The sequence below is a fragment of the Nanorana parkeri genome, unplaced genomic scaffold (assembly GCF_000935625.1).
Source record: "Nanorana parkeri isolate BGI_ZX_2015 unplaced genomic scaffold, ASM93562v1 scaffold2611, whole genome shotgun sequence".
NCBI classification, from domain to species: Eukaryota; Metazoa; Chordata; class Amphibia; order Anura; family Dicroglossidae; genus Nanorana; species Nanorana parkeri.
This window is the reverse complement of record NW_017308879.1, coordinates 36,612-108,700: the sequence shown is the minus strand read 5'-3', so window position 1 is coordinate 108,700 and position 72,089 is coordinate 36,612. Positions and strand designations below refer to the sequence as shown.

The 72,089-nt window shown below is 43.2% G+C and overlaps 1 protein-coding gene across 1 annotated transcript; it reads right to left on the bottom strand.

The window, feature by feature from the left end:
• Nucleotides 1–22,410: 22,410 nt before the first annotated feature.
• ITK (IL2 inducible T-cell kinase) lies at nucleotides 22,411–60,231 on the bottom strand. The gene is made up of 17 exons (XM_018573916.1): nucleotides 60,094–60,231; nucleotides 54,635–54,739; nucleotides 53,180–53,261; nucleotides 50,204–50,332; nucleotides 40,019–40,067; nucleotides 38,845–38,985; nucleotides 37,875–37,940; nucleotides 35,298–35,352; nucleotides 32,842–32,921; nucleotides 32,168–32,301; nucleotides 31,942–32,016; nucleotides 31,391–31,562; nucleotides 30,477–30,693; nucleotides 29,545–29,609; nucleotides 27,948–28,066; nucleotides 26,778–26,935; nucleotides 22,411–22,500 (listed from the first exon to the last, which is right to left on the bottom strand). The coding sequence occupies exons 1-17, from the start codon at nucleotides 60,229–60,231 to the stop codon at nucleotides 22,429–22,431; spliced, it is 1,857 nt and encodes a 618-aa protein (XP_018429418.1). The 3' UTR covers nucleotides 22,411–22,428.
• Nucleotides 60,232–72,089: the final 11,858 nt, after the last annotated feature.

Here is a 72,089-nt window from a genome sequence, read left to right as displayed (position 1 = left end):
TTGCTGTATAGTGTATTGCTGTATAGTGTATTGCTGTATAGTGTATTGCTGTATAGTGTATTGCTGTATAATGTATTGCTGTATAGTGTATTGCTGTATAGTGTATTGCTGTATATTTTTTTTTGTACAGTTTATTGCTGTACAGTGTATTGCTGTACAATGTATTGCTGTACAATGTATTGCTGTACAATGTATTGCTGTATAATTTATTGCTGTATAGTGTATTGCTGTATAGTGTATTGCTGTATAGTGTATTGCTGTATAGTGTATTGCTGTATAATGTATTGCTGTATAGTGTATTGCTGTATAGTGTATTGCTGTATAGTGTATTGCTGTATAGTGTATTGCTGTATAGTGTATTGCTGTATAGTGTATTGCTGTAGTCCTCTATAGACGGTCTCCCGGTCTCCTTACTCCCTCCCCTGGCTGTGTCTTCTTGCTCTTTCTCCTGGCTGCCCCTTCTCGCTCTCTCCTCTTTACCCTCGTGTTCCCCCCCCCCCCCCTCCCCAAAGTGTTCAGGTTTCACTTGAAGAAAAGGTGGCAACCCTAGCACCCGCAGGAGAATGCATGGGGACTTATCAGTCAGGTCTACGATGGGCTACTTACAATAATGCGTGGGCAAGGACGTGCGTTTTGACTAATGCATTTGGGGTGCAATTAAGTAGTAGCACCGCAAGTGCGTCACATGTGTTTTTCCCGCGTTGCTTTCACATGCTCAGCAAGTGTGAAACGGGCCTAAGGAGCTGGTGTACTCAAATCTGGACAGTATATCAACAGTCGTTGCTTTTGTCATGAATAGGCCCTATAATTTGAGTTGATGCGTCAAAAAACATAGCACGTCAATGCATCGACCAGGTTAACGTAACACATACAAGGCCACACTCGGTTTACAACTTCATTGTTCAAGTTCCTGCAGGAAGATTGCCACTACGGCTCAGTCCCCCCACTGACGCATTTTGTCCCCTAGTTGAGCTTAAAGGACATCGAAAAATAAATATGCATGACTGTATTGAATTTCCAGAAGTTCTATCCCACTCCTAATAACCATATCCATCTAGAAATTTGTAAAATTACTTATTAAAGATGCTCATAGGATGTACTCAATGCACTGACACGCTTAGACCTGTGAATATGCACTTCCTGTGTCACCGTTCTCACGGTGCATGCCTGCTGCACTAGAACTCAATGTCTGAACAATGTGACATTATCGCTTGCAGAGTGGTACTTAGACAGGAAGAAGGAGGGACTGTATTTTGAGGCAAAAGGGCGCTTGTGCTTTACAAAGTACTGAAAGTCAAAGTGGAATCGTGTTTACGGGAGAAAAAAAGCAGACCTCATTTGTGTGCAGCAATGCCTTTACTGTCCAATTACTGGATTGGATCCAGTCCTGGCCTGGGTTGTACTGTTTTATCACAGTGTAGCTTGCAGGATCTGGCCGTGCTGTCTAGCATAGGTGTGTAAATCACTTGACTGGCTGATCATGGGGAGCGTGGGACTCCATCCCTTTCCTTCCAGGTCACAGCACTGGTGCTTGGACATTCAGCACTGCCACATGAGGGTGGGAAGTCCTAAGCCCTGTATAAGCTTCAAGTCATAATTAGAAGGCTACAGTAGCCTTGCTTTCTACACTCCCATCCACTGAACCAAGCAGTGGGGGAGCAAATGGAAGGTGAGTATGTGCAGCCCGGGAGGGTGGCAGTTAGTTGAAGAAGTTACTTCGCCATGTACTGGGAGGTTACAAATTAAATTTAAATACATAGCTTTCAGCAAGTTCTAGCTCCTGTCTGGTGACAACAATAGAGTGGCCTGAAACCTATCGGTGTCAGAGACACTGACTTGTGAGTGAGTAGGGGCAACCAGTGACTGCTTTTGACTCGCATAGATCCTGAATAGTGATCAGGAAGGGACTGAAGGGCATCAGTCTGCTGGCAACTAGAGGGATCAGAACCTGCTATAAAGTAAACATTTCATTAATATCAGGAAGGAATTTAGGAAGCAGCCAAGAGGAATGGACGGGGGCTTAGTACATTTACATATAGAGAATATAGAGAGTAAATTATTTTTAGGCAAGTACTAATGGCTGTCTCCAAGGAGTAAAGGCCGATGGTAGGCACTTGTCTTGTGTAGACTTGTATCTGGTCAGGAAGGCATCAGACACATTTTGTAGAGTCCAGAAATTAATACAATTGAAAGTAAAGTTAAATAGAAATCCATCATGTTTTAGGGGTTCAAAAGGTCCCCCTTCATCAGGGCTTGAACAAATTGGCAGGAGAAGAGCTAATGCTTGACTAGGTAACTATGGAGTGATCTCAAAGGGAGGTTTGGGCATATACAGTCAGAAGGATCTGCTCCATCTGCCAGTTCAGGTTGCCTCTCTAGCATCAGCTTCTCCCTGATTACCTGTTTAAACCCCGAAACACATTGGGGGAAATGAAAAAAAAAAAAACTAGAGCAGACAGCGCTCCCTCCAACCTCCTCCACCGCTGCAGAGATAAATCAGGGTCCACATGTCCTATACAGAGTGTATAGAACGTGATGATTTACGGGACCTTAGATCACTGCAGCAGAAGGGGAGAGAGGCTTAATGCAGGGGTGTCCCGAGGCCGGGTGGCGTTCGAGGCATGATGTGTCATCACGCATGCGCGGCCATCTGATTGATGCCCACCGGCGGCCATCTTGGTGATGGGCGCCTGCAGAGAGAGGAGGGGACGTTCACCTGGCGGGATGAGGTATGCCGCCGCGTCCCCTCCTCTCTCCTGACACTGTCGGGCTCTCGGTCCATGATCGAGTGCCCCAACTTTTTAGAGGGGGTGACACCAAAATGACTGTCAGCCGCACTCCCTGCACCCCCTTGTGACGCCATGTAGGTGCATGTATCATTTCTTGCAGTGCACCCCTTGTCTGTCAGCAAGGTGCCTTGGGGTGCTATTGAGAATGAATGGCACTTCATCACACCAACACATGTAATGGGTGTTGCCGTGCATTGCGTACACTTTACCGCAAAACAATAGCGTGAATGAGCCCTAAACACTGAGAGAACACTATCCTGGTAAAGGCTTTCTATAGAATCAGTGGCTGAATTACATACCACACTGGCATACAGTTACTTCGAAGACACACAATACTTGGGAGCCACAGACTAGAAGACACGCACTGGGATGGTACACAGTTACTATTGAAAATGAGGGGATGATGAAACCGGATGCTGAGAAAGCAAAGACCTCATATTCAGTACTAATGTACAGATCCATTATATTGCAATACCATAGTTATAATCATTTCCAAATACTTTGCAGGGTTTCTTTGCTCCTAAGACATGTTATCCCAATATATCAATATTATTTCAGATCAAAACCTTTACCAATCTATCACAAATGCTGAACAGGTTCACCTGTCCTGGAAGAAGCATCTAGGCTGAAATAGCTATCCTGAAAATTAAAATGGTAGATGCTGGTCCTCATGCTTTAATGAAGATAAGGGCTTGCATGTAAAACACAGATAGTAAAAGTTTAGTCCACCCAACAGGTATAATGTAGTTATAGTTGGAGACTGGAAAGCGAAATCAGCTATTTCCTTCTTCTTATATGTCTTAGGTGCTTCAACAGCTAAATCTCTCTGTCACAATTCTTAAATCCGCGGCTGGCTACCTGGGAGTTTTGGGTGTTCCGACCCACATTTGTGTCTTCAATTATCCATACTAAAAATCCAACGGGGTCATTAGGTAGCGTTGCCATCTGTCCAGGATTCACCCGGACAATCTGTGTTTTGACTGCTGTGTTCGGGTTTCATGGCAGCAGAAACCCGGGCACAAGATGTCAAGCAGACAGGGGCAACCAAAATAAGATAGGGGCTACTGGCCCTCCAGTGAAAATAGTCTCAACTGTGATATTTACATATAAATGGGTGACACTATTTACATATGAATAAGCCACGACTCATTCTCCCAAAAAAATGTCCGCGCGTCGCTAGAGTGTTCGGGTTTCACTTGAAGAAAAGGTGGCAACCCTATCAGTAGGACACCCTTGTAATGGGCACAAGAGGTGTGTAGACCCAGGAACCCAGCACAGAGATTTCATCAATAGAGTCCCTCAGAATATATTCTCCTCCGTGGATGGGGGGGGGGGGCACCTCCCGGAAATGAGAGGGACACCTCCCTGAAAGTGCTTCTTTCAGGTTGGGATCCCTGATATATAGACTGTCAGCATTTAACAAAAATTACAAAATACATGTTTTTGAAGGACTAGCCCTTTAAAATGATTTTCCACTTACAGGCAGAAAGTGATTAACCTGTTAATATGGTCCCATCTTCCTCCACCCTGACCTACTATAGGCCTGGAAAGCCAACCAGAGACACAGTGGTTGCCAGACTACCGTACAGTAGGTCTATAGAACAAAGTTCATGCAAAGTCAATCCAAATAAGCAACCAGAGCGCTAGATATCCCTGGTGTCTACTTTATCTGAAACCATCAATAGAATAGCCATTGGCCAGAAGAATCCATACTGGGTGATCAATTCTTTCCTATAGGTTGGGTGACTCTTAGGATACCTGTGCAGGTCTGTGATCACCCACAGATTTATGATTTGCAGCTGGATGTTTTATGTCTATGGGTAACAGGTTTTACACTGAAAATACTAAACTGGTATGTAGCACCACTGAGCCACAAGTATGGGAAGCATTGACCATTAAAGTAAATCAAAACCCTGACTGGATGACGTGTACTTTGTCGTGTAAATACTGTTTTCAACCCTTTTTTATCATCTAATCTCCTCCAGTCTTTTTCAGCCACTTCCTGTCTGCATACACCCACTCAATCTGCAATGGCTTCTTGATAGTGATGACAGTGAACCATGCCAGTGTAATCTTTTTCACCACGGCTTTGTAGTCTCCACTCAAGGACCTTCATGGCAGGATTACCAGGTATAGTAATAATGAAAACTGCAGATTTTAAAATAATTGAAAGCAACTTTTGGAGTTCCATTGACATTTTAAAGCCTAACTCCAGGCAAACAAAAAGTACCCTTGCAGTGGGGCTAAACCTGCACTGCAAGACTTAAGTGCTCTTTTTGTCTAGGGGACTGGAGTAGAGCACATTTCCTTACCTGATCCCCACTCCCCCGACTCCTTCTCTGCTCCGGTTGTTGGACTGTTCCTTGGGGTCCTCACGGCTAATGCAGGTCTATGGAAACTACATTATCTATGATGATGTCAGTGGGAAGAAGAGGTTGCAGGGAGCGGTCTTGAAGCCACGAGATAGTTGACAGGAGCGGGGATCAGGTAAGTGAAACTGCTGTTCTCCAGCCCCTAGAAAAAGCCCCAGCCCCTAGGTCTATGGAACCTGCATTAGACATGATGACATCAGTGGGGAGAAGAGGCTACAGGGAGCGGTCTAGCAGCCTTATGGTAGTCGGCAGGAGCCTACAGTGGGGCTACCCCCGCACTGCAAGACTTAAGTGCTCTATTTGTCTAGAGCTGGAGCAAACCACATTTACTTACCTGATCCCCACTCCCCCAGAGGTCAGAACTCTCCTCTGCTCTTTCTCCACTCCGGTTGCTGCACTGTTGCTCGGGGTCCTCACGTCTAATACAGGTCTATGGAACCTGCATTAGATGTGATGATGTCAGTGAGAGAAGAGGCTGCGGGGAGCGGACTAGCAGCCCTCTGGTAGTCGGTAGGAGCAACAGTTGGGAACACCCCGTACGGCAAGTCTTAAGTGCTCTGTTTGGCTAGGGGCTGGAGTAAAGCACATTTACTTACCTGATCCCTGCTCCCCGGCAGTCAGTGCTCTCCTCTTCTCCGGCCGGTGGACCGTTCCTTGAGGTTCTCACTTCTAATGCAGGTCTATGGAACCTGTGCTAGAAGTGATGATGTCAGTGGGGAGAAGAGGTTGCTGGGACCGGTCTAGCAGCCCAGAGGTAGTTGGCAGGAGCGGGGATCAGGTAAGTGAAACTGCTGTGCTCCAGCCCCTACACAAAAATGAGCACTTAACCCTTGCATTGTGAGGGTAGCCCCACTGCAAGGGTTATTTTATTTTTTTTTCTTTAATTCTTATAAAAGATTTTAGTGATTGGGTTTAGATCTGAGAATATATCCAGCTGGTATATGGTGTTTCTGAGCCTTGGGCTGCAAATCTATTTCTCTAGTACAAACCTAGGCAGAGCCGGAGCACATATCAGCATGATACACAGAAGATACTAGGTACAAAATGGCATTGCAATCAAGGCATGTCTGGCCTCCTACATAGGCGGCGTAGGCTCAGCACCAGACTACCCTCTACCTGAAACTGAGGAATGAATCTGGAGAAGCAGATTGTGCAAATTCAGATGATGCCATCTTGAACATCGGCAGCTAGCAGGTGCTTCTGGGCCGAGCAGCACACATGACATCATGGAGCATTGCAATAGGATGAATGGAAACCCATAATACATAATGAATGATGGAGGATACGGCCAGTGTATGATGGGCACTGCAGGTGGAAGCTGGCTGACATTTTCTGCTGAATGAGTTTGCCCTTCATATCCTTCCCTGCCGGTAGCACACAGCAGAAAATACAAATAAAGCCAACGATGGTGGGAGGGAGAGGCTCAGGCTAGCAAAATGCATCAGCAGCCCCTGTGACAGGCTGATGTCACTTACCGGCTCAGCAGCAGCAGCTCATGGTCCTAGGGAGGATGCTGGGGATGCAGGAGGATGCTGGTGGCTCAGGTGCAGGCGGATGCTGCTGGCCTTCTCTGCATATATTCTATTTTTCTCTATAAACATCCGATTGCAGTCACAGGCTGATGTCTCCCACCATCCTCCAGCTCTGATCAGCTTGTGAGTCTCTCTCCCCTCCCCTCTCTCCCACCCCCTCACAAAGAGCCCAACATGGCTGCAGCAGCAGCAGATGGGAAGTACTGCTGTATGCGCCCCCCCTCCCTTCCCACTCGCCAGGCACCCCCCTAACAGAGGTCATATTATTGCAGAGCGTTTTATTCTAGGCTCAGAACACAAGCTCAGTGTGACTATTCAATGTCCTGTTGACACCAGCCCTACTGTTCATTCATTTAGCCTTTGATTCACCCACGGCATATAACCATAGTTCAGTTCTTGATAACATGAAAACCACCGGGGGGTTTCTCATATTTGTTGGGGGTATCGGAGGACAGATCCGTGTATTTTTCTTGCTCGGTTTCTGCTGTTACCTTTATGATCTTTTTTAAAAGTGTGACGTGGGTGACGCTTTAGCACTATAAGGGCTCATTCAGAGGGGTTTATGTCTGTACGGCATGCACACCCGTAAAAAAAACCCGATCCCAGAGGGGACAGGTGCTGCATGTAATTGGATGCAGCAGCCTGTTCTTCCCTGTGGGAGGATGCGGCTGAATGCAATTATATGCGGTCACATGCACACCCAAACCTGCACATCCGTGCGGGTCCGGGTGTCGGCACTTGGGCGAAGACAGTCTACGCCCAACTGTGAACACCAGGACCCGCACGGATGTGCAGCATCCTTCTGGAATCGGCTCTTTTTACGGGTGTGCATGCTGTAAGTACGTGTACTTCCATCTGAAAAGCTATGTTTTGCACATACGAGGTAAAGCAACAGGTTCACTACATTGCCAGCCTCTTTAGCTGAACATACTTTGCCTTCGGCCACCGGGAGTGAGGAGGAACTGTGCTAGACTCCAAGTCCCAGCTTACACAAGGCTGAGGTCCCTTTCCCCACCAGAGCAGTCACTCATCAGCAGTGGCGTAACCAGAGTTCTGGGCGCCGGGGCAGAAATTTTTTTTCGCCCCCCCCCCCATTATATAAACAACCACTGGAACTGTACCCTGCACCTCCCCCCCACACACACATGTTTTTATTTTAATTTTTCAAATTTTAATATTTTATTTTTTTAGAAACTTTTTCATTTTTTAAAATTAATTTGTATTTATTAATTAATTTTTTATTAAATATTTTTATTTTTTACTTTACTTTTAGGGGCTTCGGGGAAATATTGGGGGTCTAAACAGACCCCTGATATTTCCCTTTAAAAATAGAAAAAGAGATTGAGGACACAGAGTCCTCAATCTCTTTTTCTGTGTCCCCTGTTATCAATGAACAGGAATCCTTTATGAGTGTTCCTGTTCATTGATAACATGGTATGTTTACTATAACTACAATTATGAATGAACAGGAGGAGATGTAGATCACTCCCATTCATTCATAATTGAGGATATAGTATACATACCAGGTCCTCAATTATGTACAAACACTCAGCGATCACTGATCACTGAGTGCTTGTACCCGTTCTCCTCTCTGACACACACTGTCATAGGAGGCTGCAAGAGGAGAGCCCAGCCTCCTGTGACAGCGCTGGCTGTCTCCGCCCCCACACCGCTCTGCTGCACTGTGATAGGCGGCCGAGCGGTGTGGGAGGAAAGACACCGGCCGCTCACAGCGCTCGTCCCGCAGCGCTCGGCCGGCTGTCATTTTCTCTCTGATTCCTTTCATCCCTGCTGGGCACTGCTCTGTGTCCCAGCGGGGATGAAAGGAATCACGGCCGCGCCGACAAAACGGCAGGAAAATGTCACTTTCGGCATTTAGCCGAAAGTGCCATTTTCGGCCGGCGCCCCCCCTTCACTTTTCGCCCGGGGCCCGCGCCCCTGCTGCCCCCCGGTTGTTACGCCACTGCTCATCAAGCACCATCACTGTCATGTGGGTGGAAGGGGGGTGACACACGTTTCCCCATACCTGTATGTACTCGGTATTTCTGTAGAGTGTTAGGGTACCAAAGTGAAGGTGAGCATTTGCTGCTGGTGGTAGGGTTGCCACCTGTCCAGGATTCACCCGGACAGTTCGGGTTTGGAATGCTGTGTCCGGGTTTCATGGCAGCAGAAACTCGGACACGAGATGTCAGGCAGACAGGGGCAACCAAAATTAAGATAGGGGCTACTGGCCCCCCACTGAAAATAGTCTCAAAAGTGATATTTACATATTAAATGGGTGGGGCTACAACTTATTCTCCCCAAAAAATGTCCGTGCATCACTAGAGTGTTCGGGTTTCGCTTGAAGAAAAGGTGGCAACCCTAACTGGCGCCCCACTGAAAATAGTCTCGACTGTGATATTTACATGTGAATGGGTGTCGTTATTTACATATGAATAAGCCACGACTCATTCTCCCCCAAAAAATTCAGTGGGTCACTAGAGTGTTCTGGTTTTCGATGGAAGAAAAGGTGGCAATCCTAGCTGGTGGGGCTCCCAGAATTGTGACCCTGTGGCCAGGCTATGGACATTTAAGTGTTTACATATTCTTAAGAATCAATATCTAAATGAATTTAGGTTGAGTTGACACCATAGCATTGCGCTAAAGGCACGTTACCTGGGCATTAAGAGCATGCTATCGCACAACTCAATGCCATGAACCAATACTTGTTCTGATGCAGAACACAAATGCAGATCAGGAGTTGTGTCTTGGCTCTGACTTCACTGGCTGATGCTTCTTCTGGGTCAGTCTCTAAGAAAGTATTAGAGCCAAAGACAGCCAGGCAAAAAAGGAAATGGAAGCCTACATGTTTATCTGAACTGAAATCTTAAACAATGTTATCCACACTGCCTGGATCATCTTAATGAACAACAGAACACCCTGCTATGTTATGAGCAGAAGGGGTGTTCTATGGTCCTAGCACACTTGCTGACCTAGGGTGACAATGCTGCTTCTTCATAGGTGCAGTACAGGGAGTGAGCGTTGTCACTCTAAAACAGGAAGTGTGTTACTGGCAGGATCACCAGTTGACAAAAAAAAGCCTGAACCACTCACCACTAAAAAAGTAAATTAAACTACAACAGGTTTTTTTCTTGCACATAATTGAATGATAGATATGGTCACAGTGGGCAGCACAATGGTCAGTAGGTAGCTCTTCTGCCTTGTAGCACTGGTCTTCTGCCCTCGCTATACGTTGCCTTGTGGCCTGTTTAATGCCCAATATGCAGCTATACCTCCTTTTCGGCAATAAGCCAGACTGGGAGAAATCTTGATACTTTAGTAACAAAACAGGGTGGGAGAAACTGGTAAAAGAGCACAGAAACATAAAATCAGTAGATAAAACATGTCATTATAGTGTCAGCTCACACATACAGAAAGAGACCAGTCAATTCATAACAGTGATGCTGCCTAAAAGGGATTTGGGCTCTTTGCTCCAGACACGTGTTGCGGATGGCAGTGGATTCTTCTTTCCTTTTTCTTAAAAGTGTGTCAGTCATTTACGAACAGAAACTAAAAACAAGCTCAGTCATGAAGGGGTTAAAGGAAAACAGTCTTAAAGCTGCTACTAACAGAGATGTCTCCCTTCAGCTCCACCTAGTGGCCAATTTTGATATTGCAGGAAAGTAAACCTAATCATTTTTCTTGCTGAGGCAGAACAACTGGGGTCCTCACTTCAAATCCTGGCCAGGATACGGTTTGCATGTTCTCCCTATGCTTGTGTGGGTGTCCTCCCACACTCCAAAGTCATGCTAGCAGGTTAATTCGCTCCGGTCTAAAGCTGGCCATTCATTGGCAGATTTATGTATGAACGTGCATACGAAAAATCTCATCAGATCATTCAATAATGCCATTAGAAACTTGACGAATGTTGTTCAACATTTTATCTGGCTTTAATATTCGAATTTGTAAACTAATGGATTTTCTCAAACAAAATGTATTCTACTTCTTTAATTTTGTTCATCGCTACGGCTGAAAATGATCATAAATTAGACCCCATTAACTATTAGAAAATCAAACAAAAATTCGAACAAAATTCTGTTGGTGTAAAGGCAGCTTCACTTGGCCCCAGTATGTGTATGTGAGATAGAGACATTAGATTGTAAGCTTCTTGAGGGCAGGGACTGATGTGAATGAATAGTATGTAAAGCAGGGATGTACCGATATAGCGGCCACAGAAACATATCTGGCTGAAATAGCGTGCATTCTTTCTTCCTCTCCTCCCCGCTGGCCGCTGCTCTGTTTCCCAGCGGGGAGGAGAGAAACTGTAACAGGCATCGAGCACTCCGGGGGGAGTGCGCTGTGAGCGGCGGGCATCTCTCCTCCCCGTACTGCTCAGCCTCCTGTCACAGATCAGGAGAGCGGTGTGGGGGCAAAGACAGCCATTGCTGTCACAGGAGGCTGAGCTCTCCTCCCGCACCACCCCGCCCAGCCTCCTGTGACAGCCAATCCAAGATGGAGAGCGGTGGTGTGGGCGGAGACGGCTTACATAGCTGTCACTGGGCCCTGAGCTCACTTCCCGCACCACCCCGCCCAGCCTCCTGTTACAGCCAATCCAGGATGGAGAGCAGGTACAAGTAGTCAGTGATCAGTGATCACTAATTTAGGACAGAGTATGTTAATATATCCTCAATTATGAATGAATGGGAAGTGATCTACATCACCTCCTGTTCATTTATGATTGATGACATAGTAAAAATACTATAGCCACATGTTATGAATGAACAGTAACACTCAGCATAGAGGATTCCTGTTCATTTATGACTCCGTGTCCTCAATCTCTTTTTCTATTTTAAAAGTGAAATATCAGGTGTCTGTTTAGATCCCCAATATTTCCCTGAAGCCCCTAAAAGTAAAGTAAAAAATAAAAATGTTTAATAAAAATGAATAAATAAATAAAAATAAAATATAAAAAAAATTAAAAGTTTATAAAAAAATAAATAAAAATAAAATATTTGAAAACATTTGAAAAAGTTAGAATAAAAAACATTTTCGGTTTCAGTTTCGGCCTGACATTTTTTTTCATTTCGGTTTCGTTTTGTTTCTTACATTTTCATTTCGGTGCACCTCTAATGTAAAGTGCAGTGTAAATTGACGGCACTACATAAAATACCTGTAAGAACAAAAAATCATATAGACACAACTTCACCTCATTAACCCTTCACTTTGCTGTGAACAGTTTCCACTCCTTTAGTAAATCAACCCACTTACCCTGAAGAGTACAGAGAAGGCAGGTAAACTAGGAAACCTTAACCCCTGATTGTGTTCACATCCAACAGCTGCTGCTTTGTGGTAACATTATATTAAAGGGAAGAAGAAAAAAGCTCTTTTTGATATCTGACTCCTCACTTAAGAGAAAGAAATGCGTATTGCAACAATGCCTAAAGTCATTATGAATAAAAGAATGAACAAAAGTTCAACCGACCTTGGAAGCTCTGGGTAGTAGTGTTTACGAGGTCAGTTCACATAAAACTGATATTTTAGCTTTGACAGTCAGCTGGTCATACACTGTTATATTTTTTTTTCTTCAACCAGCAGGTTGATGTCTGTAGACGCCCAATCACTTGTATTTTGTGTAGGTGTGCAGCTCCCCGCCCCGGGCTTCTTAGCCCCCTATGTGATAGCAATAAAGTTAAGTGTAAAAACAAAAAAAAAGTTTAGAAATGTTTTTTTAAAGTCGCCTGCCCCCACATACACACGCAAACATGCTTTGGGTGCGCTTACGTGCGAAAACGTCAATTGTGCCGCATATGTTACATATCATCGCGAACGTCGGCATGAGAGTAATAATTCTGGGGCCACCAATCACTGTTAGCACTAAACTGATGAGCGGTAAAAGCTTTTAAATTGTCGCCTATGGCCAATTTGGGGTATGGTAGTTTTCTGAGATTTTGCACACGTACGCAATTTTAAGGTTTGACATGTTTGGTGTCTATTTACCCGGCGTGACCCCGTCTTTTATATTTTACCAAAAATTGGGGTGATAATAAATGTTTCATAACATTTCATAGGGAAACAGGATTTTTTTTCAAATTTTCGGTACTTTTTTTGTTCTATAGTATCCTGCCTTATACTCTGATCGACTGTTAACTCTTCCACCTTCTATATCCTCTTGTTTATCCTAATAGATTGTAAGTGCTTCCACCTTTTGTATCTCCCCTCCCCAAACATAATAAATGATAAATAATAATAATTTGTAAGTAGATTTTTTTCCTAATAACGTAATAGATTGTAAGTTCTTTGACTTTCTGTGTTCTTCCCTTAAACCATAATAAACTGCATGCTCTAAGGACTCATAGACTGAAAGCATCAAACGTTTTCTGCACTTGCAAAGCAATTGTAAATATGGAATGCATTAAAAACTTTTACAACTCATAATTTTAGAGATAAAATAATGGCCCTAAATGATTTTTTCTCTTTTGGACTGTGTGAGGATACCTGCTAGGAGTCATGTAGTAGATGCTGAAAGCTCAACTTCAGGCTTGGAACCAATGAACATTTGCTCTCTCTACCATCCACAGCACAGTCAGATCTGCCAATCCAGAAAGCAGTGGGCTGGACTATGTGTGGCCAGGTATTTATTGACAAGCTACAGACTTTTGAATCAGTAATGATATCTCTCATTGTAGTGCAAGCAGGCACAGGCCCCTGGCGCTGTCAATTCAGGAGCAGTTCTGCATTGTTGTCACACCATCACAGGAGGCTGCAATAGGTGGACGTCATTGACAGGCTGAACAGGACTTTGTGGGATTTTGCAGGGGGATTAGGAGAATACTGTATTTTAGGATGTACTTTTAGTGAAATGCTGCAGCACTTATATGTATTATTAATAAGAGACCGTAGTTCTACTTTGATGAATAATTTTGATATCCAACACACCGGGTAATATAATAGTACTAACTGGTATAGCTATAGTATATCATAGTCACTTGATATAAATCAAAAATCTTGTGAATGTAACAGGGATTATTAGGTAGGCTGGAGTGAAAGAGCTTGACAAGAGGTGCAGATTGTCGGCAGCAATCTGAATTCACAGCAGGCGCCCCACGACTCTGGCCCCGGGGGTACCTGCACTCCAGCTCCAATGTTCAGGTGCAGCTGGTAGAACCAAAGGTGTGTGGCATATGTAGCAATATATCAGACTTGCTGAGTGAGGTACAATGTATCAAAAATCTAACATCTGGATCGGCTGAGCCGAAGCTCCGGCAGCAACCTTGCTGCCCTTCGCCCCTATTCTCATAGGTGCCGAACATCAGTGAGTGAATAGCCGAATGCCGCCGAGCAGCACTCGGCTCGGCTATTCTGCTCGGTACCTCCGAGATACTGAGCAGAATTGAAAAAGAGTGAAATTAATGGGGGGGAAAAAGAGTTGAAAAGAATTTAAAAAATGTAAATAAAAAGGAAAATTGAAAAAAAAATTAAAATAGTTTAAAGAAAAGAAAAAAAAAAGAGAAAATTAGAAATAATTGTAAAAAACGCCAGCAAAGATGTCTGCAAAAGAAAAACAATTGGGCAGAGCTAGCAATGACCGCTAGCTCCGACCAGTTGTTATTGTTTAATAATAGATCAGCGTCCCCAGGTCATTTGGGGACTCTGATCTGTCATTACAACTGGGCGGAGCCAACTGTGAGACCAGAGCTGTCAGAGAGGTCATTTGCGTAGAGAACTGCCGGCCAAAGGATCAGTCAAAGCTATGGCTGGATCCTTCTGCTCTTTAGGGAATAACCCCCTATATATATTTTTATACACATATTACACCAGTGTGTAGTGGGAAGTTGTATTATCTTGTCACTGGACATCTGTTACATCAACTTTGATATGTAGCTGGAGCACAGGCACCCAAAACTGGCCAGAAGAGTGGAAGGGGCCGCTCCATTTGCTTCTCACTACCTCCAGGCTGCGCCTCCCATCAAAAGGCTTTTTCACTCCAGCCTTTCTCATACTCCCTATGACCTGTATAGTCTACCTATTTAGGCCTTGTTCACACCGAAAGCGTGTGCGTTCCAGAGCGGTAGCTGCTGGAATGCACCGCGATCGCTGAGAAAGTTCACCTCGCGTTTTGGGGCGGAGGGGACGTGGCGGTGCATTGTATTCAATGGCACCGCTTCCACGCCCCCACCCCCCCACCTGCAGTGCGATCGAACGCGTGGCAAAACTTTACCAGCGTTCCGTTCCACTGCAGACGCAAAAAAAAGAGCAAGCCCTATTTTATACAGCAATGCAGAACGCAAGTCCCAGGACTGTCCATGTACACCCCCCAAATATTACTAAGTGAACTAAGGACTATCCCTGGAACCCCCCCACCCCCCATATCCCCAGGGGTGTACAGGGGCAATGAGGGCCTGCTGAGACTTGTAGTTCCCTAAGCGATAGAATATAAGTTGGAATCACCTCACCTAACACTGTCACCTCCTGGCAGCTCAGGTCTTCGCTCACAGCATTCCGGCCAGTTTATGGAGAACCGGCCAAATTAATACAGTAAACAGCTCTACTTACTGTATATCTCTTGAGGACTCTATTAGTGTGATATCTGTGCTTGAGTTAAAGCAGAACTCCAGTTAAAAATGTTATTAACCCCTGCAGTGGGGCTACCCCCCGCTGCCAGGGTTAAGTGCTAATTTTTGCCTAGGGTAAAAAAAAAAAAGTTATACTCACCCGATCCTAAGAGCCCCCTGGCTCTTAGAGCTGTCCCTGGAGCTTCTCTCCTCCTCCGCTGCAGCAGTCTAAGGATCATCGAGTCATCATGTCCATTACAACATATAGGACATGAGGACGCCAAGGGACATACCATTTCTGTAGAGGAGTAGACAGACTGGAGGGAGCGCTGTCACAGCCGCCCGACTCGGAGGATCGAGCGAGTATAACCCTAGTCAAAAATGAGCAGTTAACCCTTGCACTGTGGGGGTAACGCCACTGCAAGGGTTAATAACAATTTTAATTGGAGTTGTTCTTTAAGCTGGCCATACACTGGAAATTTCGGCAGGTTGTTGATGAATTTTGCTCACTGGGTGGCCCTGTCAGCAGCCATCTGTCTGGCATTCTTTAGATCAGAAAATAGAAGGAGCAGGTTGGAAATGTTTTGGCTAAACAGTGACGGCAGCCAATCAGCTGCATTCTAACAACAGCACACCCGCCACTGTCGGAATACAATAGCTCAGCGGGAGATTTGTCCATCCACACTGCTTTTGGCAGAAGGATGGAGGAATCCGTTATATTTTTTCTGCTCAGCCCGCCGGTTGAACAAATATATAACAGTGTATGGCCAGCTTTACTCGGTTGTTTTCATATGTTTTATTTGTTTCCAAATGAGTTGCTTGTCAAAAAGACTGCAAGCTGGATCTTGACAACCATTTTCATAGTGCAGTTTACGGATTTGCCAGTATCATCTGCCTTTCAACTAAGACCGACAATTATAGAATAGCGAGCTGCCGAAGAATTCTGTCAGTTACTCAGTGGAAATGGTTTATATAGGACAATTTACTGTGCTAAGGGCCAAATCATCTGCATATAAACTGCAACACCCTTTAGAAAGAGATTTTGGGACACATGGGGGTCTATTTATAAACAATTCCCAGGGCTATTCACCGCGCAGATATCTGTGAATGGTCATTTTGTGCCGATAACGACAGAAACTAACGTTTTTAATGCATTTTATTTTCTGGTCAAATGCATTGTGATGTAATACTGCTTCATGGCCACTAGATGGAGCTCAGGAGCATGGGAAATAAGCATCTGGTGGCTATCATGGTGGAACTACATCACAATAAATTTGATTGGAAAAGAAATAATAAGAACATACATTTTTTCCATTATTCGCAGAAAACAAGGATTCACAGCTATTGTTTATAAATAGACCTTATGCTGTTTAATGTGTAAGACCCCATTCACACCAGGGCAACAGCTTTTCAGCGCTTTATTCATGCGGTTTTTGCAGCGCGTTTATGCACGTTTTATATGCGCATTTCAGCGGGTTTTACAGATGTTTTCTGTTCATATGTAAGCTCGTTTTCAGCTCCTTTTCAGTTGTCCAATAAAAAGCAGTCTCATCTGCAGAAACGCGCTTAAAAAAAGCACAAAAACGCGATTATCAACATGTTTCCATTGTAGTGTCTTAGGAGAAAAACGAGCTGATAAGCTCCACAAAAGAAGCTCATGGACTACTTTTTACAACTGGCTTATTTTTACGTGCGATTCAGCACATTTGCGTGAACGGCCCTATAGGAATACATAACATTTTATTTTGCGTGCGTTTCAGCTCTGGAAAAAAATGCTAGACCAAACGCCCCGGTGTGAACGGGGCCTAACTCCTGTGAGAATTTTATGTAGTGATAAATTCCCCAGGGTTAGGGTTTAATGGTTGTCACCAATTTAAACATGGGGGGGAGTTTATCAAAACTGGAGCAGACAAAATCTGGAGCTTCTCTGTTCAGTTTGTTCAGTTAAGATTTGAAAAAGAGAAGCTGATTGGTCACCATGTACAACTGCTCCAGATTCCGTCTGCTCCAGTTTTGATAAATTCCCCTCAGTATGTTCCTCATTTGTGCTCTTTCTATCTCTAATAGAGTGCTAGACTGCTGCTTATATCCAATTGATTATATTTCCCATTTTCTAAAGGAGTCTTTCTTCCAGACATGCTGGAAGCGTTAATCTTCACCTGTCTAAATCGGCCCTAGTATGCAAAATAGGGACCTTAGATTGTAAGCTCTGGACCTAGAAATCAGTCTGTGGCTTGCTATCACAGTACACTCAGGTCTGGAAAGTGGCACAATACAGAGCCCAGTGCCCAAAGTTGACATACCAGGCTCAGGTGTTGAGGAAACCGTGATCTGGAAATCTATGTATAGGGACTAGCTTAAGCAGCTTGTAGGGAAGTCTTGACGGGAAGAAAAATAGCTAGCAAAAAGGTTAGATTCTATTACAGCAGAGCAGAGAAAAGACATCCATCCTCCTACATTTTAGCAACTGAGGTATGCTGGGAACAGGAGGGGTTATACCAGGCTGGTACTGTTTTTTGCCAGTGTCCAAATCTTCCTGTGGGTGGCAGTATAACCAACAGTCTATGAATTCCCGTGTCCCTCAATAAATGATAAACAAACTAATTTACTGTTACAAAACAATAAAACAAAGTGAGAACAATGGCGTGATCGTGAAAGCAATTTTAATCGAAAATAATACATACAATTTAAAATAAATAATGATAAATGCAATACATTTTGTGAGTTTATCTAACCAGTCCAGTTAAAGTGACACTATACTCAGGAGTTAAATCTTAAAAATACATTCAAGTACCTTAACTAATAACAGGAATGTATCTTATTTGTGTATCACTCGGCTGTAGATCCTCCAATCATCTCTGAATTGGTGCTGACACTGTCCTTCCTTCTGGAGGTTGGCTACTTTTGTTCCCCATGGTCCCTGAGTGTGTTGTAAAGTAGTCTCCGCTCCAAGCTCACTCCCATGATGGACTACAATCTCAATACAAATTAGAAAACTAAACATGAGATTGTATTCCATCACGGGAGGGAGCTTGGAGCGGTGGCTACTTTACAACACACACAGGGACCAATGGGAAGAAAAGTAGCCACCCTCCAGAAGGAAGGACAGTGTCAGCACCAATTCAGAGATGATTTGAGGATCTACAGCCGAGTGATACACAAATAAGATACATTTTAATTAATAGTTCAGGTACTTGAATGTATTTTTAAGATTTCACTCCTGAGTTTAGTGTCACTTTCAAGTTACGATTCTGTTTGAGATTGTAATGTGAATTTTGACAGGCAATGGAGTTAAAATATTGTTTTAAAAGTTGTCAAAGACATGAAGTGAAACAAGTTAACAATTCCCCCTCCTTCCCTTGCAATAGAAGATAAACTAAGGGTTAGTTCACACCATAAGCACTGCGTTCGGGTCCAATTCTGGCCGGAACGCACTGCCTCGCATTGCGGCCAGCTCACTTTTTTGCTGGGCTGGAGGAGGCGTGACGGGCCATTGAAGTGAATGGCACCGTAGCCACGCCCTCCGGCCGCAATGCGATCGCCCGCGCGGGATTGCAAGGCACAGTGTGCCTGCAGTGCGGTCCGGTGCGATCAAAATGCTGCAAGCACTTTTTTGATCGGACCGCATTGCAGGCACAATGTGCCTTGCAATCCCGTGCGGGCGATCGCATTGCGGCCGGAGCAAAAAAGTGAGCCGGCCGCAATGCGAGGCCAGAATCGGGCCAGAACGCACTGCTTATGGCGTGAACTAACCCTTATACACAGAGCAGCGTCTGACACCCTGAAAAACATTGTTTCTCTTCATATCACAATCAATCGATTTATATTTAAAATTGTGTATAAATAATTGAATCAGCGCACTGATTCTCTATCAGCAGTTTGGCAGTTACATAAACTTGCATGCACCGTAACCAATTAACATTTGTAATGTGGAGCGCCGGGGGGAGGCAGTCCGAAAGCAAGGTCTCCAGTGGTCACCACAAAGCCCCTTTCTTTCTCTTTCCCCCTTTTTTTAACATTTGTAATGATTTATCCTGACCCTAGAACTCATGTAGCGAAATCTCGCTCAGTACATTCAAGCTGCTGAAAACAGCAAGTTAGGCCCCTTTCACTCTGGCATTCCAATCAGGTCCAGTTTCTCAGGTGGATCTGATCTAGAGCTCGATGTTAGTTTATGGACAGCTGGATCAAGACAGACAGGCATCCATTTATATCCAGTTACCAGTTACTCCAGCTAGGTCCGGAAAAACACACAGATCAGAGTTCCATTTTGACGAACCTGACTATGCAGGTAATCTGATGTAAAAGTGTAAAAGACACATATACGTGTACATCCATTTCACTATACACCAACATGGGTCCAGTAATTTCATTTTTTTTCCTCCAAGGAGAACTGGACAGACATGGATATCACAACGGTACAAGGGCCCCCTGTGGATTGGAACTGAAGTCGCCTGAGTGAAAGGAGCCTTAAAGGAGAACTATGGGGGCAACCTTTTTTCCCATAATTCTTTTCAGGGTCACGGGAGGACATATACTAATATCCTCTGGTGTCCCAAAACTCAGTATTTGCCCGCTATATGCTGAGAGCGCAGAGCCGCGCTGCAGCCGGCATAGATCCCGACAATACTGTCGAGATCCCCCCCGCTGGCTGATTGACAGCTGGCTCTGCCTCTCTAGAGCCAGAGACAACTGTGCCCGTCCTTTCCTCCAGTCAGCGCTGGAGGAACAGAGAGGGGAGGGGGTTATCCCTGCGGGGAGCGTGACTGACAGTCACCGCTCTCTGCAGGGAGAGGATCGGGAAGTCAGCGATCAGTGGTATGTGTTTGCTGACTTCCCGATTAATAGAGCTGACCTGTGACAGCTTCAGTGTCACAGGTTGGCTTAAATCATGGGGATGAGTGTTTTTCACGCACCCCATGATTCTCCTTTAAGGTTTAACACCAGGCTTGAGCCACAAATAAATATTGGTAGCCCCTCTGCATGCACATAATATATTGCTTGCTTTTCCTAGGAGGTTTAACTAGAGACAAATTCTCATCTATACATCAGTCCCGCAATAACCATTGCTCGAGTCTTCTCTGCCAACTGGAATGTGGGTGGACCACAGATATTATTCCGTGCAATGCAAGACCATTGGTTCTGCACTGAATATCATGATGTTAGTGAGGGGATGGGGGCAGAACCAACAAACAGTAGCGGCAATGGGGCAGTGGTCATCTGTGGTGGAGGTAAGTACGGTAAGCACTGCACTCTACTAAGGATCCCCTAGACAAAACAAGTAATATATACAGTATATGCAGGAGGGGGTCTACCAACATTTTTTCTGCTGGAATTTGGGACGTGTGCACCAATGAAAATTGAAGGCTCATATGGCTCAATCCAAAGGGCTAAGACAGTTGTTATCTTTAAGCAATGAGATCCAAGAAAAGCTGAAAGCAACAATCACACAGCCAAGAATATTGATAATTATGGCATATAACATATGTATTATGGCTTATTAGTGAATTTACCCTATAGCGTAGTCATTTATTAAAGCTGAGCTCCAGGCAGACAGCTGAATAACCATTTAAAATACAATATGGCAGCTGTTTTATCTGTCAAATGATTTCTAATCTTGTACAAATACAAACATTCCTGAGATTTACAAGTCTTGCCGGATAAGTGACCAGTTTTTTCTCTAATGAAGTTACAGCAATACAGCTTGGTCACCTCCCAGCCTGTGAATAATCACTCTTAAGAACAATCAGAACAGTCATGGCTGAGTAGAACTCGCTGAAAGCTGGCCATACATCAAAAGAATTCTGTTTGAAAAAAGTCAGGGTTAAATTAATGATCGACTATAGCGATTAGAAAAATCAAACAAAATTTTAACAGTGCATTTGATTTTAGTTTGAGAAACTCCATTCATTCCAAAATCAAAACTTAAAATCAAATGAAAAATCAACAAAATTTCAAAGTACATTCTACAAGTCTTGTATAGCATTTTCGAATGTTCTGATTTTTCGTATGAAGGTTTGTTAAAAAATCTGCCAGTGTAAGGCCAGCTTTATTTCAAAGAAACAGCATCAGCTGCAGTGGTGTCCCTAGCTGTTTTGCTACCTGAGGCAGAGGGTGCTGCATGCAATCAGAGCAGTGGGAGGTGGATAGAGGAGACAGCGCCGCCAGACATGACAGTAATGCCACTCTCTGCAGGCTCCAGCGCTTAGCAATCTGGGACCCTTTGGCCGGCGTCTTGAGATGCCGGCCAGAGCATCCCAGGTTGCTGGGCGGTGAGATGCGTATGGCCTTTACACATCTGAAAACATTGTGCTATGCCGCTCTGCCTGCTGCCACCCACGTGACCCAAAGAGATGCTGCTTTCAGATATTCTAAAAATACTTTTCTCTTTATCTTCCCCTTCCCCCAGCTATCTTACCTGCACAACAAAACCTACACACAAAAAAATATATAAGTTTTCCTTATTTAGAAAAATGTTTAAAATGCTGATAAATACTGTACTACATATACAATGAACCATTGGCTTATGTCTCTTTTTGCCAATAATGTAGTTTTGCAGTACCACTTCTGACCAGCAGATGGCAACACAAACACTTTCCTCATTTACAGTGAACTTGTCATTGAGGCAAAATGTAAAACTAATGCAAGTCCCTAGGAGCAGGCAGCTAATACCACACATCCCCTGGCATCCCAAAATGCTATTTACAGGTAATCCTGGTTTTAACCATCACTTTGCTTTAAGGTGTCATAATAACAGAAGTCCAGCTTATAATGTGCTATTTACAATCCCTACAAGTGGCCTAAATTAATTACATGTTGTACATGTTAGACAAGATATATGACGAGTTACACAAGAGGAATTGTTATCTACAGCCTTGGCTCTGACTTTGTTCACAGCAAGACAGCCATATAGTTTAGTACTTTGCAGCTGTCAGAATTCACAGGAAGCAGAAGGAGGCAAGTTTCTTAAAAGCCACAATCCACAATGTAAGTGATAGCAGGAAAACATGACCTCGCAGGAGATGTTGTATGTTCTACCAAGAAGCTCAGGAGGGGAAGGACAAATCTATAAGGAAAACAGAAAGCCCACTTAAGACAGACTGTTGTACCCCTCCTTCTCTCTGTGGTATCCAAGACCTATTGGAAACAAGCTTAGAAATGTAAAGTCCCATTGAGCTCAAATCCTCCAACATCCTCAGTCTGGTCACAATTCAGATTCCACAAGGTCTGTGATCTCTCTCATAAGTCGGCTGAAGCATGGACGCATGTCTGCTTTCTGTTGTGAGATAAAGAAAACGGAAATTAACAGTACTTCTGGGTAAAACCCACATAGGTGTGAATCGATAGAAATATTGGTAATACCTGCTTTGTGATATATGAATTAAATAGATAAAGTTATGATGGAAAATTGGAATAATTACTCATTGAGAAACCATTTATATTGTTATCGTTAACGTACTGACTAGATGATAATATCTGTCTCATCTTTTCCCCTCCAGAAGCATTTTCCTAACTATGAAAGCCAGTGATGGTAATAGATTAATGATCTGTGGGAGTCATTCAGGGCTTGTGAGGGTCTCAGAGATGCCCCCTCACTTCCGAACTTCCTACTTTTCTTTCATATCTCCACTCACCTCCTCTTCTTCCATTGCTTTGTCCCTCCGTTGATGTCTCTTTATGTATTACAGAGTAAGGGTGCATCATGTTCCCGTTGGCTGTTTTCAAATGCTTGATGGCCAAACTACTGTACCATCAGTTGGATACAATGAGCTACCTTGAATCATTTATGTTACACTCTGTAATGTGTTGTTTTTCTTTGAAATGCTTGTTTACTCTTGTTTTATTTTTTAAAAAATGCAAAAAACTACTGTGAGGATTTACCAACCTTTATATAGCATATTTATGTGTCTCGATAGTTATTACAAAACATATGAGGAAGTTGGGAGTGGAGGGGTGATAGGCTGCAAAAGTTTATCTTGCTAGTCGGCCCCACTGGCTCTCACAATACCTGAACAATCTGATTGGATGCAGGCATTGTTCAGGTGTTATGAGAGCCAGCGGGGCCGACTAGCAAGATACTGAAGCTTGGCACAGTGGGAGATTCCTCCATCCACACAGTTTAGTGTAGATGGAGGAATCTCATCTGACCATAGAAAATCTGCAGATAATCTATAGGTGTATGGCCAGCTTAACCACCTTCCGTCCATGGCCGTTCCGATCGCTTGAAGTAGCTGCAGGTGTGCGGACCCCCCCTCCTGCCGCCGTCGCCGCCGGTCCCGAGATCCGCTGTGCCGGGTGCGGCTGGGACCGGCACGACGCTGTCAGTGGAGATCAAAGGGAGAGCAGTACACAACCTCCCTTTGACCTCCTCTCTGGTCCCTGAATGCAGGAAGTGATGTATATTACATCACTTCCTGCATTTAGTGTCACTCTCCAGTTACAGATGGCGGTGAGAAGCGGATGAAGCAGATCTCTGCTTCATCAGCTTCTCTGGGGTTCCCTAGGTGACATTAGGGGTCTTAGAGACCCCTGATGTCTCCATAAAGAGGACCTGTCATGTGAACTGGCTTTCACGTAGTGGATTTCTTAGTCCCCTATGTGAGAGCAATAAAGTTAAAGGAGAACTATGGGGTCAAGGCTTTTCCCCATAGTTCTCCTAAGGGTAACAGGAGAACACAAACTAGCGTCCTCCTGCCATACAAAGCTCAGTATAACGCGAGCTACAGCTCGCGGAATACTGAGACGCCACAGCTGGAACGAATCCCGACAATTCTGTCTAGATCCACCCAACTGCGTGAGTGACAGCTGGCTCTGCCTATCAAGAGGCAGAGCCAGCTGTACCTGCCCCCTCCCCCTTACGTTCCACCAGTCAGCGCTGGAGGATCGGACAGGGGAGGGGGGAATCCCTGCAGGGAGCCGTGAGTGACAGTCACAGCTCTCTGCACGGATAGATCGGGAAGTGAGCGAGCGCCGGTATGTGTTCGCTCACTTCCCGATCTACTGAGCCGACCTGCGACAGTTTTATTGTCACAGGTCGGCTCCGATTATGAGGCTGAGTGAAAATCACTCGCCTCATAATTCTCCTTTAAGTGTAAAAAAATAAAGTTTAAAAAGAATTAAAGCTTTAAAAAAATAAAGAAGCTAAACAAAAATAGTCACAAATCAAAAAAAAATTTACGTCCCCCGCCCCCCCACATACACATGCAAACATGCGTCAGGTGCGCCAATGTGCGAAAACGACGATTCCGCCTATTGTGCCACACGTTACATATCGCCGCGCACGTTGGAATGAGAGCAATAAGTTTAGGGCCATTAATTACTGATAGCACTAAACTGATGAGCAGTAAAAGCTTTTAAAGTGTCGCCTATGGCCAATTTTGGGTGTGGTCGTTTTCTGCGATTTCGCGGACATGCGCAATTTTAAAGCTTGACATGTTTGGTGTCTATTTACCCGACATGACCACATCTTTTATATTTTACCAAAAAATTGGGGTGATAATAAATGTTTCATAACATTTCATAGGGAAACTGTTTTTTTAATATAAAAACCCCAGTGGTGATTAAATAAAACCAAAAGAAATCTCTATCTGTTACCAAAAAAATGGTATAAAATTCATTCCAGCACAGCGGAATAAATGTCAGTCAAAGTACTGCAGCGCTGAATACTGAAAAATGGCCTGGCCAGGAAGGGAGTGTAAACACCTGGTCAGCAAGTGGTTAAAGGAGGTAGTTTCAATAAAGGTGTCTGATAAAATGAAAATCAGCTAGAATTGGAATCCTTTCTAGCTGTAAAAGGGAAATTGTTATTACTGTATTTTTTGTTTTTTTAACTGGTTCCTATAGCTCAGCACATGTTTCAGTCTGACTGTACAATTACCTTTAGATCTACCTACTATGTAGTGCAAGTGCCTGCTTTATTGGATACAAATTGTTTGGATAGATTAGGTAGGTCCTCATATTAGATCATTCTGGTAAATCTAATTGTACAAAGATTTTTGCGGTCAGATTGTAACATGTATGCTGACCTTAAGTATAGCTTATAAATAAATGTGTGCCCGTGAGCAGCCATATCTGTTCATTTGATATGCAAGATCTCCTTCCTGCTTAGTAGTGCTTCTGCTTCTCTCAATGACACAAGGTCATTGACACTGAATTATATTTGTGATGTACATTAGCTCTGTACGTACTGTCATATTCTGTGAATATTTTAATACATTTTTTTGTTAGTGAATTACATTAGATTTGTATCTGGACTATAAATAACAACGTTATGCATTTTTATTGATATGGTGATACTTCTTAAAGGAGAACTATGGGGTAAGCGTTTTTCCCCATAGTTCTCCTAAGGGTCACGGGAGGACACAAACTAGCGCCCTCCCGTGACCCGAAGCTCAGTATATCGCGAGCTACAGCTAGCGGTATACTGGGACCGCCGCAGCCGGGACGGATGCCGACATTACTGTCGAGATCCACCCAGCTGCGGGATTGACAGCTGGCTCTGCCTATCTAGATGTAGAGCCAGCTGTACCCGCCCCCTCCCCTGTCTGTTACACCAGTCAGCGCTGGAGGATCGGAGCGGGGGAATCCCTGCAGTGAGCCGTGAGTGACAGTCACGGCTCTCTGCAGTGACAGGATCAAGAAGTGAGCGAGCGCCAGTATGTGTTCGCTCACTTCCCGATCTATTGAGCCGACGTGTGATAGTTTCATTGTCACAGGTCGGCGCGAACTATGAGGTTGAGTGAAAATCAATTTCCTCATAGTTCTCCTTTAATGCCACAATTAAAGTCCCCATTTACTTAGGGTACAAATAAAGTACATGTATAGTGAAACATTTTTTTTATTTCTTGATGGAATAGGGTAATGGCAAAACCCCTGTCAGGTTATTTTTCGCTGTCTCTGTCCCGTTGGGAAGATTACACTTTGAATTCTGTCATAAGGATGCAACAGAGAGTAAGGGGAATTCCCCTCTTAGCTGTCATCGGAACAAATGTCCCCATGAGGAAATGTATCCTCACCTCTTGTCCTGATGACAACTTTATAATTTTGTTTTATAACTCTGTGATAATACTCACTGGGACAAATACAGAGGGTGACCCTTCCTACTGGGTACACAGACAACAATAAAACCTACTCCATCCAAAACAAAAATAGCTATACATATAATTTAATTATTACCAATAATTGTTTACTTACAAATTAATATTGTAAGGCAAAGATGAAAATAGTCAACATCATAAATATTATTCACTACCTGTTGTGCTCCTTTATGGCTGTAAAGGCTGTTGAAACAACCAGAGTCTCTTAAACAAAATGTTTAAGGCTTGCTACTTTTCACAGGTGTATGTAGAACAGTCTACAGATAATGTACCTACAACTGACAGCAGACTGTTCATACAAATACTGTGGGGGGAACATATCAAAACTGGAGCAACTCTGCTCCAGATTTTGTCTGCTACAGTTTTGATAAATCCCCACCATGTATGTCTAGTGTCTCGAGTTCCTGTATGGTAACAAAGCACAATCTGAACTGTCTCTGTCTCATAACCCTCTTACCTCCTGCCAGCAGCTGAGCATGAGATGGTACGCTTTTTCTGTGGCCAGTTTAGGCTTGAAGAGTCTCAGTCCAGATGATACTTCCTTCACAGTGTCTGCATTGCTAAGGTGTTCGAAAGGTGTCTTTCCTTCACTGAATATTTCCCAAACCAGCACACCTGCATAGGAAGTAGAATTGAGCAATGTTAGCCAGAGAGTAACTAGCTATACAGATTTCAAATGATTTAAACTATCTTTAGGTTCTCTCTTGCTTGTATTAAACTGGACTTATACCAAAACAAACTTCATGCTTACACCTGGGCATAGCTAGAAACAGTTTTCTTCAGTGGCGGACTTAAGAAACAAAGGGCCCCGGTGCAAGATTTTTTTCGCCCCCCCCCCACTAACCCTGCTAACCACTAAAGAATTAATTTGCAAAATCTTGAGGCAATGTAAATAATGAAGTGTGGCCCCTTTGAAAATATATACCAGACAGGGCTGCACTCATATACTGGACACCCCCGCAACAAGACACCCTGCAGCACATTCGCCCACCGCCTCCCTCTCCCCTCGCGGCCGTTCAGTCCTCCATTCAGACTCACCCGGTATTGGATCCAGCGTCACGGCCACACAGTGTGCAGGGGGCGGGGCATGCGACACACACTCTCCTCTCCTGCCGTCTGTTACTAAGGACGCGGCCGGAGAGGAGGGGAGTCATAGGACCTGCCCCTTTGCTCAGAAGCTCCTGTGCCGGAAAAAGTGATCGCCACCGCCGCGGCCAACTTTAAAGGGCGCCGCGGCCGACTTTAAAGGGCCCCGCTCAGTCCCCTCTGCCCAGTGGCCACAATCCCCGGGAGTGGATCTCAGTGGGCCCTCCCCCAGCCTTGGGCCCCGGGCGGCGGCACCGGCCGCACCGCCGGTAGTTCCGCCACTGGTTTTCTTCTTACACTCAGGGCATACGTGCAGGATGGTCTTTATTCTCTATGACCGGGTATGACACATGCAAATCGTAGCAGAACTGAAAACTGGATCAGAATGCCACAGGTTGTAAAAACCCTCCCCAGCCTGAGCAGGTCACAGAAAATATGAAAAATATTGCTCAAAAATCTTAGGTACAGACAGGCCACTTGCATTTTCAGAAAGACAACATCATTGCCAACAGTAAATGGAATTGCTAAGTAAAAACCATACCATAAGCCCACACGTCTGATTTGCTGCTGTAGCGTGCATACTGGAAGACCTCTAGAGCTGACCATTTGACTGGAAATTTACTGCCTGATGAGCTGGTGTACTGGTCATCTAGCACAAATCTAGAAAAATATAAATAGGTTGATGAAGTATCTAAAAAGTTATGGACAACTCAGGGTCCTCAAAAGAATGGCTAACATTCAAAGGTTTCCCATATCAAATCCAAATATACATTGCATAGAGCACTGGAGAGCAGAGTAGGAAAAGGGTATTTTAAAGCATTTCAAAGCACAATAAGCCACAAATTAAGACATACGAGGGGAACGGGATTATAAAGAGATCACAAAGAGTGAGATTTTAGTTAAGTTTTAAAAACTACTATGGTCAAACTATAAATTTGCATACAGGTGAAACTCGAATAATTAGAATATTGTGCAAAGTTCATTTATTTCACTAATGCAACTTAAAAGGTGAAACTAATATATGAGATAGACTCATTACATGCAAAGCAAGATAATTCAAGCCGTGATTTGTCATAATTGTGATGATTATGGCTTACAGCTCATGAAAACCCCAAGAACCCCAAATCCACAACCTCAAAAAAGTAGATTATTACATGCAATCAATAAAACAAGGATTGTACATAGAACAATATCGGACCTCTGAAAAGTACAAGCATGCATATGTACTCAGTACTTGGTTTGGGCCCCTTTTGCAGCCATTACTGCAATTACTTTTGCACAATATTCTAATTATTCGAGTTTCACCTGTATGTGTTATAGGCTGTCCATACCAGTAAGACTGCGGTCTGCCTCTGTTACCCCCTGGAAAATTTTGTAACTGGTTGATCCAGCCAGTAGAACTATTGGATAGACACTTCCTTGATATGGTGACAATGCTGTTTCATCTGCAGTAAAATCACTGCTGCCTTGTCACTCTCGCTGCTGCAGCTGCTCAAATGCTGATACAGTTGATAGTTCTAAAAAAAGGATAGTCACGACTAGCTTCGCATACAGCCCTTTACATTGTCAGCACGTTGCTCTGTCTGCAGAAGCTTAGGATAATGTAAAAGTCCTGGTCAGTCCCTTAGACCCTCCTCCAGAACTGTCTTTGGATTTCTTACATGGCAACTTGCATTAAAATGCTTGTTTATGAATGGAAATAAACTAGAGGCTTTAGATGGACTTTATCTCTTCCATGGTGGGTCTCCTTTATTTGCATGGAAAACGTAATGGTGGCCTTACACATCCTGCTAGTTTCAGGCAAAGCAACAGATTTGAGAACCACCTAAGACCAACATATAACTCTCAGATGGCATACTGTTTACCGGAGAGCAAGACTGAGTGCTTCCGAGTGCCAGGATGGATCATTATTAGAGTTTTCCCAACATATAGGAATGTCTTTGTGTAAGTGGACACCAATCATTCCTTTACTCTATACAAAATTAAACGAATGGTTCATACCCAGGTCCACACTGCACCTCCAGCTCACAGCCGGGTTTGGGAAATGCTTGAGATGGATGTGGGAAAGACATCTGCCAAAATATGGGGTGCCTTATTAAAATAAAACATGCCATAAACAATCTGAGTAGCCCATTTACCTGGTCATGCCAAAATCTGACACTTTAACCACCAACGACTCTCCAACCAGACAGTTCCGTGCAGCCTGTGAAATATTAATACTCAGAGTTACATATAGGTATGTAGTGTGAGGACTCTCCAAATATTGTGAGGGATATAATGTACGTAAGATACAAGGATAATGCAAGTAAGATACTTACATTATCATAAGGCAAAGTACAGTAGCCCACTGCAACCAATCATCTGCCAGATTTAGACATCACTCTTATGGATGACGGGTTCAGGCAAATTGTAACGTGTACAATGAGTAGGGTAGAGCACAGGTTCAGTCCCAACTAAGGTTCGTCCGAATGTAGAAGGAAGTTTTCAGGGCCGGCCAATCATTTGCAGCCAGGTCATCCCCTGCCCCAACAAAGTGGTGCAATGCTTGTGACATTATTGACCTTTTTTGGCCACATGGCCACATTAGATCAATGTCATTGATCATTATGGTCATGTGGTCATATAAGGTCAATGATGTCACAAGCATTGCACCACTTTGTTGGGGCTGGGAATGCCCTGGCTGCAAATGATTTGCCGGCCCTGCCAACTTCCTTCAAGAGTTCAGACAAGTTCAAATTTGGCCCGAACCTGAGCTTTACCCTGCTCACCATACATGTTACAATTTGTCTGTACGATATTTAGACAATCTGCTTTAGATTTACCAAAGCTATGTAAAATAATGATCTACCTAAACTTGTCAACAATTTGTATCCAGTCAGGCAGACCCTGCACTACATAGTTCTTAGAAGGAGATTGTGAATATGATTGTATAGATTGTGAGATTGTAACATATGTGACAAGCTTAAATTTCTGAACTCAATTGTTTAATTGGATACATTTAATTGGCTGCTATGGGTTACTGGCCTTTGGCCGTACAGATAGATAGAGGTGGCGATGCAGTGGCTCTTACTAGGTCTCTGTGAATAAAATTAGAAGCCTCCAGATATTCCATGCCCTCGCAGACATCCTGGCACATCCCGAGAGCTACACTCCTTGACAGTGTCCCCTTGTTCCTGCGCAGGTAATCATTCAGACTGCCATGTTCCATATACTCAAACACAAGAAAGATTGGCATTTGTTGGGTGTATACACCAAGTAGCTGCACAAGTTTTGGGTGACACATTTTCCTGTTGAAAAGAAAGAGATAAAGAAGAGAAAGGAACAAAATATTTAGCTGAGTGGTCTTTGCAAGATGTGTCCAGGTTTGCAACTTTCTCTGAATTGCTTTATGTCTACTACACTTTACAAACATAGCCAATTAGTTACTGGGAGAGCCAATCTAAATCTATTCCTTAATCACAATGTAGAAGGCAGAGGCAATGTGCAAGGGGCAGTAAGCAACAGCACATTAGATCAATAGAGAAATTATTTTTTTAGGATGCAATGGGTTACGGCAGGTTTCAAATTGCCATACATATACAGGGTTATTCACAAAAGGGTGAAGAGTTTGGAGAAGGCAGGAGAAGTGAACAATCTAGGACAACATAGCTGATTAGGAAAAAATCTCCAATTCAGCTCACTTTCCAGTTCAGCTATGTTGTCCTAGATTGTTCACTTCTCCTGCCTTCTCCAAACCCTTCACCCTTTTGTGAATAACCCTCATAGTCTTATAATGTTTTTGTTAACTTGATTACAGTCGTTTATTAAATATGTCCATCTGCTGGCTCTTTGCTTTGCATCTGTGCACATACAGTATGTGTGCAATGCCTAGTCTCTATTTCTCTATTTCGAACATGGCCCAGTTCCCGGATATTCCATATCCACTGTATGGGAAACACCTCCACAAAATTCTGCATTGTGCTAAATTTTGTAACCGTTCCTCACATCAAAACTTGCGCTTCCTCCACAAAGTCTTCATCTGACATCATCCCTTCCCGAATCATCTTCACAGCAACTTTTCTGGTCCCTTGCCAAGATGCCAGCTTTACCACTCCGAACTGTCCACTGCCAATCTCCTGAATGAACGTCAGGTGGGTGGGATCAATCTCCCATTTACCTGTGAACAGAGAAAAACGGATTACATGTATCTGAGGCACAAGCAACAATAATACTGAAGAATTTGTGTAAATAAAGACTTGTCTTTGGTAAATACATGAGACCTGATGGGTACAGCACACAGCTACCCAAACTAGGGAATGTGGTAAATCTTGCTCTTTTCTCTGTTAATCCAATGTAAGGTAAAGATGGAATTTAGAGCTTTTTAACTGATTTGAATAAATCTCAATATATATATTGAAAATATATCTTTGCCATTAAGCCAGCAGATACAGAAGCCTGATCTGGCCATCAAGACATCAAGTCTTACATTTTACTTTGCATGCTGATCCATCAATAGTAGTATTGTCAAACAAAATATATTTATAGAGGGGGCTCACCATAGCTCAGTCCAGCTGTGACAGGGGTTTTCTCCTTCCAGCAACAGACAGGAAATCGGAGCCGTGACACCAGACCTGTGTGTATCAAAGACAATGAATGGTAATTTAAAAGGAATCCATCTATCTATCTATCTATCTATCTATCTATCTATCTATCTATCTATCTATCTATCTATCTATCTATCTATCTATCGTCCTACTAAATGATAATAAATGATATACATACCCCCTGCGTTGTGGTGGTGGTAGTTGATGAGTTGGGGTATAGTTGGAAACAGAAACTTCTCAGCCACATAGTATTTCTGAGGAGAGTCATTTGTTTGCTGGATATGATAATGCTTCACTGTGTGAATTCCTTCTCTGTAAGAAAAATAGCAGCACAAACAAGTAAGGACACACTAAAGAAACATGCTATTTTCGCTATAACATTACTATTGCCACCAATTTCTTATGTAATGTTATTTAAAATGGCCATTGATTTCTCTTTTTTACGTAATAAAGGTTTGTTAAGATTTTCAAATACAAAGTACAAAAGTAAAACAAAGGCAAACCCTACTCAAGTGTGGTGTGTAGCACAGTATGAGACCCTCGGGGAGAACGTCTCACCACCATTGTCGGGATGCAAATGAACTGCTACAAAAAGCGAATGGTATCAGCCAAGTTCCCATTGGGCATGGGATATAAAATTGATTTAGATACACTTGAAGGCTGGCCTGTAAGGGATGAATGGAAGGATGTGTAAGCATTTGGAGAATTCTGGTGCATAAAGGTTGGACCTTATAGAATAAGGGGATAAGTGGGGCATTCTGGATCTATATGTCAATGAACTGTTACGTCACATACAGAAGCACGATATGCACAATTAGGTAGTTTGTTATAGCAGATAAATAGTAATATTACCCTAGCGACTTAGTGAATATGGATACAGTGTACACTCCTGGCTGTCTTGAGTCCCGCACCATAAAAGCACCTTCTTTTCCCTGTGTCAGAACATCATAAAAATAAATTAAATAAAACAGAACACCAGAAGAAGCATACAACAAATAATAAGCAATATTGGATTTTTCTAAAATGAAATCAGCCTAATGCATATTGATTTTTTGGAAAATGGTGTTATCTTATACAGCCAATCAGATTTCAGTTGACTGCAGACATAGGAAGAAAAAGACAAATGCTGATTAGTTGCTAGAGCGTACTGCACGTTGTACATAGTCAGCAAACATCCCCCTGTTTATTGAATTGCCCTCTATATATCTATCTAAAATACAAAAGCTGAATAATGAATTGAATGTCTGAACCATGACTTATGAAAACATACCAAGTGAATAGCTGGTACGGGACAAAATGGCCGCCCTTATCAATTACCAACTGCATTACATACTGCTGTTGGGGCATGCATGACTTCGGGTAGTACACATTATTCTTCTCAATACATTATGAGGTTTTCCCCAATATTAATAATAAATGTGTTATGCATTGTTTTAGTAACCTTATGATCAGGGGCGTAACTTTAGATCATGGGGCCACATAGCAAAAATGTGATGGAGGGCACCCCCAACGACCTCTCTCTGAGCTGTCACCTTCGACACAAAGATCCCAAAGGCTCCTCTTGTGCATCAGACATCAGCTTTCCTACACTGTAGACTTTACAGAGGATTAGGGTTGTCATCAACTACTCCAAACCCTAATGATACGTTACTATGTTATCTTCACATGTTCTATATTTAATTTGCCTCACCGCCTGGGTTGCTATGGCTTTAGTTACGCCACTGCTTATGATCATGTGAATATCCTGCTTACAAAAATAGGTTCACCATTTACAATTTTTTTAACATAAAAATATTATAAATTTTTTTTTAAAGTTTAACTACTAAGTGTTGATCTGTGTATTGTCAGCTTCGTTTTAGTATAAATTATGTTATTAAAGTTAAATCCTCCTTACATTTTGCGATTTCTCTCACCACCTCATCAACATGCTCATAAAATTCAAAAACGAAAACCTTTCTGTTTTCATACCTTCTCCTTAATTGCATACTTTACCTTATTTTAAACCTAATGATGTAATCACTAGGTGTCTATGCTTCTCTATGCTATGCAGGCAGCTCATGGTCACTGGGAGGGTCTGGCGGGGTGCTGTACCTATTTCCTGAAAACAGCACCCTGCCTTAGTACTCACCCTGCCTCAGTACATTCAAGAGCCCCCTCATCTCTGATGCAAACAGTGGACTGGCGCTTTAGAGGAGTTTTATATATATATATATAGATATATATATATATAGATATATATATATATAGATCTATATATATATATATCTATATATATATAGATATATATATATATAGATCTATATATATATATATCTATATATATATAGATATATATATATATAGATCTATATATATATATATCTATATATATATAGATATATATATATATAGATCTATATATATATATATCTATATATATATAGATATATATATATATAGATCTATATATATATATATCTATATATATATAGATATATATATATATAGATCTATATATATATATATCTATATATATATAGATATATATATATATAGATCTATATATATATATATCTATATATATATAGATATATATATATATAGATCTATATATATATATATCTATATATATATAGATATATATATATATAGATATATATACTGTATATCTATGTAATATCATATGAAATATGCATATGATATTATGAATTTTATACATAAATCATGTAATTTTGAGCCAATCTTATCAGACTTTTCAATACTGATTATGATGTTTGTGCATGCATATCTTTATCCCTGAGGAAGGGGTTCCAAAACGCTTTCAGGGTGAAAAGTTTGGAGAAGGCAGGAGAAGTGAACAAATAGGACAACATAGCTGATTTAGAAAAATTCTCCAATTCAGCTCACTTTCTAGTTTAGCTATGTTGTCCTAGATTGTTCACTTCTCCTGCCTTCTCCAAACTCTTCACCCTTTTGTGGATGACCCTGTTTGTCTGATTTTCCGATTTGCTGAATAAAATCACTCTGGATAAGAACTTTAGACCTAAAGTTCTTAAATTCACATTTCCATGAGAACCCAGATACAGTTCTTGTATATTTGTACAGAAGCAATTCACCCAACCAGGTCTATCTTCATTCAGGAAAATGTATCCCTACCATTACTTTGACTTAGGGGAAGCGATATACTAACATTAGATGAAAACTGGTGTTTACCAACATAGCTTCAGCAAAAGGCACATGGGAATCGAAATCAAACATGACTTTTATTTTTAAACCAGAATTCCTGCCAAAGCTTCTTATAATATAATGCATAGAAAGCTAGAACTTGCCTGATCAATCAGAAGCCTTTCAGCTTGGTTCCTGCTAATATTTCTGTTGTACCATCTGAAAACAAAGAGGCAGATTAACATATACATGCCAAGGCCAGCATTAGTGAATTACAAAATGGTTCATAAGAAGGAAAACCTGGGCAGGGAATGGAGAGAAAAATTCATCTAAGAAGTTCCCCACTGAACCCCACTGGTTAGTCCCTGGGCCAACTAGTCTGAAGAGTGGGTTCTCAATGTGCCAAGGGACCAAAAAATAAAGAGTGAAACACTTATTTTTGGTTATTATTGGTTATGAATGTAAACAGGGCTGTCCCTGTTGTGTAACGGTATCAGCCAAATGATCAGACAAGTAGTGATGTGCAATTTCCACTTTACTAAACAATGAAAATCAACATAAATTGCACAGGGGATCATATGAACAAAACGTTAATATGAACAGTAAGGAAAACAGGGATAGAACATATGAAAACAATTCTACTGCAGTTATACTAATGGCCACTAGATGGCAGCAGGGTATTCTGAGTTCAGTTTACTGAGAGAAAAGGGAGATACAGAATCTCACGTGTCCAGTATAAGGAATCGTTCGTTCAACAAACTGTTAGCTGAGTGTATCTCCTGCTGGCACAGACTTCACACTGGCACTGCTGCTGCTGGCTTCGGTCAGGGGGTTCTGGTGACTGTAGATAGGGCCACCCCTCCAAATGGACTGTAACAGAGGCCTCTCCAGTGACTGGGGCTTGGACAGATGCTTTGCGCTCACTGTTGGTGGCCCGCACACCAGACTTAACAGGGGAGGACCCTGCACCTGGGGACAGCTCACTTGCCCAGTCACTGCTGTCCCATCGGGCAGGGTCTCTCTAAGCACAAGAAGCCGGGAGGAGCTGGCATTTATATCCCCTGGACATGTCCAGGAACTCAGGGGATGCTGGGAGGATTGTGGGGAGTTGAGTTAAAGGGACCTGCACCTGAATATGAATAAATAACTTTTTGCTGTTGAATATGAATAAATTCATATAACGCCACATCCCTATAATGAGGCAACCCAGGGTTGTTGCCTCAGACAGCTTCTCTTTTGGTCATGGGCCTGCCACCCTGTTTCTGGCTAGAGTGTCCCAGGTTGCAAGAGCCAGGAGATGAGATGTGTAAGTGCCATAAACATCTCCCAGCCCAGATCTTAGCAACCTGGGACACTCTGGCTGGCACCCCACCCAGCTTATGGCAACCAGTGATGTCAATGAGCTGGGTAGTATTATCTTCTTTTAAGAAGGCTTTACTGTGTTCAAAATGGCATGACCCAATGTTTTACAACATCCAGGGATAAATATTTAGAAATTGTAGGAATTATTACATTCTAACGTTAGATGGCAGTTAGAGAATCTTATAGAGGCTTATACACCAAGAAGAGGATGTGGTCCACAAAGGCATGGAGTAGAAAGACCTAGCTGTCAGGCAGAGTATACCTTTAAAGGAGAACTATGAGATGAGTGATTTCCACTCACCTCATAGTTCTAAGCCGACCTGTGACAATGAGACTGTCACAGGTCGGCTCAGTAGATCGGGAGGTGAGGGAACACATACCGGGTTCCCTCACCTCTCGATCCTGTCACGGCTCTCTGCCGTGACAGGGGGAGGGGCTGGATTCCCCTCTCCCCACTCCGATCTGCCAGCGCTGACTGGCGGAACGGACGGGGGAGGGGGCGGGTACAGCTAGCTCTGCCTCTAGATAGGCAGAGCCAGCTGTCACTCACGCAGCTGGGCGGATCCCGTCATCTACGTCGGGATCCGCTCCAGGTGCGGCGTCTCAGTATACCGCGAGCTGTAGCTCGCGGTATACTGAGCTAGGGTAACGGGAGGACGCTAGTTTGTGTCCTCCCGTTACCCTAAGGAGAACTATGGGGAAAAACACTGACCCCATATTTCTCCTTTAAACGGGCTAGTGTATCAAAGAGTAATAGTGTGCCTCTGTATAGTCCTGTGGGCTGTATCATAAGATCTAATTTAATCAAATAAAATCAATTTTAGTGTAGGTATAGCCACACATTTCTATTTTTTTAGTATAGTAGGGAAAGATTAAACATCTATCAGTTTATTTTTTACTGTCTATGTTCCCTTGGGGAGATTTCCCTTGACCTCCTGCTTCGGAGATGCAACAAGAAGAAAGGGGCACAAAGTGCTGGGAATTCCGTTTTTAGGCAGTTGTAACTGGACGATTTACCTTCAGTTCTTTTCTCATTTTGGATTTCCCATCCTTTTCTGGTCACCAAGACAAATAGAGAGGATTAAATCTACTTAGTAGCCACCCAGATTGCAGTAAAAACCTGACAGATTCTAACCCTTCGCTAACTCTATCTAAACCTTTAAAATTAGTTTTGGCTATACATGCCCTTTCATTGTACAGCATGAATATTTTGTACTTGGTCCCCAATTCTTTATTAAGAAAAACATAGTTCCTGTTCATAAACTACATTGTCAAAGAAGCTTTATCAAAGTTGGGTCTTGGGAACCAATATGGTCTTTATAATGCTGCTTTTTACTACTTTTTTATACCCATATTTTCCAACCGGTGCCATTACTTACTCATAGGCCAGGAGACTATCTTCACTTTGCTTTGCCAAATAGCTGCTTGGAGCATAACCCGCATGCCTGAAACAAAAAGATACAAATACTGTATATTGCTATACTTCACTCTTTTTGGTCTCTATGGAGAAAAGGAGATGATTGCCGATTGGTAAGGGCCATAGAGTAGATCAATCCAATTCCATAGGCCTTTGGATCTGCAGCCACATTTGCACTTATTAACTGTCTTATATATTGACTAGCAAGAGTGTGCCCTTTTGTTAAACCGGCTCAATACAGAAAGTTGCATCACTGCTGTGGCGTCAAGCAGAGAAGTGAGCAATGGTACAGTGGCTGTGAGCATTGGGGCCTGCGTTGCAGTGGCAGTGAGTGCAGAAGTGGGCTTTGGTGTACTGGCTAATGAAGTGGGGGCAGGGGGGAGGATGGGGGTCTGGCACAATGGTGAGAGTGGGGGTTGGTGCAGGTGTGGTGCAACTGAGGTTTAGTGTTAGCTGTTACAGGGAATCTGAATGTAAAGGGGCCTAGAGTAGGACATCAGACCTGGGATCTCTGTGGCAAAAACTACTGGTGCACTTATACTAATGTATTGGCCATACTGAGCATGTTAACTGCCTGGGGATCACAAACAATGGGTAAGTCTGTTGCAAACACTATGAGGGTTATTGGCGGTCTTGGGGATATAAAGGACACTTCTGCCAACATGTCTGTATTTTTTGAAACCCTCAGATTTATGTGGCAGCTGGGTAAAATGTTCACTTACAATTTCACAGAGATATCGGAGAGATATGTGTCTAAATTTCATCAGGGAGAGGCCAGGTTTGATGCAGTATTTGACCTTTGGCAAGTATGCTGCTGTAGCAAACACAATTCAAAACCCCTTTTACATCAAACTCTTTTGACCCCAAAAAAATGACATACTGAAACCCCCAAATTTTAAAACGATTGGGTGAGCTCATCAGTGTCCACCTACCCATTCTTATCCTTTACTTTCCACCAGTTTGGTTCAGAAGTGTCCAGTAACAGATATTCTTCTCCTCTGCGGAGTGCCAGCTCTGCCGAATTTTCTGTCGTGTAATCGTATAATGCCAGGGACCAGCCAGGCTCTAAGTTGCTTATCTGGAAATTTAAAAATGAGATAACTATTTTTAGATAATTGTATCCAAGTGACAGATGCAGATTCCACAACTTCCCCTTCTTAGTCAAAAATTGTAACTTATTTTTAATATATAGCTGTTTAGATCTCTAAATAATGTCTATGTTGTTACAGTTTATGCAACTAGGAGAGTTGCAAAGCTCCAAAGCTCCTAAGTCAGGCACACATTGTTGTCTGTATACACCTTGATAATTGAGTATCAGTTGGATCTATGCTTTGTTCAACCATTGCAGGGCTTTTCCAAATTTAAACCTGCTCAGCTATGACATACTGAGGCCCGTAACTTTGATGGGTAGCCTCATTGTTTGCTAGTAAGTTGCAGTAGAGGCAACCCTGGGCTGCCAATCAAAGAAGCTGTTATAATATTGCACAGCAGGTTTCAGTTCTCTCTGTGCTGTATGTAAAAGAACATGTTTTCCTGTCTTTTACCTGTTCACCACTTTTGAACAGACCTCAGATTCACTCCAAAGCTCAACTCTATCTTTCAAACAAATGGAAATACAATGGCCCATCAGGTGTAAAATAAAAAGCAACTATGACTGCAATACTCACCTCTTCTCCAAAGCTATCCCTCGCAGATTCACCACTTTACAATACAGCCTTAGTCCTTTTCTGGGTTGCATGATCCTCACCATCATCCAAACCTCTTCCAGTGAACCCAGAAACCAGGTTCACTCAAGCCCAACACCATCTTTCAAAAGAATGGAAAAACAATAGCCCATCAGGGGTAAAATAAAAAGCAACTCTGGCTGCAATACTCACCTCTTCTCCAAAGCTGTCCCTCGCAGATTCACAGCTTTACGATACAGCCCTAGTCCTTTTCTGGGTTGCATGACGCTCAGCATCATCCAAACCTCCAGTGAACCCAGACCATCATGGACATGCCCCCTAGGGGCTTGTTTTCACATTGGCCTAGACAGAGATTTCTGATTTACTGTATAGTACCAAGTTATAGAGACTCTGTATACAAGTTCAACATAAAGTCACATACATGAAAACACTCACCCTGTTGTCGTCTGGGGTGGGAGGCAGAGGTTTCCCTTAAAAAAAAGGAAACAGAAAATGTAAAATCCTAGAAAAAACATTGCATTTAATTAAAATTAATAAAGGACAGATCCATATGGTGTATGGGACTGTGGTACCTCACCATTAACAGAAGAATGTAAACATTGTTTTATTAAGAGCAGTACAGAAGAAATTAGTTCAATAGAAATATGAAATGTTAGCACTGCATGTTTTATTATCTTACCTATGAATAATTTGTATTTAGTAAGTACATAGTGTCCACCATATTTGTATATTATATCAACAGGTTTGACCTGTTTTGTTGGGCTGTACAATGGTTGTGCCTTGCTGACCCAAGCCTACTAGACAGGGTGTAACTTGCTGGAGAACAACAGACTCTTTACAGTCACCAATGACAGAAAAACCTACACTGTTCAATTTGCCAGAGACCATGTGATCTTTTACTAGGCTTTGGGTAACATAAGAGAGCTTGGGTGCTATAGCTTTTATACACAGCAAGAAGGAGGTAATTGCTTAAATTCAAAATAACAATTTACCCTATTGATTAATGTGAAATCTGCACTTTATTGACAGGTCCACTTTACAGCAGCTTGGACAGTTTTTGATTATAAGGGTTTGTACCAGGGCCAATAGGATCAAATCCCTGAAATCTAGTCCTTGGTAAGTTTTATGGTTTAGATTTTCTGACCACCCCGTATGAAATGCTTTACTATAGAGTAACATAAGAAAAGTAATACAAGTGCAGATATTCTGTATGGTATTTTGTCTTCTAAAAACTCAAAATGATCCTCTCACTTCTTCTTTTCACAAACTGTGTGTGAAACTGTCCTGTTGTGTGACAATGAGTTCTGTCTAGTGATTTAAGAATTCCTAACCTAAAGCTCGAGATTTCATAAAAACTCTAGGAATGTCTTTCCACAAAGAAAATGTATCTGGAAGATTAGAGTAAAGCTCTGTTCTATATAGTGCCGGGTTATTTCTCTAAACAACATGGCTTATGATTTTATTACATTGATCGTATTCTTTTCTTAAAGGAGAACTATGGGGTCAGGACTTTTCCCCATAGTTCTCCTTAGGGTAACGGGAGGACACAAACTAGCGTCCTCCCGTCACCCTAAGCTCAGTATACCGCGAGCTGTAGTGAGACACCGCAGCCGGAGCGGATCCCGACATCGATGTCGAGATCCGCCCAGCTGCGTGAGTGACAGCTGGCTCGGCCTATCTAGAGGCATAGCCAGCTGTACCCGCCCCCTCCCCCGTCCGTTCCGCCAGTCAGCACTGGTGGATCGGAGCAGGGAGGGGGGAATCCAGCCCCTCCCCTGTCACGGCAGAGAGCCGTGACAGGATCGAGAAGTGAGCGAACACGGGTATGTGTTCGCTCACTTCCCGATCTACTGAGCCGACCTGTGACAGTCTCAGTCACAGGTCGGCTAGAACTATGAGGTGAGTGAAAACCACTCACCTCATAGTTCTCCTTTAAGTGCTTTCATAGAGAACATGGGGCAAGTCATTAGTTCCTGTCTCAAAATGAGAACATACATACCCACAATGGTCCCTATTTTCATCTTTCATTCTAACTTGGTAAATTGTGATCATTAAAGCTTAGTGTGTTCCCCTTTGTTATCATAACTCGGGTTTGACTGTATATGTTTATAAATCCATGTTTTTTCTTATTTTAGGATGGAGTTTGGAAGGTTGGAACTCCTGTCAGGTTTTTATTGCTGTCTGTGTCCCTGTTGGGGAGAAGTAGAAAGGTTCTTGTCACACTCCCATGTAATAGGAAAGGTGCTCGTAATGACTGCGGATGGCACCACTGTATGCATAAGATAAATGTGAAAGATGTCACCAGCACACCGAAAATCCTTTTGGACTCATCAAATGCTCATTTTATTGAACAAGTTGTCAGAATGGATATAAGCGCTTTCGGGACCCTCGCAGGGTCCCTTCATCAGGCTTCAGCATTGATGTCAACATCAGGCTTCTGCATTCAATGCTGAAGCCTGATGAAGGAACCCTGCGAGGTCAGAGTACAGTCTGAATGAGTCAGATGACTTCCACTGATTTTCACCAGGTGTGGATTGGATCATCATCTGGTTTGCGGTCTGCACGATTTTTTCTGATTGAAGATCACTTTTCAGTTCACTTTTATCACTGGATTTGGAAGTCATCTGTCTCATTCAGACTGTACTCCGACTTATATCCGCATTAGACTTGTTATCACAAGGATTGGGTCACATTATATTTATCATTTTCACTATTTTTGCATGATTTGTGATTATATAGAGTTTGCTACGTTCAAAAATATCTCTCGGTACTGAGAATTTAATATGTTATGTCACATTGTTCCTTTCACTATTCACGATTAATGTATGAATTTTAGAGCTCAGCACATGATAGTAGTTTAATTATTGTACCCTGTAATAAATGTCTATTCATAATATAAATATGTTATGCAAAGAAGGAAAGAGCTGCATAAACCATCAGTTTGTAAAAAATAAGCTTAAAATAATACTTTTAAATATAAAAATACCCGTTATATAATTGTTCCTGTAATGTAATGTAATGATGAGATTTGAGATAAATTTTGTCTCCTAACAGGAAAGTGTTATGTGGGGAAAAGTGGGGATAAACAAAAGTAAATGGTACTTTGACATTCTCTGCATTTTACAATGAGTCCAAGGGGTACAAGGAATCATGTGAAAGGTTTTGTGTACTCTGTAAAACATACCGTAACTCCCAATTTGAGATAAGAAATTGGAACACCTCCTTGCCCCCTTTTCTTTCTTCACCCCCTTGCCACCTGGCACACTGCTTTCCGGACTCCCTTATCTGGATAGTTCCCTCTCCTCGAGATGGATCCCCGTTTTGAGGAACCTGGAGAAACTATAGTCAAAACTATGACCCACCTGACGATAGTTATTGTCCCCATGTACCTATGTTATTTGCATCATGGTTTTGACCGCTATACCGTGTATCTTACCTTCTGTCAAAATTCAATAAAAACTTTGAAACAAAGAAATTGGGACACCTTCCAGTACAATGTATTTAGGCAATGGACACATCCTCACCATGGCCTCAGTTATACAGATCATTAAGGATTTATATACCAAAAATGAATGGTAAAACCCAGCATTGTTTTTTTTTCACAATTACTTTTTATTTATTTTGACGTTTCAAAATAGCAAACAAGATAAATAAAAGATAACTTAAGGATTTTATTGCAGAAAAACACTTTATGGTAGGTAAGTAGCACATTTTCATAGATATCTGTACATCAGACCAAAAAGTGGGAAAGCTGAGGAGGGAAGAGGGACGGCGGGATCTGGTTCCAATACAGGACAGTTGAGAGGTATGTGTAAAATGCTACATAATGACTATATCAATAAAGAAAATACTTGTCCCCCCTTGGTCCCTGGAGAAACAAACCGCGGGGTCTACCCCCTCTACCTAGCCTCTAGCTCTTCAGACCTTGTTGACCCCAGCCTCACTTTGCCGGCCACCCACTCACCTTGGAAATCCGAGACCCCGCTTATCACCTGCATGGTCCCCCCCGCCCCTGGGATCAGCTTAGTTTGGATGTGGGGAACCGCTACACCGGTTCACTGTACAGGTCATTCCCCCCTGCTGGTCCATGGGTGAGGGGCTATGCGGTTTAGGCCACCGTAGTATGTCTTTTTATTATTGCCGCAAATGTGTTATACTTGTGTGCAGACGATTTATCTCTATACTGGTCCCGGTGTATGGGATTGTACACCTTTTTGTTTATGTCTATTTGTATTTGTTAAAAAAACCTGTTAAATAAAAGAATTTATAAAAAAAATAAAAATAAAGAAAATACATATTTGTAGTGTGAGTTTGTAAAACAAAATTCAAAACAAAGAACTCGACCCTCGTATTACTACAGACCAGATCCTCATTCACCAAATTACTATGTTAGACCACATTCATGCTTTTCAGCAACAACAAACAGAATTCATTGTCACTTCCTGTCCCCTTTGGAAATTCCCTGCCTAACCTTAACGTCACTTCATCTGTTTCTGAAACCACCAATAGGTCTCTCGCCCTCGCTTTCCTTTCCCAGCTGCACCCAGTCTAAAAACAATTACATCTTTATCTTCAATCCCTCTACCAGTTCACTAATTTATACTACTATAGTTCAATTCAATGATCAGCCAAAGCTTCATGTCAGAGATTTACAGAACTCTGGGCAAAACTCAATAATAATACAAACAACAAGTGTATATTAATACACAATTAAAAATTCCCTAAATCTGTGGCCCTTAGCAAAAGAATTAAACTTTACAGGGTTATTCGCCAAGCTGCCAAAAGCAGCCGAGTGAATAACCCAGCCGAAGTGAAGTGAGCCATACGCTGTTCGGCTATTCACTTCTTCTCAGTACTGCTGATTTACTCTGCATGTTCGGATGAGCCGAAGTGCAGAAGGAGTTCGACTCATCCAATCCAACATCTGGATCGGCTGAGCCTGAAGCTCCAGCAGCTCACTCGCTGCTGTTCGTCCCTATTCTCAGGGGCCGAACGCCAGTGAGTGAAAAGCCGAATGCCGCCGAGCTATATTCGGCTTGGCTATTCTGCTCGGTATCTCGGTACTAGAAAATAAGTGAAATAAAGAAGAAAAAAAAGTTGAAAATTGTTTTAAAATGTATGAAAATTAAAAAGAAATGAAAATAAAAAAAAGAGAAAATGAAAAATAATTTTAAAAAACACCGGCAAAGATTCCGGCAAAAGAAAAACAATTGGGCGGAGTTAGCAGTGACAGCTAGCTCTGCCCAACTGTTTTCTATTGGCCACCTCCGCCAGGTCCCGGCCAATGAATAACAACTGGGCAGAGCCGGACGTGACATCATGGCCGGCTCCGCCCAGTTGTTATTTTTTTAATGACAGATCAGCGTCCCCAGATCATTTGGGGACGCTAATCTGTCATTACAACTGGGCAGAGCCAGCTGTGACCTCACGGCTGGTTCCGCCCAGCTGTCATTTGCGGGGCAAATGGCCGGCCTCCAGCAGGCTGCTTTCCCCACTTCGGCTGTCACTTCGGCTCAGTTGAGCCGAAGCATATGCCTTTGGCTCGGCTGAGCCGCTCGGCTGCTATACAGGCTATTATGAATAGCACGTACAGCAGACCTTCGGTTCGACTGAACCGAAGGGCTCCGGCGGTCGAAGGATCTGCCGAAGCTACGGCGGTATCCTTCGGCTCAATAGTGAATAACCCATTATAATGTTTTGAGGTTTGGACAAAAATGTATCCATGGCACACAATGTAGTTCCATGCAGTAGTTGGTCCACCAATACAGCTAAGGTCTTGCTTTAGCTGCAGGTTGCCCATATGAAATCATCTGTTTTAATGTGGCACTGTAAGACAAGTCACAATCTAAAACAAAGCAAATAAACATAACCTTATATTATCACTTTATTAGGTTTTTTATGTTTTGAGTGTAGCTTGCCATTGATTGAAAATCTGTTTGTATAGATGATTTAAGTGTATGGAAAAATTAGATCTAAGGTTGGAAACAAAATGAAAATTCAGACAGGACATAGAATACGTAGAACATAGATATGTTGCTTGTTCGGTGTCAGACACAAAGATCATATGATAAAGTCTACAGAGAGAACAAGCTGGCAGAGCATCTTAATGTCCAAACTTGTAAAATTTTATTATTCTAGGAGAAGCTGCTCAAAGCACCACGTGGAACCAATTATAACGCATTTTACCCTCTACTGGAGCCCAAATGTCAGAGGAGGCTTCAGCTGGGGCTTTGGGTGCTGTACATAGCTTCCTTCCATCACAACACCCAGTTTCAGTACATTGCAGTATTTTTGCAGATCGCACTGGACTGGAACGTAGGCACTAATGTGCCTGCGTTTCGGGTGCAGGCGATCGCACTGCGGGCGGGGGGCGTGGCTGTGGTGCCATTGACTTCAATGCACTGCCGCGCCCACCTCCCGCGTCTGATGGCTTGCATTCCAGTGCGTTCCAGAGGCCGAACGTATTGGAACACGGACTTTGTGGTGTGAACCGGCCCTAAGTAATTTCAATATAGGAGAGGAGCCTGTACAACACTAAAGGTAATGCTAGAGTTCAGCTTTAACAATAGCGACAAACATGGCAGCTGCCTCGGGCCCACCACTTCAAAGTGGGTCCTCCAGCCCCTGCTTTGCAGGGCCCCTCACAACCAAAGAGTTGCCTTGCCCATGGCTATGCAGAAGCACCTGTACATCCACCATGCTCTTTCAGACCTCAGATCAGAGTGGCAAAACCAAGGGGACGCCTAGGCTCCTCCTCAGTCTTGTCAATTGTTTTTGCTGTCTTTGACATCATTAGGCAGATTCACTTTTTCTGTTGAGCCATTGTCACCAAGACAGAAAGTGATGTGAACTTCAAAATTTTAGAGTTGTCGCCAAAACAAGAGGTGAGGGGAAATCTTCCACTGGGAGCACCAATTCCAATGACAACTCTTCAAGAAGGGAATTCACCTCACTTTGTATAGATTTCCTCTTACTTTCTGTTACATCTCTGAGACTGGAAACAAGGTTAAATCTCCCCAACAATACACAGACAACAACAAATAAACTGACAAGTGTTCTAACCTTTCATACTCTACCCAACACAAAACAAAAAAGTTAGGGCTAGACATACATGTTACGTTGCCCACATAGTTGAAGTCCTTCTCTAATAACCAGCCTTGCTTCCTCATAGTTTCTGTGCCTCTGCCCACAACAGCAATCATTCTGAGAAACACAATACTGACCCTTTCCTGAAGTAGTAATCATTTCACAACCTACTCTGGCTTCCACTCACAACAGGAAAATATGTTTCACTGTTCACGGAAAAACAGCACCAAGCATAAAAATATGTTTAAATCAGCATTTTACTGGTAGTATCTAAAAAATCCAATTAAAAATGTTTAAAGTTGAACTCCTGATGTAAATATTTATGTACACTTACATTGGCCCAGCTTGGCACAATGTAAGTATACACTGTGGTAAGTATACATTGTGATATGACCAAGGGGACCCTGTAAAACACTACAATGTCTTACAGCGATCCTCCAGGTCCATTGTGCTGAACAACTTCGGTGAAAACACAGTGAACGCCTAGCATTTTTAGCAATGAGTACTACACATTATATCATTGGACAAGGAAGGGGTGATGTTATGATGTCACTGCCCCTCATCTTATCAGAAAATACCTAGTATTAATTAATAGAAATATTAGTGATTTGTTGAATGGCCATTGTGCCGAGTGAATGACCACCTGTGCTTTCAGAGCGGAGGGGAAGATGCTTTGCATACAGGACCCAAAAGATCACTCTAAAGGTGCCAATACGGGTGATCCCGCGATCGTAAGATAATCGGCAGGTGTATGGGCAGCGTGCGACCTCTTCTACTGTAAGGTCGCACGACATTCGTCTTCCGAGCATGCTTGAAAACCTGCCGAAAATCGTACGATTTTCGGCGGGTTAGTGGCGTGCTCGGGAGACAAATGGCGCACTGGCCGGTGTGCGCAAGCGCACACTGCCTGCTCAACACTGCAATCATCGGAAGCCCTCCCCTCAGCGGGAGGGGCTTGCTATGATCGCAAGTACGATCTGCCTGTCCAAGATGGGCAGATCGTACGAAATTTTAATTGCCTTACAACCATCGCACAACGAAAGTCGTGCGACGGTTGTAAGGTGTATGGCCAGCTTAAGACTAGCTACTACAGTGTTTTATAGGATCCCCGTGGCCCTACCAGGTATAAAATATGTATACATTGGACCAAGCTAGACCAGTGTAAGTATACATAAACATTTATACCTGGAGTTCAGCTTTAAGCATGCTGGACAGTTGATTATTATTATTATTCAAGATTTATATAGCGCCAACAGTTTGTGCAGTGCTTTACAATATAAGGAAGACACTACAATCACAATACAATTCAGGACAAGATGGTAAGGAGGGACCTGCCCGTGTCAGCTTACAATTGATTTGGTGTGTTGGAATTTTGATGTCATAATTCATTTTGGAAATATAAGTAGTTTGTAAAACTGCTAGACAATTACCTAAGCACAGATGTAATTGTCTTGTTCATTTTGTACACATAAAATATTTCATCATGAGATATGTATGAGATGGTTGTATGCAGGGCACTCAGTGTCTGTCTTATTGAGGCTCAGTTCTGCTCAAAAATTCAATGTTCTCTTGCAGGAACAGTAACATTTTGTGTAAGCCAATGGGATAGCACAGCATGAACACGTGAGTGATACACAAAGTGATTCTCAGCAAAAAACAAAATGTGTACAGAGGCTGTCAGTATAGTAAAACCTTTTAAGAACCTGAAGATGGGGGGGGGTCTTGGTTGGTGTATAAAAACATGGGGCTAGTGTCCTCCTTTTGACATCCATGTGAACATACTCTTGGCTACAAAAATGCTTACACAGAATGTGAATTAGAACAGGAAATGAAAGTGTTTTTCCACTTGAAAGACTCTACCAGCTAAAATGTTTATACACTGTTTGTCTGTGTCTCCTTCAAAGCCTGTTGCCCTTATGTTGTGTACTGGTGTTACAGGATAATACAGAAAAATAGGACATTGGGTGAACCACTAGTGCATTAACAGAAATAAATATTTTACATATATTACACTCACAAATATTATAAGTAGCCAGGTATGTCAGTATCTCACCAATGACCTGGCTACTTTTAACACTGTACTTGTGAGTGTTATACAGTATATGTAAAATATTTATTTTTGGTAATGCTCAGTCAATGCACTAGTGGTGACTCAGTGTCCTGTTTTTCTGTTTTACCCAGTTGAGGTCCCTCCACAGCATTTACTATGTAGCTGCCAAATTACTGCATTTAACCTATCTTCAGTCCTTGATGCCATTGGGGTATGACTTACTAGTGTGTGCACTAAAACTGTTGTGAACTGAAGGCCTCTGGAAGCAAAGGATGCAGAGTTGGCCAATGACTTTATGTAATCTACTGGTGTTACAGACACAGGATGTGAGGAGATCAAGTCAGGTTACAGACAGAAATTCTAACTCTTACCCCACTCTATTTAAACTAATAAATATTTTTGGCAAGAGGGCCTTAGAATCGCACACTGCTAAAGTTGGGAAACATTGTATAAAACAGCAATTCTAGAAGCCCAGTTGGCAAATGGGGCACACAAGGCTGATGTGCATGGCTTAGACTTAGGGGTCTATTTATAATTTTTTTTACATAACAGTCACACAGCTTTCACCCAGGATTCACACATTTTGCAAATGAAATCCAATTAGAAAATGTGTGCTTCTTGGGTAAAAGTTGTATTAGGCCCCATTCACACTGAGCGACATGGATATTGCGCGTTTTTAGTGCTGAGGGGCTTTGAGCTACATTGCGCGATAGTGAGCGACAGTGCACATTTTATCGCGCTACATAGCGCATTTTTGGGTTGATCTGCGTCGCTGCTACATTGGGCTGTAACCAATCAACAGCAATCTTGATATGACATCATTCTTTCCTTCCATTTTGCAGTGCAAAAGTGACCCTTTTGTAGTGCGATATATCGCGTGACAAAGTGGTGCAATATCGCCGGAAATGAGCGATTTCGCGCGACACCATAGAGTCTGTTGGAGCTGATGCGTGCGACATCCACGGAAAAAAGGGTCATGTACGAGCGACAAGCATGAGCGACGAGCTACGGGCGACATTGAGCTGTGAGATGTGAACAGCTCCATTGAAATCCATTGGACAAGCTACATAGAGCGATATCGCGCGGAATTTGCGCGATAAACCACTCGGTGTGAACGGGGCCTGAGAGTTGAGTAAAAACATTTATAAATAGACTCTTTGAAGTGTATGTTTATCTTGAATAATTTCTATTGAGTTCTGAAGATGAAAGGACTAGAACTCCTCCTACCACTTTGCCATTCAGGGAAAAGCGAGAGTGTCTGTGAAACTGATATTTGGCATCACAATTTTATCCGAAGTTTTCCTGCATAATATGTTGAGAAAAAGCCAATATCTATCATGAGTGATAAGTGACTCTCGAGAAATCCACTCTACCAGTGATCGGGTGGGTCAGATGCCGAAAAAAACTGTTACGACAATAATCACTGTATTCAAATTAGACAGCACAATCTACATAGAAGGTGGTACTTACAGCCAATGCTGGGGTCGTATAAAGAGCACCCCGCTGCCATCTTCTCTGGTTGGCAGCAACATCTCCACCGACCCTCCACCCAGAAGTTGGGGTGGTACTTGGGAATGAGGCACTCATTGTTCTTGGTCACTGTACATGGAGAGAATGTTTATGTCAACCACAAGTTCTCTTTCTATTTCCGCAGTACAAGTATTGAAATGAATTTGCAACATGCAAAACTGTCAGTGAAGTACAGAAGATTCCAACAAAAGTCAGTGCCTCTGGCATCTTTTAATTAGAGGATAGCTGTACTTTGTAAACCCTTTACACCTGCAGTGAGTCTTCCTCCCACTACTTGTTTTGTCTAGGAGGGGTGATGAATATAGTCATGTACTTACCTTTTTCCTTGCTGCCTTGGCAGCCAGTGCTCTTCTCCACTGTTCCAAGATCTGGAATGTGGGTGGGCATTCTGCTGCTGGTCCTGCATTGTAAAAGATGATGCCAGGGAGCTGCGACCGGTCAGGCAGCAAAGGACAGAGACTTAAGGGGACTGGTCACACAAAAAAGGAGGATTATATCACCTTATTGATCATCCTTTAAACAAAATGAGCCATTAACCATTGCAATGGAGAGGGGACCCACCGCTAGGGTAAGGCTGGGTTCATACCTTGTGGTGCATTAACACACACCACGTTGACATGTCTTACTTTTGCGTGTTCATGTGTGTTGTGTTTGGGTGACTTATTTATTTGAATAAGCTTCCTAATGCACTAAAATGCATAAAAAAGGGTGCATGTGCTTTTTTTTTGAAAGGCAGTACACTACAACGCACAGTAGTACGCTACTATACATTGTGGTGCACTAAAGTGCACATGCATTGGCAAGATGCTCTGTGGTGCCATTAGGTATGGATTGCACCATAGCAACCCAACACGCAATGTGTGCATTTTCCCATGTTAATGTGCACATTCCCGCTGCACCCAGTTTTCTCCCCACTGGAGTTTAGCATACTAGTACAAAATCTGTCTGAAAAGGTATTTTAAAAATAGTTGTCTTGAGAGAAATGTTGAGGCTGTCATTGTGTTCCGCAAGAGCCAAAACTAAGAATTGCGGGGCAAAAAATTGCATGGCTATTCTACAAATCGTGATTAATCGCTTCCTCCCATTGAAATCAATGTTATAAAAAATCATGAGGGTTGCTCTTGATGCGACTGATTTGGAGCATGTGCTACTGTCCTGCAAGTGCTTAATACCTAATCGCGCAACTCATGTGTTGCAATGAAAGAGAAATGATTGCTTGTGATGTTAGTCACGTGATCACACAACTAACAATTGTCCTTGTTCTCCCAGCCCTAAAGTAGAACTGAAGAAAATTGAACAAATGTTCTGAAAACAAATTTTTTTCAAACAAAATGTTACTGATGTATGACGAGCTACAGTCTTAGGTTAGATGTGGGGATGGTAGTCATGGTGTCTGGTTCTTCCCTCTTCTTCATCAAACCAGGGCAATAGCAGCCTGTGTAGCATCTGTGTAGTCAGTTAGTCGTGAGCTGGGGCTTGGTGCAAACCCAGAATTCACCCAGGCCCGCACAAAACTATGCAACTAATTGGGCCAGGAGGGGAGTGTGCCAGTTACAGTTTTGTGTGGGCTTGTGTGAACTCCAGCCTCTGTACATCTCTGGTCAGAGGCAGGCAGGCACCTCTTCTACTACTGAAGACCGATGATCTAACATTAAAGTTCAGGCTTGTCACCCAGGGCCGTCCCTATCCTATATTATGCTGCCTGAGGATGTAGAGAGCGTGGGGATGGTGCTGCTGCTGATAGTGCTTCACTTTTAGGGGGCTTTGCTGATAGTGGTCATCCGGGGAGCGAATGCAGTGGGACAGGTGACTGTGTTAAAGCCGTGCTGTTAGCAGCTCTCTACTCAAGTCCTGCCCAGCTCATTGACATGAATGGTTGCCTGGAGCTTGGCGGGACAACAGTCAGAGCATCCCGCTCAGCTCCTTGGCAAGCAATGACCACCCTTCTGCTGCCGCCCAATAAGATGCAGCCTGCCTCATTATAGGGATGGTCCGATTATCACCCCTTGTCATGGCATCATCATGCCGTTATTGGAGATTTCAGCACCCTGCTTATGAACTGTTCTTTCAGCTGATGGGAAGCATCCACCTCACCAGGATGTAAGCGTTTGAAGAAGGAAGACATGGGACCTGGCTTATCATATGACCACGGATTCCGGTAAGTGCTTGGGGCATCTAGTTTAGTTTAATTTTTTTTAAATCTAATTGGGGGATTATCTAGACAAGACATACACAGCAAAAAAAAAAGTTGTGTAAACCCTTTCCTACTCTATCCCAGTGTTTTGTTTTGTTTTAACCTTTTTTCAGTCATGGCACTGTTTAAATGTAATGTTCCAAATCTTGAGATTCCTCCTCCTCTCGGACATTGGAGTCCCCACTGCATATCAGAAGCCCCCTTCACATCAAAGTCCTCCTTCACATCAGTGTCCCCCCTTTAGTGAAAATATGAAGGCACCCCTGACAAAGCCAGAAGGCACCCTTGTGAGCAAGTCTGCCGTTTGAATCCTGTGTACGGGTGGGAGCCCGCCTCCCACCCGTACACAGGATCCGAAACCCGTACTGTCCGGGTGAAAACCGTACGTGTGGCAACCCTACCCACCTCATGTCCTAGCTGGAGGATGTCCCCTACCTTACTGCCCCTGACCTGAGAAGCACAGTAATGATGTCTTAGGTTAGTTTGATCAGGTGTAGGGTTAGCAGGGGTTGGCAATAGGTTAAGGTTTAGAGGGTAAGGTTGGTGGTTAGGCTGGGGTTCAGGGTTACAGCTTAGGGTAAATTTCTGCCACACCAGAACATCATAAGCAAAATTAAGTATTTGTGCTAAATGTGTACTGGCGATTATTGTTAACTTATGTACTATTTGTTCTTGTGATTATTGTAGGATTTTTAACACTATCAGTCAGATCTGTTTCTTACCTTCTTTCAAAGCTAGCACCCACTGCTGCCGACTTTCTTTGTCTGGAGCGAAGATATACAGAAAATAATTCTCATGAAGGACCTATAAAAATACATCAAACTTTACATAACATTCTGAATTAAAGGCTTTTTAAACTTTCAGTTTAAATTAGCTAAATGCATTCTATGCACATCAAAATTAAAGGTGTTTAAAGTCTTGCACTTCATTATCTTTAGGAAGCAGCCACAGTCTATGTAGAAAAACCTGTCCACTGCCAGCATGCTGCTGAGAATGACCCTTGCTCTCTGTGTGGAAGCAGCGGTCTCTCTGCAGACATACTGTATGCCATACCCCCTTGCTTCCACATTGCCACTGACCACCAATGCAGGAGGGTTAAATAATAAGTCTCACCTTGTATTATTTGTAACATCTCACTCACCTAACTTTTAGGATGTATGTTACTTTTTATCCCATGTTTCTGTAAGCAATAGAAACTGATTTACAGACTTTGGTAGTTCACTCATCTTAATTCCTGACCACAATCTGTAGAGGAGACGGGCATCTCTTATATCACTGTCCCTGCATTTTCCAGACAGAAGCGACACAAGAGGGAGGGGGTGCACTCTCAGATGAATCAGTACAGGCACTATAACTGGAAGGTGATCCTTGTTTGGGATATTACAGAGACAGTATGATAAGAGTTGTCAGTGAAGAGTCTGTCTCTTTGGCAGAGAGAGATTGGGAATGAGGAGGAGAACCATGAACTGTCAAAATCTGTATCTCTGCTTCTCTTGCACAGAGAAGCATGGGATAAAAAGCAACATACACCAGCCTTTCCCAACTTTTTTTTTTTAGTTGTGGCCCCCTGTAAAAATATGCAAAATCTTGAAGCACCCCAGACTAAAATATCATAGGTTTTAAAAGGGACCCCATGCAAAAACACACAAAAAAATGTGTTTCTCCCTTCACATCAAATATTCACTCTGTGTATCAGTAGCCCCCCTTCACATCAGAGCTCCCCATTTACATCAGGAGCCATCTTCACAACAGTTTTCATTTTCCCTTTCACATCAGAGTCCCGATACCACAACATTTTGAGACACCCCTGTGGAGACAAGGGGGGTCCCCTGGTTGAGAAAGGCTGACATACACTGTGGGAGTTAGGTGACTGAGCTGTGAAAGATGAGACTTCTTATTTAAAGTTCACTCACACTTATCATCAATTGAGGGGTTAATTTTCACTACCACTGACCACCAATGCAAAGGAGTTGACACCAATACTCTGGGATTTTATGGCGACCATTGACACTAATGATGGAAATTATTATCACCCCGATGACACCAATGGCCTTTTTTAAATCCAGGTCCACTTTAACTTGATTATCTTTATATCTGGATATATAACTACATAGACATGCTGTAATATCTATCTTGTACTACACTGTAGGAGATAAAACGTGAAACAAAACAATTACCTGAAAGGCGTACTTGTTCTTGCAGGCAATGCTGACGTCAGTGGTGACAATCTCAACACATTTAATCCGAGCCACTTCAACAAAACCTTTGAGGCTCCGTACTTTCTGGAGACAGAGGATAATGTTAACTATGTTACTGCAGTTTCTTATTATTATATTACATTATTAAACCATGGCCATAGTTAGCAAGGGTTGGCAATAGGTTAAGGTTTAGAGGGTAAGGTTAGTGGTTAAGATGATAGATTACTCTCGGTTTAATTACTGCCACAACAAAATATAGGCAAATTAAGAATCTGTGCCAAATATATACTGTCACTCATTGGTAACTTATGTACTATCTGTTCTTGTGACTATTGTAGAGTTTACAAATACTATCGGCCAGGTCTGTTTCTTACCTTCTTTAAAAGCTAGCATCCACTGTTGTCAACTTACTTTGTCTAGAGGGAAGATATAAAGAAAATAATTCTTATGGAATTATCTTAAAGTTGTTCTAAATGACGCAGGATGTTACATCTAACGTTCAAATAGTTCTAGGTCAGTGACTCCGACAGTTTCAAAGCCTTTGTATTATCGCCAGGAAACTAGCATTTTCAATAGAAAATGTCAGCAATGGCAGCTTACAGATTTAATGGAAACTTAGTATAACTCTCCATTCAAGCCTACGGAGACACAGTGTGCATCGCTGAGCAGATTTTCCAATGGGATGTTATACAATTTTGATGTGACAGTGGAGAGGAAAAGCTTAATCTAAATAGTCATCGGAAAGTTCCCACTAATGCAACATATTTTAGGAAGTGATTGCATCTTCTGTGTTTAGTGACTAATATCACCATGGAAGGTTTGAGTGGTCTGTATGAGAGAACTGATTAAGTGTGAGAAAATGCAAGAGCCAAGGTTGCTTGGCATCTCCAGTCACACGGATGTAAGACTGCAGGGTCAAACCATCATAGTTTCACCAACTCACATGATGAGCTAACAGAAGTACTTTTGACAGGCACAACCCAATATGATTGTTCAATATGACCCTTGATTAGACTGTGTTGTGGAAAGTGGAAGAGAGGATTTTTTTTCACTGTCCACCAATGACCTGGAGGTAAAATGTAACTTTGCCCTATACAAGAAAAGTATAGGTTCCCTTTAAAGTAAAACTCAAACCAACACTTTTGTTTCAAGTTTTGGATATGGTGGGGAAGGTTAAGGTGGGTAAGGTGGGGAACACCTCTGTCATATGTTTATTAATGTATGTGTGCCTGTTGGACAGATCTAACCTTATTACTTGTTCTGGGGGCCGCTGGATTGCTCTAACCTCAATATTTTTCCTGGAGACCACTGGACAAATCTAACCTATTTGTCCTGGGAACCACCAGACAGAGCTAACCTCACTATTTGTCCTGGGGAACACTGGAGAGTTATAAACCCCACCCCCTATTTGCCCTAGGGACCACTGGATATATCTAACCTACTATCACGATACCGTGCACGGGTGTCCCAACACCACGTGCAGGAACTTATACAGGTGAACTGAATATGTGACCACACTGCAAACACCACAACAATCTTTGTAAATAATAGTTTTAATAGATATAGTAAACCACATAAACACAGGCAATCCCACCACCAGCCGCAAGAAACAAATAAGAACCACACTATATACAAACGGCAAGGGCCGGGAGCCGCAGATCGGGAGAACTCAGGCAGAAACTCAAGGCAGAAACAGGATACTGGAGGGTCAGGAGTCAGGGTCCAAGGCAGAAACAGGATACTGGTGACAGGAAACTGGTAACAGGATACTGGTAACAGGATATGGCAACAATACTGTGGCACAGGCCTTGCAACAGGGAGAGGCTAAATACCCTCCCAGAGCAGCACCAGGTGGCGACTAATTGCTGGCAGACACCTGCAGGCGAGCACTGGAACTGCAGGATCAGGTTCTAGCTCCACAGTGCCACCCGGAGGTGCTTTGGTCCTTGACACCTACCTAATTGTGCTAAGGATCACTGGACAGTGAGGACCTAACCTCACTATTTGTCCTGAGAACCACAGGACAGATTTAACCTCGCTATGGGTAGGAAAGAGGGAAAAAGGAGGGGGTTTAATTTGAGAAATTAGGAGAGTGAAGGTGTGTGGCGGGGAGGCAGGATGTGAAATCAAAACAGGAATGGTATGATGTTATAACTAGAATGATCAGGATCAAGAGTGGGATCCTTGGCTGTCCACATTGTAGAGTGATACACACGCACACACACATACTAACACATTTACATAGGTTGAACTTGATGGACCTGTGTCTTTATTCAACCTCAACAATTATGTAACTATGAATTCAGATGTGGAAGTATAAGACAACCAGCAGTATTCGGTTCTCCAAAATTTCTTATCTGGCAGAGGAAATGATGGTCAGATCTTTCATAGTTTTAATGTAATTTTTCCGGGAAAACATTTTTCACTAAGAGTGGATTAAGTTGTTTCGCATAGGGCTGGAATACAGGCCCAGGTGGTGTTTACCATGTGAATTATAAGTGAATGCTTATAGGATTGTAAAAGGATGTAATTTAGTTTAAGGAGGAAGAAGGCCAGCTATTTTTGGATTCGTATGTCCATAAACTTCTCAATGGTGGTGTGCACCTGGTCCGAAAAATGTCTTAGTTTAGGACGTGTGCAGAAAACGTGTATCAAATCTCCCACGACATGTCCACAGTGTCACCACTGCTCTAAAGAGTTTGAGAAAATGGAGTGTAGTTGGGTCCTGTACTACTGGGTGAGGATTTAGTACCCATCTATTGCTTATGGTTAATTTGATGGATAAGGTGAAAAGTTTGGTTTTCTCCTGAGGGGTAAAGTAGGCTTGTAGAAGGCATTCCCATTTGGATAGAAAAGGCAAAAGGAAAGTACCTGTCCCCCTGAAGGAGAAGCTTATAGCTGAAAGAGAGTTTGGCCGCATCGGAGCATGTACAAATGGTATCAAGGGCCACTTGAAACTCTTAGAGAGTGAATTCAAAAAGTGTGCAAGCTGTCTCCACCAAGAAACCAAGAGTGTTAGGTCTGGGTCTTTATAAACGTCGATGTATGAGGGCCAGCATGAGCAGTAAATCAACTGCCCTGGAAGTGTTGAACAATCTTCAATTGACTGTTTCTCTGCAATATAACAGCAATCGGTATTGTGGGCAGCGGGAGTGGGCAGCGGGAGTGGAAAGTATTAATTATCTCCATTGCATGGGCACATTATTTAGCAGTTTTGTTTTTTTATGGAAAATGTTGCTTTAAATTTTTTTTACTCAAGGCACCCTCTCTCACTTTCACAACATAAACACATATGCTTGGCATACTCATGGACCAGTCAGTGCTCTTATGCCTGTGGTTTAGCCTAAAGTGGGCCAAAGCCATCCATTGATAGTTTTCTAATCCACTTATTTCTGCTAGTTCAGGAAATATAAGGAAGTCATCTTATGGGTATTGGTCAGCCCATGCCAGCCAATACTTGTCAGGGGGAGAAGTGGCTTAAACTTTGTACAATTACTAGAATGTTCCACTATAAGCCAGTACCAGAGGTGTCTGCAAAAGGCCTCCACCACTAATCACAATTTTCTAAACTCGAACAGTGTCATAATTTGGCCATTGGGGTTTTACGTTCCCAGCAGCCATAATAAATGTAGATAATAGTAGAAATACCCTAGGTGTACGCATTGTATAAAAACAATTGTGAAATGTTTACAGGAGACACACATTAAATATATACATATACCCAGTGTATATATATATAAAAATTATTTCTCCTTTTAGGGTATTGGTTGGAGACAAGCAGAGCATTCATTTATGCCCCTTTGGTCAACTGTACTTCCAAAACCAAATTTACAGATACAAACTAATATTATGGAGCCATTTATTCCAAACTGCATACAGCTGTTTCAGGCTTGTTAGCCATCATCAATGGCTTCTATGAAGTAGTGCATAACCCAAGAGGTTATTGTAAGGTGGGCCAAAATGAATCAAAACATCCTCCACTGAACCAGAACAAAGCACAGTAGAGCCTTTTTGAGAACAGAAAGTATTTACATGTCTTATTCCAGCACAAATCCCCCAAATTAGGGAATTAGATGTGATTAGATAGTGTGTGGAGCTACAAAGTATTAGGACACCCCTCCAAATCATTGGATTCAGGTGTTCCGTGACATTTCCTTGCTACTAAATATTCCACGGTCAACTGTTAGTGGTATTATAACAAAGTGGAAGCAACTGGAACAACAGCAACTCAGCCACGAAGTGGTAGGCCACGTAAAATGACAGAGCGGGGTCAGTGCATGCGGAAGCGCACAGTGCGCAGAAGTCGCCAACTGTCTGCAGAGTCAATAGCTACAAACCTCCAAACTTTGTGTGGTCTTCAGATTGGCACAGCAACAGTGCGTAGAGAGCTTCATGGAATGGGTTTCCATGGTCGTGCAGCTGCATCCAAGCCTTACATCACCAAGTGCAATGCAAAGCGTCAGATGTAGTTGTGTAAAGCACGCCGCCACTGGACTCTAGAGAAGTGCAGATGTGTTCACTGGAGTGACGAATTACGTTTCTCTGTCTGGCAATCCAATGGACGTGTCTGGGTAAGCGATTGCCAGGAGAACGGTACTTGCCTGACTGCATTGTGCCAAGTGTAACGTTTGGTGAAGGGGGGATTATGGGGTGGGGTTGTTTTTCAGGGGTCTGGCTTGGCCCCTTAGTTCCAGTGAAGGGAACTCTTAAGACATCAGCATACCAAGACATTTTGGACAATTTCATGCTCCCAACTTTGTGGGAACAGTTTGGGGATGGCCCCTTCTTGTTCCAACATGACTGCGCACCATTGCACAAAGCAAGGTCCATAAAGACATGGATGAGCGAGTTTGGGGTGGAGGAACTTGACGACCCTGCACAAAGTCCTGACTTCAACCCAAAAGAACACCTTTGGGATGAATTAGAGCAGAGACTGTGAGCCAGGCCTTCTCGTCCAACATCAGTACCTGACCTCACAAATGCGCATCTGGAAGAATGGTCAAACATTCCCATAGACACACTCCTAAACCTTGTGGACTGGGATGCCATTAAAGTTCATGTGCGTGTAAAGGCAGGCGTCCCAATACTTCTGGCAATATAGTGTATTTACATAATATCTGAAATGCCTCTTTGGCAAACTATACATCCAGTGATTTTTTGAAATAATGGATATATTTAAACACAGCCAACCACATAAAAAGTTATTCTGAGAATTATAAGAGGTATAGGAAAGGAGAACCCAAACATTGCCTCTGACAGCTTTGGGCAAAACAGACACATTCTTCCAGTATTTTTGTAGTATAGATATAGAGAGGAAACATGTGCTATAAACACATTTTTAATTTACATTATTATCAATAGATAAATACTTATGATGGATGCACATCTAAATTGGCAGCTATATCCCTATGGGCAACCAGTATGACTTATTTACTCACCCCATTTCGGTGTTCATAGTAGTTGAGTGAGCTTGGAGTAAGGATGAAGACCCGTGACTTGAAGTTGGCTGGAGAAGTTCTTCTTTTTTGCTGAGATCTCTTGATGAGCACCTGTCGCAATATGACTGAATGATTCATCTGATACATCAGTCTATGTTCCGCAGAGTCAACAGGGGGCCATGAGCTAATCGTATGTCCATTGGTATCCATTTAAAACAACAAAGTATTAAATCCCAGGACAGCCATGCAGGTGACTGCACAAACATTGGACATCCTGAGCTCTGTGAGAAATAGTTTTAGCGAAAGGGGGTCTGGAAGAAACATAGACAGTGGAGGAGGAGCTCATAAAATGTTATCGGCAGATCTATGAGCAGAGTCAAGGTGTTAAACATGAGTTCTGAGACCTCAAGCTATAACCACATCCTTCTTCTCACTGAGCTGCTGAAATGTAGGTTTGTCATGAGTAACAAATATGCTTCCTACTGAAAGGTAATGCATTCCTCCTACTTAATGTACTGTACAGGCAGTCCCCGAGTTACATATATCCGACTTACATATGACTCCTACTTACAAATGGAGGCTCGGAGGCTATTACTGTACAGCAGGGGTAGTTGTAATGCTACCGCACTCATGCCAAGTAGTGCCCACCTTTTTGGGTTTGGTTCGTAGTACTGTACGTACATTACCGGAAGTTGGCTCTTGTTAGACGTGCAGACATGAGTTGCCCAACTCTTCTTCCGGGTCACTGTGAGATTTCTACTGCTTGCTGTCTGTATCCTCATTAGAAAGATTTAATCTCACTTCCTGTCCTTGAGACAACAGGAATGAAAGGAAATCTTCCCCTAGGAAGGGATAGAAAAAGGTGTCTCCACTGAAGCTTTATCACCAATCCTTGTTTCCACGACAACCCAACATTTTCAAAATCCAATTGTCACAGGGACAGAAAGTGAGGTGAAAGCTTCTGAACAGGGGCACACACAGCAGAACAAACGTTACAGGGGGTTAACCCTTCCCTATGCTATCCAAAACAAGAAACAATTTACCTGTTCCAACTTACATACAAATTCAACTTAAGAACAAACCTACAGTCCCTATCTTGTTCGTAACCTGGGGACCTGCCTGCCTGGGTTAATTGATTAGATTCAGAAATAGATTTTGCTTCAGGCTAAATGGGCCTATGCCTGTAGACAGCAGCGTCAATGGTGATCTTGCCTTATGTCCATTGGTATCCATTTAAAACAACAAAGTATTAAATCCCAGGACAGCCATGCAGGTGACTGCACAAACATTGGACATCCTGAGCTCTGTGAGAAATAGTTTTAGCGAAAGGGGGTCTGGAAGAAACATAGACAGTGGAGGAGGAGCTCATAAAATGTTATCGGCAGATCTATGAGCAGAGTCAAGGTGTTAAACATGAGTTCTGAGACCTCAAGCTATAACCACATCCTTCTTCTCACTGAGCTGCTGAAATGTAGGTTTGTCATGAGTAACAAATATGCTTCCTACTGAAAGGTAATGCATTCCTCCTACTTAATGTACTGTACAGGCAGTCCCCGAGTTACATATATCCGACTTACATATGACTCCTACTTACAAATGGAGGCTCGGAGGCTATTACTGTACAGCAGGGGTAGTTGTAATGCTACCGCACTCATGCCAAGTAGTGCCCACCTTTTTGGGTTTGGTTCGTAGTACTGTACGTACATTACCGGAAGTTGGCTCTTGTTAGACGTGCAGACATGAGTTGCCCAACTCTTCTTCCGGGTCACTGTGAGATTTCTACTGCTTGCTGTCTGTATCCTCATTAGAAAGATTTAATCTCACTTCCTGTCCTTGAGACAACAGGAATGAAAGGAAATCTTCCCCTAGGAAGGGATAGAAAAAGGTGTCTCCACTGAAGCTTTATCACCAATCCTTGTTTCCACGACAACCCAACATTTTCAAAATCCAATTGTCACAGGGACAGAAAGTGAGGTGAAAGCTTCTGAACAGGGGCACACACAGCAGAACAAACGTTACAGGGGGTTAACCCTTCCCTATGCTATCCAAAACAAGAAACAATTTACCTGTTCCAACTTACATACAAATTCAACTTAAGAACAAACCTACAGTCCCTATCTTGTTCGTAACCTGGGGACCTGCCTGCCTGGGTTAATTGATTAGATTCAGAAATAGATTTTGCTTCAGGCTAAATGGGCCTATGCCTGTAGACAGCAGCGTCAATGGTGATCTTGCCTCTTTAATGCACCTTAATCTCAGGGCGCTAAAAATGCATTTATTAAAATCATTTGTGGCCATACTTAAAGTGTACCGCTTGCTGCTTTTTATTGGTCAGCGACAATACCCATCAAATTGATGATCAATAGGAAGGCACAAGCACCAGGAGTCCCAATTTTCTTTACAGAGCACTCTTCGATTGCAGGCTACTAGTGATCTCTGCAGAGAATCTGGAAGCACATGGGGGGACCTGGACATGCCAGGCACCTGTGCACCTGACATCCAAGCAGGAACAAGAGCTATCTTGCCATTGGTAAACCACCCCATTGGTTTGTTTTAAAGATGAACCACAGGCAGATGTAATGGAAAACAATCTCTTTCTGTATTTATTTGAAAAAGTTGCCTTTTTTCTCACATTGAAAAAGTACAAATACCTGAATTTGTTATATCAGCTTTCTGTAATTACTTGCACAACAGCATTCACAGTGGGAGAAGCAGCAATTGCTCTCTTTGCCAACCAGGGCTTTATTCATTTGCACAGTGGTATCTGCGAATATGCTTAAAGGAAGGGAAAGCAGAAGTATGACCTCAGCGGTGTGCTTCTGCTCCTTCACCGTCCCATTATAGGATAGTGGGGGGTCCTAGACCAGGATGTATAGTTTAACCACAACTTAGTATGTGAAGATTTTCAGGACTTGGCTGTATTGTGTGACAGGACTGAGTTTAGCACAGTTGCAATGTTTATATATCATTTATTGCTTTCACATGCTACCTGAAACTATCTTTTTAAAAATTAAAAAAAAGTGTACCCATTCCAGAAGAGTCAAAGTTGGGAGTGTTACAAACAATCTAACATATAACTGAGTTTGTACTATTGTACTGTATCCAGGTAATCCCAGCGATCCGGAGTTATAGCCTAATCATTAAGGTGGTTCAGGGCCATTGTACCCATTGACTTCACTGGTCTCCACAGCACTCAAGCTTTTCTCCACTCAACGCCATTGCCCCATGTGAGCTTCTCCACTATCTGCAAATGTTACTGTGCACACAGCATTTCTCCACTGACCGCAACTGCACCTACACACTGCTCCACTGACTGCCACTGTACCGTTGCACTTTTCCACTGGCTGCCATTGCACCTACACACTGCTCCACTGCCAATCACTGCATCTATGCATTTCTCTGCTGACCGCCACTGCACCCACGCACTGCTCCACTGGTCTTCATTGCACCTGTGCACTTCTCCATTCATCACCACCACAGAGACGTGTACTTGTTCACCAACTGCTACTGTAACAGCACATACAGAATATCATATATCAACTGGAACTTCACCCTTGCACTTTTCTACCAAACACCACTGCATCTCCTGTGGGCATCACTGCACCCGCACACTTCTCCACTGACTGCCACTGTACCTTTCCACTGGCTACCATTGCACACTGCTCCACTGCTTCATTGCACCTGTGCATTTTTCCATTGATCACCACTGCAGCGACGTGTACTTGTTCAAAAACTGCTACTGCAACAGCACATACAACATACTTTGTACAAAAACCACGACTACACCCTTGCACTTTACTACCAACCACCAATGCATCTCAACTAGGCATCACTGCACCTACACACTTCTTCACTTGCCACTACTGCATCCTTGCACTCCTTCATTGACCCACACTGCACCCTTGCACTCCTTCACTGACCCTCACTGCACCCTTGCACTCATCCACTGACCCTGACTGCACTGATGCACTCCTCCACTGACCCTAACTGCACCTCAATACAAACTAGTAGTCCATCACTGGAGCCATTTTTTTAAATGTATTTTATTGTTTATCCGATTAACCGATTAATCGAACTTAATAATCGGCTAACTAATCGATTTTGAAAATAATCGTTAGCTGCAGCTCTAACCGACACACTCCTTCACTGACCCTGAGTACACCAATGCACTCCTCTACTGACCCTGCCTGCACCTATGCACATCTCCTCTCAAATTCAATGCACCCACTCATGCCTCCACTGACTGTCTCCAATGTCAAAGCACAGAACATACCACTAAGCTCTGCACTATGTGCGCTTTCTTATACATTACATTCCCCAGACTGCTGAATTCTATACACTATATTCAGGATCGGGCCTGGCCCATTGGAGAACATGAGGTGGCCTAACAATAAAGCACAAACACCAGCTTGCCGGCTAAAAATGGGTGTAACATGAAACATGGTCAGAAAAGTAAACTTAGTCTTTAGTGAACTGTGTAGCCCACATTTCCTTATTGCCTCTTTCTTGAATTCTGACATTGAGTGGCCCCCAAAATAACAATATTTCCATGTAATTCACACCCACTATTCACAATGAAGCATTGCAGGCACCACTATAAGGTGGGCCCCCATTCTCATTTCCTCTGGTGAGCCCCTGGTATGTCGTTTGACCCCATATTGTACATTCATACACTGAGAAATGTTTCAAGAACTCTATATGCATCTGCTTGCGGTATACTGAGACGCCGCAGCTGAAGCGGATCCCGACAATTATGCCCAGCTGCATGAGTGACTGCTGGCTCTGCCTATCTAGAGGCAGAGCCAGCTGTACCCGCCCCCTCCCCCGTCCGTTCCGCCAGTCAGCGCTGGAGGATCGGAGCGGGGAGGGGGGAATCCAGCCCCTCCCCTGTCACGGCAGAGAGCCGTGACAGGATCGAGAGGTGAGCGAACGCCGGTATGTGTTCGCTCACCTCCCGATCTACTAAGCCGACCTGTGACAGTCTCATTGTCACAGGTCGGCTAGAACTATGAGGTGAGTGGAAATCATTCATCTCATAGTTCTACTTTTAGAGGTAAATCAGCTTAATCATTTCTCTATTGGGCACTTCAATCTTGTCTATCAAACAGCATAGAGTAGGTGAATTAAGGTTGCGGACACCTCTCCGGGTTTATTTTCCTTTTACTGACATCAACAATGGGGCTTATTTTTCTTCCACACACACCAATAATAGGGCTTATTTGACTCCAACTGAAACCAAAAATCAGACTTATTTTTCTCCCACTAACTCCAAAGATGGGGATTATTTTCCTCCTAGTGAAATGATGAATGGGGCTTATTTTTCTCCCACTGGCACCATTAAGGGGGCTTATTTTACTCGCAATTACATCAATGATATGGCTTATTTTACTCGAGCTTGTTTGCCACTTTTGCTGTGCGTCTGGTTCGCAAGCGCACGATGTGCAGGTGTGAAACGGGCCTTGCTGCTAACTAGGGATGCACCAATACCAAGTACAGTACTCGGTACAAGTACGAGTACATGTACCGATACTTTTTGAGCTCCAAGACTAGACTAGAGAAAAATTCAAAAGTTAGGAGGCAGCTGTCATTTGTAAGGAGCACACGGAGCTCCTGGGATTTGTACATCTCTGTTTTAATGTTTGATTTTAATAAATATAAATAAAGGGATGCAGCGATACCAGTTTTGCGAGTACAAGTACTGGTACTTGCCCAAGTACTGACAAGTACAAGTACTGATACATTTTTGTTTATTGTCATGTGACAGTTTTTCTAAAACAATACAGACTAATTATTTCAGGACAGTGGTGGAGCGCCAGAGCCGGGTTCCAGCTCCAACCGCTGCAACCCTGGTAGTTCTCATGAAAATGCCAAGTATCGGCATTGGTACTCGAAAAGTATCGGTGCATCCCTACTGCTAACCCTCCCCCTCCTATTGTGAGTGCTGCTGTGCAGATATTAGGACTGTTTCAGCTACTTACATGAGTTATATTTGAAAATAAATGTCATGTGTTTTGTAGCAGGTACACAACTGTAATAACTGGACTTCTAATATCTGAGTTCAACTTTAAAGGCCATGTCTGGGCTTGGGACCCCCTTTGTGTTTGCCCCCCGCAGGCAGGAGAAGCAGCTTCATGGACTGGTCATGTACAGTAAGAAAGCCTGCCAGTGCAAGGTATGAGGGAAGTATTCTGCTTTTTCCTTTACCCTTAGACACTTGCAGTGCAGAAGTGGAACCACCACAAGGGTCATCCTTTGTTTTCCCTGGAGTTCCGCATTACGTATTAGAGTTAAAGAAGCTGCCCAATCACTTCTACATGCTTGAGAATGTATATAAATAGTGATAAAAGAAAAGAGTACCCCTAAACATGATACCTCTTCATACAAATGATTCACAACGACTTCCAGATGCAATCCCCAAAGTAGAACACCGTCCACCAACAGGTAAAAGAAAAAATCACAGAATAATGATGCAGTGGCGTAACCAGAGTTATGGGCGCCCGGGGCAGAACATTTTTTTCGCCCCCCCTCAGTCCTGCGCCCGGCGCAAGTGACCCCCCGCGCCCCCGGTTGTTACGCCACTGTAATGATGACCTTTTAATTCTAGAAGATCAACAAGGCACACGAGTAATATAGCAGCCTCCAGACCAGAACTCAACCAACTGCAACCATCCAGGACCCCTCTCCAGGACCAGGGAGTCCCAATATGGCACAATCGTGTAATACCGTTTATTGAAGCGCCCAAGTGAAAGATACTATTATAGCCACCATCACCTTCTGTCATGTGGCTACTAGACATTTAGTGATAGCCAGGGCTGTGACCAGCCTGGCTGGGTTATAATGGCAGTTATCTGGACATACACTGTTATAATGGCAGTTAGTGGACATACACTGATATGCCAACCAGGTTTGGAGCTAATGTCTGTTACACTCTGGAAGCTTAGAATCCCTATAACCTCTCTCCCAGTGAAGATGTTCAATAAATGTTATTCTGCATTATATTACTGGAGTGGACATCAGTTTGTGGCCACTAGAAAAAGGGCGGTTAATGCTAATGGTTGGGCAGCTGAAGATCATACCCTAGACCCTTGGTTCTCAACTGGTGGGTCGTGACCCAAAAGTGGGTCGCGACCCCGTGTTCAGTGGGTCCCCATGTGCCTTCCACTTTTCTAGGTTAATAGGCTCCTCAGCCTCCCCCTAGCGCAGCACTGTCAGTTCTCAAACCAAGCAGCCATTCAAAATATGCTGCCCGGCGCCGACTGTCAGCTTGAGGTTGGATGGGCTGGGGCTATGGCCGCGAGGGAGCTCCATCCATACATGCATTGCTTACAGCCACCCTCGTCTGCCCTGTAGAGGTGCCTGGACCGGAGTGACGTCACATTCTGTCTCCTGGCACCTCTACAGGGCACGCAAGGGAGCTATACAAGCAATGCATGTATGGATGGAGCTCCATCACAGCACAGCAGCCCACACTGGACCCCACGTTGAGGATCCACTCCAGTTCTCGTAAGGTAGGGAGACTGGGTGGATTTTTTAAATTATTTTTTTCTTGGAGTGCGTATGGGTGTGAGAATGTTTGTGAGATTGTCTCTGTGTTTGTGTGTGTCTATCAGTGTTTTTGAGGGCCAGTTCACACCAGTACAGTGCGTTGATCACATGCTCTGGTGTGAGAGGTGCATTGCATTGCCATTCATTCAAATGGCACCCCAAACGCATCTCCCACCCACAGTTCTATTGCCTGCATCGGTACCGCAATGCCATGCGTTCCATTGCAACTTGGGTCACGACCTAATGACCAAGGACAAATGTGGGTCCTGAGGTTACACAGGTTGAGAACCTCTGCCCTAGACATAATATAGATGAACCGTGCATTCAGTTCAGCGGCTCCTTCAGGGGTGAGCGCTACACTATCAACTATCAATTTTGTGTGTGGGCCGCAAAAGACAACATAGGCCCTGCCTCCCTTTGGTCAGATTGATGTCTCTTGCACTGTCATCCACCTCCCAGACATCTGACCAACTTCTAGGACCACATACCATACAGAAACCTAGCGGAAGTGAGGTATCCTGTTGGAAATTCCCTATGCGTTTCATCACTTGACTTCGTCAGAGGTGTCAGATGTCTCACTGAAAATGTAGATCTGATAAACAGTAGCGCAAATATCATGTGACAGACCACTATTATGTTCTACAGAGTCTCTGCTTTCAGAAAATATATAATGTTTTAGGGTTTTAAGAGTTTTTTATGTACACAATGTGCATTTTAGTACATGTGTGTAAAAGGAAAAAAACTGCAAAAGGGTTATTATTAATTTATATAGCACTTCTCTTCCTGAACACTCAAAGCGCTTTACCTGCTCATGGGGCAGCAGATTGATCCTTGAATATCATACTAGGGAGAAATTTAGACAAGAGGGCACTCAAAGCACTTTATCTGCTGGTGGGGCAGCCATCTTGGGCACACTCAGTAGAGTATCAGACTAACGACAATTCTAAAGAGCAGGTAATTAACCTACCAGCAGGTCTTTGGAGCGTGAGAAGAAACCCATACAAGCACAAATTAAGCAGAACACACAAACTTCTGCAGAGTCCCGACCAGGACTTGAATCACGGACCCCAGCATTGCAAGGCAGAATCACGAATCACTGAGACACTGCAATAGGTTAAGCCAGGGGTGCCTACAATTTTTGTGTTAAGATCTACTTTTCAAATAACGAGCTACATGAGATCTACCAACGAAATAAAAACCCCCCCTCCCTCTCTCTCCCATGGCTGTCTCTCCTTGCTCTCCTGGCTGTCTCTCATTGCTCTCTCTCCTGTCTCTCCTCTCTCCTGGCTGTTTTTCCTCACTATCTCTCTCCTGGATGTCATTCCTAGTTTTCTCTCCTGGCTGTCTCTCTTCGTTCTCTTGGCTGTCTCTCCTCTCTCTATTTCCTGGCTGTCTTTCCTTGCTCTCTCTCCTGTCTCTCCTTGCTCTTTCCCCTGACTGTCTCTCCTCGCTCTCTCTTTCCTGGCTGTCTTTTCTTGCTCTCTCTCCTGTCTCTCCTCGCTCTCTCTCCTGGCTGTCTCTCCTTGCGCTCTCTCTCCCCTGGCTGTCTCTCCTTGCTCTTTCCCCTCACTGTCTCTCCTCGCTCTCTCTTTCCTGGCTGTCTTTTTTTGCTCTCTCTCCTGTCTCTCCTCGCTCTCTCTCCTGGCTGTCTCTCCTTGCGCTCTCTCCCCTGGCTGTCTCTCCTCGCTCTCTCCCCTGGCTGTCTCTCCCTGCTCTCTCTCCTGGCTCCCCTTGCTGTATTTTGCAAACAGTGTAGTGCAACAGGCTGTGTAAACTGATATTCTTTAATAATACATAGCACTTCAACCACCAATATCCACCTGAAAGGTGACAGGGAGCTTGGCTCAGCAGACTCAGGCTAATAGGTAATCAAGCGTGCATAGCTAAATAAATATACCAAAATGGAATAAAGGGGCCACCATTCACACCCTTCCTGATCTACCAGCATCAGCTTTGAGAGCTACTGGTAGATCTACCTAATGGGCACCCCTGGGCTAAGCTCATCGATTTTGTTTTTGCTCTCTGTGTGCCATTGGAAAGACTTTCCTTCAGTTCCTCTCTTGAACACACAACAGCAGTGTTCAAAGTCACGGGAAATCCTGTTGACATCACCAGCTGTAGCATTCCCATTTCCTCATCCTGTTCCAGTGACAACTTTAACATTTTTGATATTCCATTACTTTCTGTTCCATTGACAATGGTCACCAGAACTGAAACCTGAAATTCTCATTTAAGATGGCGATTAAGACAGAAACAAAAGCTGAATCAATTTCAGTGTAGACAATTCCCTGTATGAGTGGGCCAATGACCACCACCAAGCTTTCCTTCCTTTTATATGAGTAAGATTTATTGGTAGCTAGTGAAGTATACTTTCTGTGACTGTGAAACTGAACAGAAGCATGAGATGAAGTGCAGGCTGTGAAAGAAAGGAAACCACATTGGGTTATGCTAATTTGCTTGTTCTTGGTATTCAGCACAGTCATGGTCAACATCCTTGATATAGAGGGCCTCAAGTCTGGCCATTGACATCACCAAACGGCCTTACAAAATATTTTGTCAGAGACTGTAGACAGGCCACAGGCCATGATCACAGACTACTGGCACAGAAATCTAGTATGACCGAACGTGCTATAGAAGTTGTTAGGGACTAGAGTCATGCTTCAGGAGACTGCGACAGATTAATGCTATTAAAGCCCCTTTGATGCTTCCACATTCGTGCTCTGTACAGTCCCCTCAAAAACATAAAACACAAAAGGGATGCACAGAACACAAAAAGTAACAGCAGATAAGGAGGAAAAAGACCATGGTTCATCCACTCTTACCTATGTGTGCGTGAGCGTAGGTTTGTATGTATGCCAGTTTGTCACCTAAGAGTATACAAATCCTTGTATTTCCTACTCAGCGAGGAAGACATCCAGAAGTTTTTTGAAATACGTAATTACCCCCAGCTCTTACTTCAACATGGGGGAGCTACACTTCTTTGGTGCTCTGATCATAAGTAACCCCCTCTGGAGAGGCAGAGCCAGCTGTCATTCAGGCAGCGGGGTGGATCCCAACAATAATGTCGGGATCTTTCCCAGCCACAGCGTGGCTTTGCGTTGTCAGCATTTAGCGGGCAATCACTGATGTCACTGGTTGCCAGGAGCTGAGTGGGATGTCAGCCAGAGCGTCTCGCTCAGTTCCTAGCAACCAGTGACATCAATGAGCTGAATGGGCTGCCAGCCAGAGCGTCAGAGGTTGTTAAGAGCTAGCAACCTGGGACAGTCTGGCTGGATAGAGGGCAGCAAGCACAGCCCACGTGACCCAATGAGATGCTCAGGCTGCCTTATTATATGGATGGCCTTGCCTTCCCTTTTCTCCCCTGCCGTTATGTTTGCTGCCAGGAGTGAGGAAAGGAGCTTACGCAGGGCTAAGGACTTTCTCGCTCCCATGTGACAGCACTGGGCCAATCACTATGCACCAGTGTTGTCACATGAGAGGGAAGTGCACCACACTGCTCCACCATTCCCGCATATACAAGGTATTTCTCTAAACGATCCACAGCAAATGTATTAGCGGGGGAGTGAATGGACAGTGAGTATATGCAGTAGGGAGGACAGGCATTTAAGTGAACCTGTTGTGTTGCCCTGTCTTAGTAAACCACGGGCCCACTTTAAACACTTAAGTTATTGCATCAGCAGGAAACCTGGGTGCTCTATACTTCTCTCAGTACAGATTTTTTTTTAAAACAAACTTGTTATGAGACAAACATGGAAGCTGCTATTACCGAGATCTCGCTGCCTGGTTTCATTACTTTAAGTCACTGACGGAACAAATATGTAGGTCAGAAAACAAGAGAAATCAGAAGTAATTATATGTAGGGATGCACTGAAATTTTGGCAGCCAAAACATTTAGTCCGAAAATGGTACTTTGAGCAAAATGCCGATAGTACTAAAAGGGCTGAAAATGCAGCCGAAAATAAGGTGCATCCCTAACTTCTCTTCTCTCCGTTGGGCACTGGACTGTGTTCCTTCCAATCCCCACTGCTTTCCCCCGCCCGGGCAGCGGGGATCGGAGGGGACACCGACTGGTACCTAAAGTAAACTGTCAGGAGGCCGAGCGGGGAGGAAACAGCTGTCAGCTGCCACAAGAGGCAGAGTAGACTTGTGCGCCGTCAAAAAAAATTTCCGTTCCGTTTCGGAATATCCGTTATTTCGTATTTCTTAATTCGTGTCCGAAACTCAATTCGGATTCGTACGAAATACGAATTTTCGTTAGTTTCGGCACATTTTCGTAACTGTACGAACATTCGTTATGATGAAGTTTAAAAGCAAAAATACCTTTGTTAATATTGGAGTCGATGTGGTAGTTGTTTTTTTATCCGAAATACGAATTCCGTTAACGGATTCCGGATCCAAATTTCGTATTTCGGATAAAAAGAAACAAACTACCATCAACTCCAATATATTAA

Bases quoted from the DNA above. Each gene is read 5' to 3' on its own strand.
- ITK (XM_018573916.1), bottom strand. From the start codon at position 60,231: ATGAATCATTCAGTCATATTGCGACAGGTGCTCATCAAGAGATCTCAG. The intron at 32,922-35,297 runs GCAAGTTCTAGC...GTTCTGACACAG, and splicing joins AAAGGCTTCTGATTGATCAG to GGAAAAGAAGGTGCTTTTAT. The intron at 32,017-32,167 runs GTATGTATATCA...TGATACACACAG, and splicing joins CCACCACCACAACGCAGGGG to GTCTGGTGTCACGGCTCCGA.